At 35.7% G+C, this 72,089-nt stretch overlaps 2 protein-coding genes, 1 long non-coding RNA gene and 1 pseudogene across 3 annotated transcripts; 1 reads left to right on the plus strand and 3 right to left on the minus strand.

The window, feature by feature from the left end:
• The first annotated feature begins 13,796 nt into the window (after positions 1-13,796).
• LOC133313111 (probable LRR receptor-like serine/threonine-protein kinase At1g07650) lies at positions 13,797-27,304 on the plus strand. The gene is given in 26 exon segments (XM_061514439.1): positions 13,797-13,914; positions 14,177-14,257; positions 14,260-14,344; positions 15,409-15,480; positions 15,592-15,660; positions 15,784-15,855; positions 16,069-16,140; positions 16,250-16,321; positions 16,842-16,913; positions 17,000-17,071; positions 17,162-17,236; positions 17,320-17,391; positions 18,012-18,083; positions 18,179-18,244; positions 18,629-18,694; positions 18,785-18,823; positions 18,944-19,002; positions 19,558-19,943; positions 20,040-20,244; positions 20,523-20,669; positions 21,042-21,160; positions 21,511-21,721; positions 21,815-22,055; positions 22,546-22,696; positions 22,812-23,062; positions 27,109-27,304. Coding segments are annotated over 26 exon segments (2,949 nt in total). The 3' UTR covers positions 27,113-27,304.
• Positions 27,305-29,288: 1,984 nt separating this feature from the next.
• LOC133313135 (citrate synthase, glyoxysomal-like) lies at positions 29,289-34,905 on the minus strand (annotated as a pseudogene).
• An 11,190-nt stretch (positions 34,906-46,095) lies between these two features.
• LOC133313137 (uncharacterized) lies at positions 46,096-47,199 on the minus strand. The gene is made up of 3 exons (XM_061514462.1): positions 47,096-47,199; positions 46,867-47,029; positions 46,096-46,743 (listed from the first exon to the last, which is right to left on the minus strand). Exons 1-3 carry the CDS (start codon positions 47,197-47,199, stop codon positions 46,096-46,098), a joined length of 915 nt encoding a protein of 304 aa, XP_061370446.1.
• Positions 47,200-63,659: 16,460 nt separating this feature from the next.
• Positions 63,660-65,355, minus strand: LOC133313118 (uncharacterized). Its single transcript, XR_009751763.1, has 4 exons — positions 65,198-65,355; positions 64,584-64,830; positions 64,360-64,456; positions 63,660-64,250 (listed from the first exon to the last, which is right to left on the minus strand). It is a non-coding gene; the product is annotated as an uncharacterized LOC133313118 (long non-coding RNA).
• Positions 65,356-72,089: the final 6,734 nt, after the last annotated feature.

A 72,089-nucleotide genomic window follows, 5' to 3' on the forward strand; every position in this document is an offset into this window, starting at 1 on the left:
GCAAGAGAGAAATTGAGAGTTTGTTACAGATCATCGACGAAGACCCATGCCTTCCCTTTCCCTCCTATATAAAGTGCATAACAAACTAGTAAAATAACAGATTGTAAATTGTAACACTATTGGGCTGCAGTAGGGCTAGGCCCATTATTTCCCTTAAGGACTTAACAAGTAGTTGGGCTCCTAAATGACTTGAGCCCACTTTCTCATCTCTTCTATCACCGCTTCACTTAGCCACGTGTGGGAGAGACAATGACAAAGTCACTGAGCCACTCTGGTCTTCTTCTTCTCATACTCCCTGTTCTTATCCTCACATCTTCACCGTCCTGATGCATGTCATGATCCAGAGCACTAGATCCCATCTCCCATGGTTCTACAGGGCTTGAGAGGTTCGCATCATTTCCCCCCTTACTCAAAGAAACGATCTTGCCCTCAAGATCGAAGTTGGGAAAGGCTTGGCAAAACTCCGAATAGGAAATCCAAGTGGCGTCTTCGAGTGGCAAACTGTCCCATTGGACCAAAAGCTGCAAAATTTCTCCTTGTCCATGGTGCAACACCCGAGTACGAAGCACAGCGACAGGATTGACAACGGGATGGTTGTCCCAACTGACTGGCAGTAACGGAGCAGGGTGGAAGGTTGGGTTTTGCCGATAAGCCTTGAGAAGGGACACATGGAATACAGGATGGATGCGGGACTGTTCCGGTAAACGCAGACGATAAGCTACCAAACCAACACGCTCAGTGAAGGGGAATGGCCCATAGAACCGGCGGCGCAGTTCGGAGAAGGACTGATTTCTCACAGATCGTTGATGGTAGGGACGGAGCTTCACCAGCACGAGATCACCCACTCCAAATTGGACATCTCTGCGCTCCTTGTCCGCCTGAGCCTTCATGCGTTGTCTGGTACGGTGCAAATTCTCCCGCAGTTGGCGTAGGATCATATCTCTCTGAGATAATAGAGACTCCACGGCCTTTACTGATGTGGTCCCCCCTTCGTACGGCTGTATACCTGGTGGTGGCCGACCATATACTATCTGAAACGGAGAAAATCCAACGGACGAATGGTATGCTGTGTTGTAGGAGAATTCCGCCCAAGGTAAAAACTTTACCCAATGATTTGGGGTCTCCATAGTATAGCAACGCAAGTATTGCTCTAATCCCTTGTTCGTGACTTCCGTTTGCCTATCGGTTTCAGGGTGATTAGTCGTGCTGTAGCAAAACTTGGTGTCACTCAACCTTGCCAATTCAGACCAAAATTTACTGACAAAGATCTGGTCCCTGTCTGAGACAATGGAGCGTGGAATCCCATGGAGACGGTAAATGGTGTCAATGAAAACCGAAGCTACCTTTGTGGCAGTGAAGTTAGTAGGGAGAGCTACAAAGTGAGCGTACTTGAAGAGAAGGTCCACCACCACCATAATAGCAGTTTTCCCATCGGAATTGGGCAATCCGATGATGAAGTCCATGGAGAGGTCTTCCCAAATGGCACACGGAATGGCTAAAGGTTGGAGGAGTCCAGCTGGTGACATGGGTTGATATTTTGTTACCTGACACACAAGGAAAGTCCTCACAAATTCTTGGATGTCCTGTTTCAGGTGGGGCCAAAAATAAATAGCCATGACTCTGTGTAATGTTCGTTTGACACTTCCATGCCCGCCTATTAATGAGGAGTGAAATTCATGCAGGATGGTGATCCGAAGATCCGAATTGGATGCTACCACAATTCATCCTTTGTAGAGGAGGAGCCCCTCACGCCAAGTGTAATGCTCAAATCCTGCTGTACTCCGTTCCACATGTTCCCGTAGTTGTAATAGTTCTGGATGAGTCTGATTTTCTGTTTTGATTTGTGCCAACAGGTTATTAGTCACAGTGGTAAGGGCCATAACACATCCGGTTGTATCTTTGATGCAAGATTCCTCCGTAGGTCTCCGGGAAAGAGCATCTGCTACCTTATTGGCAGCTCCAGGGTAGTATTCGATGTTGTAGTCAAATCCCAATAACTTGATCAAAAAATGTTGCTGCTCCGGGGTTTGTATGACTTGCCCCATCATTTCCTTGATGCTTCGTTGGTCGGTCCTGATTGTAAATGGCCCTCCTAAGAGGTATTGTCTCCACTTAGAGACCCCTTCCGTGATCGCAAACATCTCTCTAACATAGGTGGAGGCTTGCTGCATCCTAGAGTTCAGTTTCTTGCTAAAATAGGCAATGGGTAGATTGTCTTGGCTTAATACAGCTCCAATCCCTACCCCAGAAGCATCTGTGGTTAGCACAAACTTTTTAGTGAAATCCGGAAGTGCCAATATGGGAGGATTGGATAGGGCCCCCTTTAATTCCCACATTGCCTTTTCAGCCGTGTCATCCCACCCAAAAGCATCCTTGCGTAATAATGCTGTCAAAGGGGCTGCAATCTGTGAAAAACCGCGAACAAATTTGCGGTAGTACCCAACCAATCCTAGGAACCCTCTAAACTGTTTTAATGTGGTGGGTGATTGCCATTCCATGATGGCCTGTATCTTTTCAGTATCTGGTCTGACTCCCTGAGCACCAACTATATGTCCCACGTAACCTATTTCCTCCTGACCAAAAGAGCATTTGGAGCGTTTGGCATACAGTTGATGTTTGCGAAGACACTCTAGCACCAGCCTTAAGTGAGTAACATGGTCCCATTCTGATTTGCTGTAGATCAGAATATCGTAAAAAAAAACAATCACAAACTTGCGTATGAACTCCTTTAATACTGAATTCATAATGCCCTGAAAGGTTGCAGGAGCATTTGTGAGCCCAAAGGGCATCACCAGAAATTCATAGTGCCCCTGGTGCGTTCGAAAGGCTGTCTTGTAAATGTCTTGGGGAGCCATTCGAATTTGATGGTATCCCGAACGGAGATCCAACTTAGAGAACACTACCGCTCCTGTTAGTTCATCAAGCATTTCGTCCACAGTGGGGATGGGAAATCGGTTGGGCACAGTAACTTGGTTTAGGGCTCTATAGTCAACACAAAACCTCCACGTTCCATCTTTTTTTTTTTTACTAAGAGCACTGGTGAGGAGAATGGGCTTAGACTCGGTCTGATAACCCCTGAATCAAGCATGTCCTGCACCATTTTTTTCTATTTCAGATTTTTGGAAGTAAGGATACCTGTATGGTCTAACATTCACAGCTTTTGTGCCAGGTTCCAAATGGATTTGATGGTCTTCTACGCGGATAGGTGGCAACTGTTGAGGAGTAGCGACGTCTTCATACTCTTGCAACAAGTGTTGTATCGCTGAACTGTGGCACTCTTTACTACCTTGCTCCAGTGGTGGCTCCTGCTGGATTGCTTGAAGTTGATAGTAAGTGGCCACTGCATCTGAATTGGTTAGCCTGCGGAGTTGATGTAGCTCAATTGTTTCCACTTGCAGCCATGGTTCTCCTTGCAACTGAATGACTTGCCCGTTTTTCTCAAATTTCAAGTGCAGCTTCTTATAGTTTGTGGTGATATCTCCCAATAAGGATAACCATTGAACCCCCAGCACTACCTCTGCTCCTTGAATTGGCAGCACAAACAGGTCTGAAGGGAACATATGGCCTTGTAATTCCAACTCAACCTTCTGGCAAACCCCACTACATCCTAGACTCTCTCCACTACCAACCAGCACCCTGAATAGAGGTATGGGCTGAATCTCCAATCCAGAAATTTCACCATGCGCTCCTGGACAAAGTTGTGTGTTGAACCACCATCTACTAACACCAGCACTGGCTTCTTATTAATCAGCCCCTTCAGCCGTAGGGTACTGGATGAATACTGCCCAGCCATGGCATGAAGACTAATTCCAGGTATTTCATCATCCCCCCCAATCTTCTCGTTAGTAACATCCATCTCAACTTTTGTCTCATCTTCGTCCTCATCCTGGATCAGTAGAAGGAACATTTGTCCTTTGCATTTATGATTCCTATGGAACTTCTCCTCACATTAATAGCATAGCCCTTTCTCCCTCTTCTCTGCCATTTCAGCAGGAGATAAACGTTTGATGGGGATGTTGGTCTTCGATGGTGGAGTATAGGGTATTATTCCCTTTGCTGGTGTGGGAAGTAATCCTGGCTGATTAAATGAATTGTTACTGGCAAAATTTCGCTGGGGTCCAAAACGGGATGGAGCTCGATCGGTGAGCTTATCCTCAACCACCTTGGCCAAGCTAATGGCATCTTTTAATGATTCAGGCAAGTGTAATCGGAACTCCTTCCTAATTTCGGTCTTCAAACCGGATTCGAAGTAGCTTTGTAAGGTAAGATCATCAATCCCTACAATCTGATTGCACAATTGTTCGAACAGCTTCTGATACTCCTCTATTGTTGTCTGCTGGGTTAATCGTCCTAACTCCCTACGTAGATCACGGTACTTGGAAGGACCAAACCTGGACCTCAAGGCGTTCACAAACGAGTCCCATGTAGTCAAGCGGTGGTTACGTTCCATCCAGTGGAACCAATCTTCGGCAGTACCATCCATCTGAAATGACGTCAATGTCAGTTTGTCTGCATTTGACAAGTTATGAAACCCATAGAATTGTTGGATTTTATGGATCCAAGGTTCTGGATTCCCATCGGCAAACCTGGGTACCATGAACTTAACTGACTTGTATGCATTGGTACCAAAAAAAGTGGTAAGGCTGCATCTGGGCTTGATTCCCCCTTATGCGCTCCCTTGAATTTTTGATTCTGATCTAGTTTTGCTTCCATTAATGTGAGTTTCAGGTTCATACTTTGGAGTAACTCACCTAACGCATTGAACTGTTCATCATGCTTAGCGAGTCTGGAAATACATTCTTCCATCAGATTTCCCTTTACAGCTGTAATGCCCGGCCGCTTCAAGAATCAATGACTATCCCCACATACTAACACGAGACTTTTCAGTGTGCTTTTTCCTCACTCACACACTTCTTGGAAAAACTTCCCAGGAGGTCACCCATCCCAGAATTGCTCCAAGTCAAGCACGCTTAACTGTGGAGTTCTTCCGATCCGGGCTACCGAAAAGCAGACGCATCTTGTTAGTATAGGTAGTACCAATTAATTCTTATAAGCTATCCCAAACTGTGCAGTCTCACACCTGCACTGTCTTTGGAATTCCTCTTTTTCGGGTGTTGATTCGATTTATTCATGCATATAACTCCCCGCTGGAAGCCTGTCAGGAGTCGCTCCTTGTCCGTGCCTCTTTGCACCGACGATCACTCCCCGCCCTCGTCAGCGCTCGGGATGTTACATGCCCACCAGCTTCCGCCTGGTTCGTCCTCGAACCACTCCGTACTGGATGAAAGGCCCTGCTCTGATACCACTTGTAACGCCCGACCGCTACAAGAATCAACGACTATCCCCACATACTAACACGAGACTTTTCAGTGTGTTTTTTCTTCACTCGCACACTTCCCGGGAAAACTTCCCAGGAGGTCACCCATCCCATAATTGCTCCAAGTCAAGCACGCTTAACTATGGAGTTCTTCTTTTCGAAAAGAAGAACTCCATAGTTAAGCGTGCTTGACTTGGAGCAATTATGGGATGGGTGACCTCCTGGGAAGTTTTCCCGGGAAGTGTGCGAGTGAGGAAAAAACACACTGAAAAGTCTCGTGTTAGTATGTGGGGATAGTCGTTGATTCTCTAAGCGGCCAGGCATTACAACAGCTGAGCGAGTTCCCTCCGCCATCTCAATTACGGAAGTGTCTCTCAATGAAAGCGCCAAATTGATAGATTAAACTATCTGAACAGGAACTAAATTAAAATAACAATGAAACAGTGGTATATTATCAACGGCAATTCGAGAAACGCTGGCAACTCCAGAAAGTTAGCAAGAGAGAAATTGAGAGTTTGTTACTGATAATCGACGAAGACCCATGCCTTCCCTTTCCCTCCTATATAAAGTGCATAACAAACTAGTAAAATAACAGATTGTAAATTGTAATACTATTAGGCTGCATTAGGGCTAGGCCCATTATTTCCCTTAAAGACTTAACAAGTAGTTGGGCTCCCAAATGACTTGAGCCCACTTTCTCATCTCTTCTATCACCGCTTCACTTAGCCACGTGTGGGAGAGACAGTGACAAAGTCACTGAGCCACTCTGGTCGTCTTCTTCTCCTACTCCCTGTTCTTATCCCCACATCTTCACCGTCCTGATGCATGTCATGATCCAGAGCACTAGATCCCATCTCCCTTGGTTCTACAGGGCTTGAGAGGTTCGCATCATATTACTTTAAAAAAAATCAAAATTGTTAATTCAATCTATGATACAAAAAAGCAGAAGTTATTCATTTGAAGCTTTACCCGGCGACATTTTCTTGATTGTCTTTCCCTTCTACAATTATTATCCCAAAGGTGAGCTTCATACCTTCGGTGCATCTATGTCTATGTATATTTATTTGCAAAATTAGAGGAAAAATAAAAATAAAAAATAATAATATTAACATTAACAACACTTTTATTTCAAACTAGTTATAAATTTGATATTATGCGAACACAAATGAAAAATACAAAAAGATTGAGAGACAATAGAGTGTTAAAAAAATGATTAAATGAACCAAAGAGTAACTATCCCACCTTGTTACACCGCGATATATTGATGTTCTCTGCCCTAAGGTATCCAAAGCTCTTTTAGGTAGAGCTTCAACAATTAATGTTTGCACGATTGCAAATTACTATTAGCATTTTCTTGATACTCATTGCTATATGTTCAGAAATATTTTGCCTTTTAGTCAAAAACAATATGGTTTATTATGATCTCTTAGAGCTTCAGAAAAAATATTGCATCGACTCGATAAATGCCATTCGTATTTCAATTTCTTCCTCCTAACAAAAGCATACCTAGTCTCGTACAATTGCATTTATGATTTATCCCTATTTAAATTCATTAAAAAAAATTCCGTAAAGTGATCTCATTAATTATCATAACGGAGGCCAAGTTGGTTTCTTGTCACCTTCTTGTGTAACAGTTGTTTAAGCCTCTCGCTTGGGTGTGGTAGCTTCAATTAACTATGGCTTGGGGAACTTTCGTTTTCTCGGAGGGTGCTTTGACTGTAGATTATGTTTCACCACTCAAAGGTTTAGAGTCTGTTTGGATGAGTTTTTTTTTTTTTTCTTCTGCGAAAGCTACTTTTTTTAAGAAAAAAAAAAGCACTTCTCAAAAAAAGTCTATTTAGATGTCTGCTTTTACAAAAAGCATAAGTCATAAAAAAAACAAAAAAACTACTTTTTTGGAAGCTAAAAATTCTAGCTTTTAAAAAAAGCAGAAGTCAAAAGCCAAATATTTTTTTCAAAAATCAAATATTTTTTAAAAAATCTAAATAGCTGTAACTTTTATAGAAAGTACTTTTAAAATAAGAAAGTGATAAAAAAATTTTTCTTAAAAAAGCAATACAAACGAGCCCTTAATCTCCTCCTACTTTTACATCACCCAGGAAATGATTCCCGTAATAAGATCATGTGAAATAAAGTAGTATCTGACATTGACAATAAGATAATAATAATATCTTATCTCATTATTTAATAGGATAAGTTATACTTATTATTTTTGAGATAGGATATTTTTACTACCAAATAGAGTGTGGTGTGAGCATCTTATCTTTCAAACTAGAACTTGGGTAATTTGGTGCGTATACTTTAAACAATAACTCTAAAGTCAAAACAGTGTGAGTAGTGTCTGTTATTGGGGTCTCTTATTCTCATGAATCTCATCACACTCGCAAAATTATAAGAGTAAATATCTTTTTGGATCCCAACTGAGGGGAAAACAACTAGGCAGGCTTGCACTTACCTAGCAAATTTTTTGGATGCTAATTCTCTCTATAAAAGTTCTGGGTTGCAAAACAGAATGAAGAAGGAGCTGTTGGTCAAATGGTCTCCACCTCCTTTAGGTTGGGTCAAGTTGAATACAGATGGGTCTTCCAAGAGTGGATTTTGCATGGAGGATGTGGAGGACTTCTAAGGGATGAGGCTGGACTTTGGCTGAAGGGTTTTACCAGGAATTTGGGAGCCTGCAATGCAGTTAAAGCTCAGATCTGGGGTATCCTGTTGGGAGTCCAAATGGCTTGGGATTGTTGTTATAAAAATGTGATCATTGAAAGTGATTCCCTGATTGCCCTGAATATGATTAGAGAGGGAGTCACTGGTTGCCATCCCCTTGCTGGTTTGATTGGCAGAATCAATTTGATAAAGAGCTGGAAGCGACAGTTGAAGTTTAAGCATGTTTATAGGGAGTGTAATTGTGTGGCTGATTGGCTTGCGAATTCTGGTAGTTATTTAGGTTGGGAGACAATGTTTTTTTCATTATCCTCCTGTTAGATGTAGGGCTGTGCATGGGTCAGGTTTTTGTCCGACTCGACCCAATTTGGTTTTTATAGGTCAGGTATTTTGACCCGACCCGCTTTAATTTGATCCAAGTCAGGTCTGACTTGGATTGGATTTTGTTGAACTAGTTCAGAACCAGTTTGGATCTGACCTGACTTGGTTTTTGAAGTGGGTCTGACTTGGTTTCGGAACTGGGTCAAATCTGACCTGACCAGTTTTTGACTTGGTTTTCTCACAAAATTTTGTCGAAATTTTTACGTTGCAAAAGACGGAAATTTCGTCACAAAATTATATTTTCGTCGAAGTTTTTTAAAAAAATAATTTTCTATTGAAATTTAGTTTCTGTCAACAGTTTTGACGAAAATGATTTCTTCCATCAAATGTTTTAAACGAAAAAAGAATTTTGTCAAAAAATTTGACGGAATGTTTTTCGTTCAAAATTTCGATGGGAATGTGTTCCGACGAAAATTTTGACGAAAATTATTTCGAGGGAAATGTTTCATTTGAAACTTTCGACGAAATTTAGATTCTCTAAAGAATTTTGACAGAATATTTTTTTCGTGAAAATGTTTTTTTGTCAAAATAATTTACGGAATTTTTTAATAGAAATAAGTTTCGTTGAAAATTTTGATGGAAATTTTTTATCAAAAAACTTGACAAAAATATTTAGTTGAAAATTTTCGAAGGAAATGTATTTCGCTAAAAATTTTGACGAAAATTTTTTTTGTCAAAAAATTTAACGAAAATTTTTTCGTCGAAAACTTTCGCCGAAATTTGAAATCTGTAAAGAATTTTGTTGAATTTTTTTGCCGTCGAAATTTTTTGCCGCCAAAAATTTTTGATGACGAAAATATTTCCGTCGAAAACTTTCGCTAAAATTTGAAATCTGTAAAGAATTTTGATGAAATTTTTTGACGTCAAAATTTTTTGACGTCAAAATTTTTTGATGACGAAAATATTTTCGCCAAAATTTTAAATCTGTAAAGAATTTTGATGAAATTTTTTATCGTCGATATTTTTTGCCGTCAAAATTTTTTGATGACAAAAATGTTTTCGTGGAAAACTTTCGCCAAAATTTGAAATCTGTAAAGAATTTTGATGAAATTTTTGGTCGTCAAAATTTTTTGATGACGAAAATATTTCCGTCGAAAACTTTCGCCGAAATTTGTAAAGAATTTTAATTAAATTTTTTGCCGTCGAAATTTTTTGATGGAAATGTGTTTCGTCGAAATTTTCAATGGAAATTGTTTTGAGGAAAATGTTTCATTTTAAACTTTCGACGAAATTTAGATTCTCTAAAGAATTTAGACAAAATATTTTTTCTGTCAAAATTTCTTATCGAAATATTTTTGTCAAAAAATTTTACTAATTTTTTTTACAGAAATGTGTTCCGTTGAAAATTTTGATGGATATATTCTTTATCAAAAAACTTGACGAAAATATTTATTCGAATTTTTTTTATAGAAATGTGTTTCGCTAAAAATTTCGACGAAATGTTTTTTTGTCAAAATGTTTAACGAAAATGTTTCCGTCGAAAACTTTTGCCGAAATTTGAAATCTGTAAATAATTTTGATGAAATTTTTTTCCGTAAAAGAATTTCGATGAAAATGTGATTCGTCGAAAGTTTTTATGAATATATTTTTTGTGAAATATTTTGACGAAATTTAGATTCCGTAATAAAATTTGACAAAAAAAATATTCCGTCAAATTTTTTTACCGATATGTTTTAGTCACAAATTTTGATGAAAATATTTTTCGTCAATAATTTTTGCGAAAATTTTTATGAAAATATTTTCCATAAAAAAATTTGACGTAATTGTTTTACGTTAAAACTTTTCTTTTAATGTAATTGTGATTTTTTTTCCACATAATGTGTATGAGTCAAGTTTTGGGTCAGTGGGTCAATATTAAAACGAGTCAGGTCTAAAACTGACCCAAATAAAAGTGGGTCAGTATTTAAACCAGTTCAAAAAATATGGATATTTATGGGTCGGGTCAAGGTCGGATGAAGGGCAGGGTAAGTGAACCAGTTTTTTTCACACCCCTAGTTGGATGTGTTGAGCTAGTTGATAGAGATATTAGGGGTGTTGCCTGGCCCAGATTGGTCAGGACTTTGTAGTTTTTCTTTAATTTCCTTATATATACAAAAAAAAAAAATTATGGATGCAAAATTTTCCCTATTTTCATTCGGTGGTATTTTCAGACCATTCTTGTAAGTTGAATCCTAACTAAATTAGAATTAAAAGGTCAAAATAAAAAATAAAACAATATACAGCCAACGTTTCTTTCTTAAAATATCTTAATATATATTAATGTTAATATTACTAAATGAGCATATAGATGAGAGCTACGAAGCACCGACACTTCAAAAATTCTGACGTGTTGTGTCCCACTCTTTTTGAAACTCCAACACGCGTTGTGAAAACTCAAAAATTGTTCAAATATTGCGTTGCGTTGCTAGTTTCAACTATTAGATTCATTGGATTACAATTACGATTTTATTGAGTTTGATATAAATATTTGGGATACCTTATGTTTCTTTGCAAAATTGATAAGTATTATAAGTTTAACTTCATTTTTCTGTTAAATTATTGAATATTAAATATAAAGGTTATCTTTTTTTACAGTCAATGTAGATAACTTATCTACATTGAGCCTAAAACGAAGTCGTTTTAAGGCGAAAATCAAAGTATTTTTGTAATTATAATTTGTTTCAGGGTTATAAAAGTCTTTTTTATTATAATTTTTAAAATTTTTAACACAAAACGACGTGGAGCGAATGTAGATAACTTATCTATATTCACTATAAAAATATTAAAGCCTAAATATAATATACACTGCATAAATTAAAAATAATATTTAATACAAAAACATGTTCTAACGTGTCAAAATCTAATATTTTTTAAAATTAACGTGTCGAAGTGTCGTGTCGTGTCACGTTTTCTATGTTGATATCGATGTTAGGAAAAAATTTAATATATTTCAGACCCACCACTTATTCAATGGTTTTTTTTTATGAATGTAAAATTTTCTTTTATTTCTATCCTTTACTTTTTGATTTTTTTTCTTCTATTTTTTTTTTTTTTTTTTTTTTCTATTTTGGAAATGAAGTACTATCATCTAGGCTCCCCAAAAAAGCATCTCCGGTGTTAGAGTGACCTGTTTAGAAATTGGCGAATAGGCCACGTAGACATCAGTGAGGTGGCATGATGTGACTGGAACGCAGTTACTATCACAAAGCTTTAAACGAAAATGTCTGATTATGATTTATTACTAAAAAATTGTCATAAATCACGAATTTCAGAACGCCCATCAACAAAATCGTTTATTATTGTCTCATCTCGGTCCCACGGGCCCCTCGAACTCAGATAACAGTCCTAATACTATTGATTTCCTTTTCAAATTGTTTGCTATTTACAATAATTTTTATAAAGATTATAAAATATTAATAACTTTTCATATACATTTTGAAAAAAGTATTCATTGACAAATTAGGTTCTGTTTTATTACTGTTTTTAAAAATAGTTTTTTAATTTTCAGAACAAAAAATAAAAAAACTCGTTTGATAATTTCTGTTTTGTTAAAAAAGTTTAAAAAATTATAATTTTTTTTGTTTTTAGAATCAAATTTAGAGAATATGTCTGTGTTGTTTTTATTTTCTGTTTTGGTTTTTAACTTTCAAAACAAAAAAAAGACAGAAAACAACAGTCTTCGTAATTATTCTACAAAACAGTTTTAAGAACAAAAAAAACTAAAATACAATCAAACGGACTCTTAGTTTCTCAATTATTAAACTCTCATTATATCAAATTTTTAAACATATAAATTTATCAAATTTGTCTTTTTATTATATAAATAAAGTTAGTGACGTTTTTATGTTTATCAGTGATTAATTGGGTTAAATTTTTTACTATATAATAATATGATAACATTTGAATAATTTTTAAATTATTTAATAATAAAATCTCTGAAAACTTGTTATAGACTAAATTAAAGCAATTAAAAATCAATGAATCAACTTTTTAATATATAATATATATATATATATTAAAAAAGCACTAGTTTTTCTTTATAATAATTATTTACAAATAGAGAACTGTAATGAGGGTGATGTGGCAAGAAGTATATAAATGTAACAAGTTTTTTTTTTTTTTTTTTGGAGTGCATTTCTGTGAGTATATGTGTGTACGGTTCGAAATCTCTGTGATAGGGAAGGTTGGCGCCTTCTCTTCCTTTCTACTTTCTAACCATATTAATCATCACTATCCCACATCATTATTTTACTCGTTATTTCATTAAAGTACCATGGTTCAATGACACTATTGCCCTTCTTCATATGGGGTCAACCATTCTTCAGTTTTATTTTATCCATTCATCCCATTGCACGTTGTTTAATGAAATAACTACATAAACGGAAGAGTCACTTAATAATATTATATTGCTATTACCATTATTCCGTCACTATTTGCTAATAATAAAGTTCAAATAGCACATAATGTAAGATCTTAATTTTAAGTCTTTCTGAATATATATATATATATATATATATATATATATATATTTATTTATATTGTTAAGAAAAAATTAACCCCATTATGATTTAAGTATTGTTGGCTCGAAAAAAATTGCCTTCATCATCAGAGGATACTTTTAATTTATAGAAAGAAAAAAAAAAGTTTGAGAAGGAAAAAAACCATTCAATTCAAGTTGCTTATTATTAAAAAAATACAAAACTTCAAAAATTCCAAAGTGAAAATAAATAAATAAATAAAAAGGTCAATACGAAGTGGTGGCGCTGTGTCCCCCTCGATCTGCACATGATTATTTTTATGGAAATCAGTTCAAGTCACCTCTTTTGTGTATACTTCTGTCAAATGAGGATGATTACTGATCAGAAGTGGAATTAGTATATGTTTATGCCTCCAGTATGGATGTGATTCCAAATTGTTCCCCATTTAATTTTAATTTATGATACCAAGTTCAGTAAAAACTGAGTCTGTGTACTAGACAAACTATGGTTGATATTTGGTTGTTTAGAACCCAGAAATGGATGATGAAAGAGTGGTGCATACTGGAGGTTGCCATTGTAAGAGTGTAACGTGGAAAGTGCTTGCTCCTTCTAGTGTTGTATAACATCATTCCATAATTAGTACATGCTCACAATTTTGAGCTTTTGGGAATTCGGGGAAGTTTCTTACATCTTACACTTTTGGCATTCACACTGCAAAGCAAACATTCTGCAAAATTTGTTATATAACTATAACCTCATTACATAATTAGTGTTGGAACACTAAAATAGAATTCCCACACACTCCCCTATCACTGATAGCTCGTTTTGCAATCAAAGAACAAAATAGAATTAATATCTCCTTGTCCATTCTCATCTGAATGACTGAATCTGATTAAATAGTTTCCCCACTCCCTCTCTCCTATTCTGCTCGAAAAACCAAAGTTCCACACTCCAAACTCCAACAAAGTGAAAACAGTTTCATGGAGCACAGTTCGGGTTATTCAAAGATATTCTTTTTATTTCTCCTTGGTTCGACTTCCTTCATTTTACTCTCACACTTGGCTTCTGCAGCCACACCTAAGCTCAACTCTGAAGAGGGTAAAAGACACTCCTTTACTTGTACTAGTTTAACTTCCTTTTATTTATTTTTCTTGGACCAAATTTGTTATTGTAAAAGAGAGCTACAAATTATTTTTCTTTTTCATCCCTGGACTTGGAAGACAATCACAAATTGGTTGTATCTTCATAGCTTCTGTGCACATGTTTCAACTATCTCTAATACATACTTGTTGATATTAATTCATTTGGACGTATTTATTTTCCCTCTGATTTATAAATTTATTTGATTTGTGTTGTGCAGTGAAGGCATTGAAAGAGATAGGGAGGAAAATTGGGAAGAAAGATTGGGACTTTGGGGTGGACCCTTGCAGTGGAAAAGGGAACTTGATAATAATAGGAAAGGCTTCGAGAGCTCTGTGACGTGTGATTGTTCCTTCAATCACAATTCTTCTTGCCATGTTGTAAGCATGTAATGCTCTTATCTTCCCCTTCCTCTTTCTATTTCCAATCTCATCTCTTGCTTTTAACAATTTCATCTGTGGTTCTACATTTATGTTTTTACTTCGGAGTATTTTTTTTTCATCTGTGGTTCTACATTTTTTTTTTTTTTTTGCAGTCAATTTAAATGACAATTAAAATTACGACCGCGTACGACATTATTTAGGGAGAGCCTTTGTGGTTTTGGTTGGTTTCATGGAACCCAAAGTTCAGATCGTTTTCAATAATAGATGAATTAGTCGTCTTCTGCATCTTTAGAGGAATCTGACTCTGATATCAACTTCTGTAACATCTGAGTTGTGTTTAGTAAAAATTGATTAATTGTTTTTTAAATAGGAAATATTTATTAATTTATGTTCAAAGAAGGATTAGGTGACGTTTGGATCAACTTCTACACTTGAAACAGCTTCTTCTTTTTTAAAAAAAAAAAAGTACTTTAAGAATTTTTTTACCTATTTGGATGCTAGCTTCTTAAAAAAGAAGAAGTTAATAAAAAAGTTAAAATTCCATTTTTTACGAAAGTTAAAAATTTTAACTTTTAAAATAAGTAGAAGCCAAAAGGAAGGAATGACAACGGTGACCCAGTCATTTTGTTCGACATCTCAATTTTCTTTATCCTTTGTTTCCAACTGTGCTTCCATCTTCACCACTACCCCCTGTTTACTAGAACCACTAGCAAGACTTTTATTCTTCAGCCATGTTTGATTCTTGAATTTTTTTTGCAATTCAAATTAAAAGCAAATCAATCTTAGGATTTTGGGGTCAGGGAATGGTTTGGGACCTTCTGAAACGACTTCGCAAGCAAAAGGGTTAACAATACCTTAGGACGAAGGGCTTTGCATCAGGAGAGAAAAAATCAACAACAAAAAGCTTCACTTTTGTTCCCTCCAATGCTTTAGACATAGTTATTTCCTTCCATATTGTAAAAATAGGATTTGGCATCCGTGAGAATTTGTTTATTGGTTGAATATCTTGCTTGCAGTAATCATGTTAATTCTAATTTTTTGTTTTAAATTTCATATTCTATATGAATAGATCCTTAAAGGCTCAGAATCTGTCTGTTACTCTCTCACCAGAGTTTTCAAAGCTTCCTTATCTTAAACTATTGTAAGATAACCAAACTTCATCTTTGAATCTATGAGTCTTTGACACTTTGATGTTCCCATATTCATATGGAATGTTGAAGCTCACTAACTTTTGTCTTGCTATTTCAAACAGGGACCTTAGTCGTAACATCATCACTGGTTCTATACCTCAACAATGGGCTACCATGGACTTGGTTGAGATGTAAAAACTTTATGCTATGCACCCTTTGTTTCTCTGCATTGCCTCTTAAATTTCTTCTCTATATGTAAAGTTAGTAAACAACTTAATAGTGACACTAAAGAGTTTGGTTTATTGAATATGCAGCTCTTTCATGGGAAACAGATTGTCAGGGCAATTCCCCATAGTTCTAACTAATATCACAACCCTCAAAAACCTGTGAGTGGAAATCATTTCTCTATTTTCTCATAAATTGTGTTTATGGCAACACTTACTCATTGAAATTCAGTCACTCAGCATAATGATAAATCCAATGTACTTTAAAAGAAAAATGAATATATGGCATAGGTGATCTAGGATTGTCAGCTTAGCATAATTTTTAAATTATTTCTGCTGCCTTGTTTAAATAAAATATTTATGTGAATGTTACAGGAGTATTGAAGGAAATCTATTTTCAGGCTTCATTCCAACAGAGATTGAAAAGTTGATCAATTTGGAAAAACTGTAATTCTTTTGACCATCTTTGTCTGCATATTGGAATCACAATATCTGTTGTTATTTTCCCTTTAACATTATTCTTAGTGTTTAACATGAATAAATCATGTTTGTTTAGCATTCTGTCATCAAATGCATTCACAGGAGCATTTCCATCCGCACTTTCCAAGTTGACCAAGTTGACTGATTTGTAAGTCTTGGCTTTTTTATCAATTTAATTCATCTAATATCTGCAATAAATAAAGGGTCCGTCGCTTCTCATGTGGCTGCTGATGAGAAAAGTTGCAGCAAATTTTTAACACTAGGATACACGTGCGGATCCTAGAATACACGTGCGGATCCTATCAAAACAAAAAAAATCCAGGATTCGGACGCGTATCCTGTGTTGCTGCAAATTTTCCCTTCTGCAGTCACATAAGAAGTACTTTTCCCATAAATAAATTATTGAATCAACAAACTTTGGCATCTTCTAGCCCATGGTTTCAATCTGATGGGAATAGATGTTGGATCCTTTTAAATATAGGATAGTGAGCTTGTAAATACAAGTCACTGCAGGGTTCTAATTTAGAACTTCTAAATTAATTCCTATAACGAGCCACAAAACTATACATTTTCTAGCTCAATAGATTACTAATGCTTTTTTGTTGCTGTTTCATTCAAATTTTGGCATTTCTTTGCATGCTTACTAACCTTTCCAAAACAAAATTTAGGAGGATAAGCGACAATAATTTCTATGGGACAATACCCGATGGCATTAGTAAATGGACATTGATTGAAAAGCTGTAAGCTTCCAAACTAGTTTTTTCTAATTGTATTTGTTGTATATATTGTAGTTTATTATATCAATTTTTTTCTTTTGGGGTTACAGGCACATGCATGGTTGCTCTCTTGAGGGGCCCATACCTTCTAGCATTTCTACCTTGACAAGATTAACCGATTTGTATGCTTTGTAATACTTTATTTTATTTATTTTTTTATCATAAAAGATGAATATGTCAAGTGATTATTTTGTTTATTCTTTGATACTTAGGAGAATAACTGACCTGAAAGACAATATAAGCTCTGCTTTCCCACCCCTAAGTGATATGAAATCCATGGAGACATTGTGAGTTCAACAACTTACATTCTTTTCTTTCTCTTAAAGTCTTCTCAAAATGATCTATATTTTACTTGGACATCATAATGCAGGATATTGAGAAAATGCTTCATTAAAGGAGAGATCCCGGAATATATTGGGAGAATGGAAAAACTAAAAATTTTGTAAGTATAGTTTTATTGTGGTTTAAAACAGAAAAAGAAAAAAGCATCTAAATTATTTTCTCCTCTTAGATAAAATAGCTCTAAATCTAACAAATAGCTTGTAGAACAGAACAATTTATCGACCTTGATCTTATTTTTGACCAACTCAAAGTAGTTTGCATAAGTCTAAGATGTAGAAAGTGAGAAGGGGTGTGTGTCAACTAGTAATTTCGGTATAAGTAGTCTTCTCATCTCCTCCTATGAATTTACTTTATCTTGAAATTCATATGTATAATATATATAAAAATGTCTAAATCAGATTGTCATAAGTCTTTTCTGTATACAACAAAATTGAATGATTGTTGCTCTATTGACCCATATGTCCCTTTTGAACTTCTAAATATAGATCTTGCTTAGACGATTACCATATCACTTTGTTTCCATAATACAGGAATCTGTGAATGCTGAAGATTATAAAGCCAATTAATAAACACTGCATGCACACGAAAATGTTGAACATGCTTTTCTTTTCATCCATCTTAAAGTTGAAGATAAAATGCCTTTTTTTCTTTTTTCTTTTTCAATTAATCCTTTCCTTATACAAAACAAGTTCACTTATTTATATATCTCCATTGCTGTAGAGATTTGAGTTTCAATGGCTTGAGTGGAAAGATACCTGGATCTTTTAACCAACTTGACAAAGTGGATTACATGTAAGTGGATAGATTGAATGAAACGTGTTATTCGAACATCTCATCTCATTTTCATTTCTGATTATTTTTTTTTTTTTTTTTGTTAAATAATGTAGGTATCTTACTGGGAACAAGCTAACAGGGACTATACCTGGCTGGGTCCTTGCGACTAACAAAACTGTGTATGTTAAATTCCTTGAATAGTTATGTTTCAATTTTCAACCTTTCATCTTAATATTTGCTTCAGTGGCCACAGTCAATAGTACACCTAGAAACATTTTTATGCTTATGCTTGATATGTTTTAGAGCACTTGAGAATAGAACAACAACTACTACTACAATGATCAAATGACGCAGTTGGATACTATCATAAAATAAATTTTCAATAAATCCATTTAGAGCATTCAAAATATGAGGAAAAAAATATAGTTGGATGGCCTATATTCTCTATTAACTTCAATCTATTGATGTCTGCATAAAGTTAATATATTATATAACTGAAATTAAATAATGACTCTTGCACCAACGTGAGATAAACATTTTTTATTATATGTTTTGGTGCACAGTGATATCTCTTCCAATAACTTCGCCTGGGATAGCTCAAGTCCAACTGAATGTAAACGAGGGAACGTGTAAGTTTTATTTAAGCTTTGAGTTCTAGTTGTCCTCAATGAGTGTTATTTATTAGTTATCATTGCAACAAAATTTTGTTATTTTTCCAGAAACCTTGTCGAGAGCTACTCCCCATCTGCGGATTCACAGTAAGCTTTTGTGTTTGGAATATGAAGTCTTCTCACCTTTTGCTTTCTGATGAATTTTCTGTAAAATAAGGTCTTTGGTAGCAGCTCTAGTATATAACCTTAAATTTCATTCTGTTGCAGAAGTGAGATTGATTCATGCCTAAAAAGAAACTTTCCATGCCCTGCTTCAGTTAGCGACTGTAAGTGTGTGCCCGTGTCCGTACTACAAATTTTAAATTAATAACATGATTTTACTTATGATTCTATTCACACAAAATTTCATTGCCTACTTCTTTACTTATGATCTTAATCTCACAGTACAATTAAAAGCAAAATAAAGTGAGATGGAAATGTCCATTATGAACGAAACAAATATATGTATTTTTATATAAACCACATCTATCCTCTACGGGAGGCAATCCTGTTCGAGTCGGGAACATCCACATCATCGTGGTTAAGATTAATTTCCTCCTATTTATTTGGTATAGAACATGTTTGACTAATTCTAAGAAACAAAATAATTCAGATGTCTTTGTTTATCAGAACAGAACCATTCCATGATTCTATTGACATCTTATTAAATAAATTCATGTAACTGAACTAAAATCTCAAAATTTTAAATACAAACTATGGTATGTTCTTTGTGAATTTTACCTTTCTATGCTTCTATCTTTTCAATTAGCCATTACTATTTGAAAGACTCTGCCTTGAGTATTCTTTCTGTTCAATCATGTTTGGTTTTGTTTTTTGGACAGATCATTCCTCCATGCACATTAATTGTGGTGGTAATGAAGCAAATATTAGTGGTAATACTTATGAAGCTGACAGAGAACAAAAAGGTGCTTCAATGTTATATTACCCTGGTCAGTCTTGGGCTCTTAGTAGCACTGGGAACTTCATGGACAATGATATTGACTCTGATTCCTATATTGCGGTCAATACTTCTAGACTTGATAGTGTCTCAGTACTCAATTCAGAACTGTACACAACAGCTCGTGTTTCTCCGCTTGCTCTCACATATTATGGCCTCTGTCTAGGAAAAGGAAATTACGCCGTTAAGCTTCACTTTGCAGAGATTATTTACATAAATGATACGTCATATAACAGTCTTGGGAGGCGGGTATTTGATGTCTACGTCCAGGTAACTATTAGTTTAATGATTTATAAATAATGCTAAATAATTGTTTCGCATTGAGTTGTGCATTGATGAAATATATTGTTATGTGCTTAAATTAAGGGAGAATTGGTGCTGAAAGACTTCGATATCCAAAAGGAAGCTGGTGGTACTGGCAAGCCAATTGTGAAGAGATTCAATGCTACTGTCACACAACATATTTTGAAGATTCACTTTTATTGGGCTGGAAAGGGAACCACTGGCATACCCACAAGAGGAGTTTATGGACCTTTAGTATCTGCTATCGCAGTATACCCAGTATACCCTAGTAAGTCATATCCTGTATCTTAGTGTTAGTGCTTTGTCTGACGTGATTAAGGTTCTGCATGCCAAACTAAAAGTTGAAAACTCTAGCTGACAAGTAATATAAGAAAGAAAATCAATTTGGACAAAGTTGTTGTTTGTTATCTTCTGTTCAGATGTACTAATTGGTATTAAAGAAATTAAAATATGTAGGAAAAGGGAAAGATTACCTTTTATGTCTACCTCTACACTTGTTTTTGTTCTTCATTCTTCAAAAGCTATAAATACTTTTCCCTTGCGCAGATTTTAATCCTCCCTCTCCGGATGATGGCAACAGTACTTTTGTCATACTGGTAGTTTGCATAGTCGGAGGTGTTTTAGTTGTTCTTATGGTGCTAGGTTTCATGTGGGGGATGGGATGGTTAGGAGGCAAGGACCGAGCGTATAAAGGTATGGAATATGGTACCGAGTTCTTCTAGTTCTTTTATTTAGAATAAATATTTTCATTTGTTTCCAACATAGCATACTTCTTTTTGTATGCAAGCAGTATTTGCTTAAGCTTCTACTACAATTAGTACTAAATTAATTCAAATTTCATAAAACTTAAGTGCAATATTTTGCTTCTATGTAAGATTGATATTGATGAATATTTTTTCATTTCACCAAAGTCAAAGCTTTAGGAGAACATAGGAGAGCATACTTGAAAAACCTGTATATTTATAAGCTTGATGGAAATGAAATAAAAAGAAATATAGTGACAGATATTGTAGAGAAAGCTATAAAATTTCTTGTTGAATCCAATTTTCCATTTTTTTTCTCCAGAGCTCAAGGGTTTAGATCTGCAAATGGGATTATTTACTTTAAGACAAATCAAAGCAGCAACCAATAACTTTGATGAAGCAAATAAAATTGGCGAAGGTGGCTTTGGTTCTGTTTTCAAGGTATTTTGATCTTTCTCAAGTTTACATTCCTGGTTACCTATTCCGTCTTATGGTTAATTTATATGTTACTTGAATTGAAATACCAGACACAATCTATGGTATCCATATCTCCATACGATTTAAATTTGATAATAAGGATTTGTCTTATATATTTGTACTCATTAGTAAGCATACAGCCCTTAATGGGTTAATCAAAGAGAAAAACTCTTGAAATTCATACTGATTAGCACTTATTTTTTTGGTATCCAAGCCAATTTAATTCGGTTCGTGATGGTTCCTATGTGCACTTTAAATATGTGTAACTATGTAATTGTAATGCAAGACAAAAATATACTTTGTTCATGTTGCAGGGACTACTATCAGATGGAACAGTAATTGCGGTAAAGCAGCTCTCTTCAAAATCTAAACAAGGAAACCGTGAGTTTGTGAATGAGATAGGAATGCTATCTGGACTTCAGCATCCTAATCTTGTTAAGCTTTATGGATGTTGTGTGGAGGGAAACCAGCTAATACTGATATATGAGTATATGGAAAATAATTGTCTATCTCGCATTCTTTTTGGTAAGCTTCATAATTAATAACATTAGCCATACTTGCCATTTGAATCAAATATATGACTAACTAATTGATTTTTCTTCTCCCAATGACATATAGGAAAGGATCCAAACAGCAGAATGACACTAGACTGGCCAACCAGGAAGAAAATTTGCCTTGGCATAGCTAGAGCTTTGGCTTATCTCCTTGAAGAGTCCAGAATAAAAATCATTCACCGGGATATAAAGACAAGTAATGTCTTGCTCGACAAGGATTTTAATGCTAAAGTATCGGATTTTGGCTTAGCAAAACTTATTGAAGATGACGATACCCATGTTAGCACTCGAATTGCAGGAACAATGTAAGTTCATCATAAATTGCTTCTATTTCTCTTGTTTTTCCAAGTCAAAACATGGTATCGCAATCTTCTTAGCAGTTTGAAGTGAGCCTTCTCACCGCCTGTTTGTCATGAAAATTGAAAAATGAATAATAAAGTCTATATTGTCAAGGACCAATCATCCTAAAACAATAAGCTGTAATGTGAAGGCTTATATCTCTAGTATGTACTTTCATGCAAAAACTCTTTGAAGTGTGAAGAAAACACGTCCACTCAGTTTTATGCTGAAATTATAATTAAATTAGAAGCATACAAGCAGCATGGACCAACCTTCTCATTCAAGGATCAATTTCCTGAACTTTTTGTAGGCGGAGGCCCTAGAATAGTTCATATGTAACATATATACTATCTGAATGCTTTTATTTTGACGTTGTATGCCATAACCTGCTTCATTTTATTTTATTTTACAATAATCATAATTTTTTATATATATATGCTTGTTATCATTCTGCAGTGGTTATATGGCTCCTGAGTATGCAATGCATGGCAATTTAACTAACAAAGCAGATGTTTATAGCTTCGGGGTGGTTGCATTAGAAACTGTCAGCGGAAAGAGCAATACAAATCACAGGCCAAACGAGGAATTTGTTTATCTTATTGATTGGGTAATTTGAATTGATTGGGAACTTTTTTCATGTTTCATCCTTAGAGATTGGATATTCATTTTTTAGTCTTAGGAACAACTGTCCGATTTATAGTTAACCTTTGAGTTTCTTTCAGGCCTATGATTTGCAAAAGAGAGGAAATCTTCTGGAGCTGGTTGATCCAGGTTTGGGTTCAGAATATCCAACTGAGGAGGTCATGCTGATGCTAAATGTGGCTCTTTTATGTACCAAGGCAATTCCAACACTCAGGCCAACAATGTCTCAAGTTGTGAGCATTCTTGAAGGTTCGACTGACATTCATGATCTACCTCGTGATCAAAACGAGAGTATTCACTCCTGGCAGAATCCAAGCACAGCACAAAACATGTCAGTACAGACTGATTCCTCCACATCATGTTTTGAGATAGAAGAGAACTTCCATGGATGAAACATTAGATAGTATATATACTGATTGCTAACATCATGTATTTAGTACAAAACTCTTATTTAACTTAATATTTTTACAGTATATGTAATGGAATATTAAAAAATAGATTTTTCCTGTTACTCGTTAGATTACAAAGTCCAAATGTGTTGGTGTTTCAAGGCTGCTGTTGATGTCCTATTTTTTAGGAGTTAATTAGTTGTTTTTTAAATTGATTAGTCTTTTGTTTAGGAGTTTGTTTAGGAGTTTGTTTACTGCATTTTACTGTTATTGCTTTGTTAGTTTGTTGCTGATTTTGTGGACCAACAAAATCAGCTAGTTAGTAGCAACTGCATGAGCTCAGTTTTGTATTTAAAACAAGTTCATTAGTCAGAATAAAAAAATAAGCTGTTGCACAATATTGTTTCTGATGATAGTTTTTCTCATAAAAGATCAACATTGGTATCAGAGCCTTCTTGATCTTAAGGGGCTGTGAGTGACTTGAGAAATTAATGGAGGGAGGATCGAGTGGTTTTTCAGCAATGACTCCACCAATATTCGATGGAGAAAATTATCAAGCATGGGCAGTGAGAATGCAAGCCTATCTAGAGGGTTGCGATTTTTGGGAAGCTGTAGAACAAGATTATGAAGTTGCTCCCCTTCCTGATAATCCAACCATCAATCAGATCAAGTTTCATAAGGAGAGGATAACAAGAAAAGCAAAGGCAAAGTTTTGTTTATATGCTGCTGTCTCACCTGCCATTTTCAGCAGAATTATGGCTTGTGAATCAGCTCAAGCTATTTGGGACTTCCTCAAAGATGAGTATAAAGGAGATGAGAGGATTGGAAGCATGAAGGGGCTGAATCTAATCACACAATTTGAGAGATTGCAGATGAAGGAGTCTGAAACAATTAAGGAGTATTCTGATAAGTTGGTAAATATTGCAAATCAAGCAAGAGCTCTAGGCACTGACCTCTCTGATAATAGGCTAGTGCAAAAGGTTCTTGTCTCCTTGCCCGAAAGGTTTGAAGCAACCATTGCATCTTTGGAGAATACCAAGGATTTGTCTCAAATCAAGTTGGCAGAATTGCTAAGTGCTCTGCAAGCACAAGAGCAGAGAAGGTTAATGAGGCTTGAAGGAAGTACAGAAGGAGCTTTGCAGGCTAAAGAACAGCATAATGTAAGATGGAAGAAAGGAGATGACAGTAGTGGTTCAGAAGCTGCTGCAGGAGAGAACAATGCAATCAACTCTAAGAACAATTGGGGCGGGCATTCCTCATGTAAGCATTGTGGAAAGCAGAATCACCCACACTTCAGATGTTGGAAGAGGCCAGATGTGAAGTGCAGAAAGTGTCATAGGCTTAGACACATTGAAAGGTTCTGCAAAGAAAAAGGAGATCAGCAGCAAGGTGAGGCACATGTTGCAGACCAGCATGAGGCAGATCAATTATTTGCTGCCTCTTGTTTCTCCTATAGTGCTCCATGTGATAGTTGGCTTGTTGATAGTGGTTGCACAAATCACATGACAAGTGATGAAAAGCTATTTAGAGACCTTGACAAGTCATTGCAGTCAAGAGTGAGAATTGGAAATGGAGAGTATCTAGAAGTGAAAGGTAAAGGGACTGTAGCAATAGAGAGCTATGCTGGAACTAAGCTGGTTTCTGGTGTGATGTACGTGCCTGATATTGATCAGAATTTGCTGAGTGTGGGCCAGTTGGTAGAAAAGGGATTTAAAGTGATATTTGAAGAAGGGAAGTGTTTGATCTTTGACTCAAATGGTCAGGAGCTGTTCAGAATAAAGATGCAACAGAAGAGTTTTTCTCTAAATCCCCTTGAGAAGGAGCAAGCGGCATTCAAGTGTCAGGCTAGTGATTCAGAAATATGGCACAAAAGGTGGGCATTTTCATTACAAAGGCTTACTATTCATGCAGAAGAATGAAATGGAAACTGGGTTACCAATCCTGGAGGAGCAGATCACAAGGTGCAAAGCTTGTTTTTTGGGCAAACAGACAAGACTTCCTTTCAAAGAATCCACCTGGAGAGCTACAAAGAAGCTACAACTAATTCATACAGATCTTTGTGGTCCTCACGTGACTCCTTCACTAAATGGCAGCAGGTATTTTCTTATCTTCAACATGGAGGAGTGCAACAGTGTAAGTACTCCAATGGGTCAAAAGGAAAAGTTTCAAAAGAAAGATGAATCGGAATCTGCAGATGAAAGAGTTTATAGGAGTTTAATTGGCTGCCTTATGTATCTCACTGCAACTAGGCCAGACATTATGTTTACCGTAAGTGTCTTGTCTAGGTTTCTTAATTGTCCAAGTAAACTGCATATGGTAGCTGCAAAAAGGGTGTTAAGGTACTTGAAAGGTACTCTTTCATATGGAATCAAATTCTGCAGAATTCAGAAGTTTAAGTTGCAAGGGTATTCTGACAGTGACTGGGCTGGATCAGTGGATGATATGAAAAGTACTTCGGGTTATTGTTTTACATTTGGGTCAGCTTGTTTTTCTTGGTGTTCAAAGAAGCAGGAAATAGTGGCCCAATCAACTGCAGAAGCTGAGTTCATTGCAGCTACTGCAGCTGTAAACCAAGCATTATGGTTGAAGAAGCTGATGGATGACCTGCATTTGGAGCAAAAAGAAGGCATAGAAGTATTTGTGGATAATCAAGCTGCTCTAGCTATTTCACAGAATCCAGTATTTCATGGAAGAACAAAGCATTTTAAGATCAAGTATTATTTTTTGAGAGAAGTGCAGAAGGCTGGAGAAGTAAAGCTAATGTACTACAGTTCAGAAAACCAAATTGCAGATATATTCACCAAGTCATTTCATGTTAGTCGATTTGAATTTCTCAGGGAGAAGCTAGGAGTGTGCAGCACTTGATCCAGGAGGAGAATGTTGGTGTTTCAAGGCTGCTGTTGATGTCCTATTTTTTAGGAGTTAATTAGTTGTTTTTTAAATTGATTAGTCTTTTGTTTAGGAGTTTGTTTACTGCATTTTACTGTTATTGCTTTGTTAGTTTGTTGCTGATTTTGTGGACCAACAAAATCAGCTAGTTAGTAGCAACTGCATGAGCTCAGTTTTGTATTTAAAACAAGTTCATTAGTCAGAATAAAAAAATAAGCTGTTGCACAATATTATTTCTGATGATTGTTTTTCTCATAAAAGATCAACAAAATGAAGCATTGAAAAAAAAAAAAAAAAAACTTGGTCTACTGCTTTAACACAAACAAGCACCAGAAATTCATTTGCAGATCAATTATACATATTACCACCAAATTATCAAGCCAAATTTGAAACTCCTTCAGAAACTAAGATTAAAAAGGAAAATTTCATTGATGATCAGGAGTTACTTTCTTGAGGTCAGTAGCTTTGATATATAGCGCCATCAGCTGAGACCTCAACCTGGTACTTTTGGCCGGTCCTCTGGTCGACGATGGTCAAGGTGCCGTTGAGGTTCGCCGGCGGCGACTGGGCGGAGAGACGGTGAAGGTGGACCTGATTGATGGGTTCAGTGCAAGTAGAGGGCAGTAGGTGAGCTGTGAGCATGGCCAGACGGCCACGAGCAAGAACCGTCGGGGATTCTGAATCGGTTAACATTTTCACTTTGCAGGAGAATTGGAATTCAGAGAGGAAGACGAGGAATATGAAATTGGATTGAGAAGAAAGTGAGAAAGATTTTTTCTGACAAAAATTAAGATAAACTTCACAAATTTCCATAAATAATGACAGTCATTTTGAGGCTGCACGTTTTACATTGCGGCTGTGGTCCCATTTATATTATGATTGTTATCACTGATGCTGGTTTATTGTGACTGCTGCAACATGTAAATACGATGTAAATACAACCATTAAATGTAAATAAATAAATAATTGAAATTTTTTGCAAGATTGGTGTAACATTTTTTGTTCTCATATTGTTGTAAGTAAATAAATAAATAAGAAGTATTACATCTAGTCTTACTTCTTCATTGCACTATTATAATTATTATTGTTTTGACTGCAGATAACAACAATTGCTGCTGCGATTTATCTTAGAATGGCAGGAAGGCCACCTGTGCTTCCATCCAACCACCTTTCTTACACAGAGAACTTCTTATACATGCTAGATTCTTTGTATGTCTTTATGGTATTTTTAGGCCTGATTGATAATTTGGAATAAGTCAAACTTGTCCTTTTTATTTATTTATTTATTTATTCTTCGTGGCTTACTGATGGCTGGATCTTTGTGCTCATATAGAACCAATCCAATTTTTTTCAAAAGAACTATAATTTAATCTTTGTGCTCATACTAGCTGCTGCTGCTGCTTCTTTCTTAATAAGAGTTTAACACAATTAAAATCTCCACTGTGCGTGCTTTCAGAGACAATCGATCATATCAACCAGATCCTCAGCTAACTCGAGCACTGGACATTACCTTCATTCTACATGCAGAACATGAAATGAATTGCTCCACATATTCTGTCCGACACCTTGCGTCAAGGTAGACATCTTACAGCAATTCTACCCAAACAACATAAAGCAGTCAATCTGACATTGCTTAGCTGTTATCCTATTTTAGTGGTGTTGATGTATACAATGCTATTCGTGGGGCTCTTGGAGCTCTATATCGACCTCTTGATACATCAAAACAAAACGATGTATAACTTAATCCGGCCTAAGGAGAGAGATAAGGTCTTATAAGAGATTGATGTATTAATATATCGTTGATCAGTGTAATTCTAAAAAATTAATATACTGTTTTAATATTAATATATTGAAAAAATATTATTTTTTCAATATATTACTTTTTAAAATATTGAATATTTTTATTTTTATAAAAATTAATTTATGTTTTGGACACACTGATCAATAAATTTATATAAAAATTAATATCATATGATATTTTTTTGAAGAATTATATAAATTCTTTATTAAAGAATATTTTTATTAAAAATATTTATTTTTTATCCTAAATTGTATTATACAGTGCATTACCAAATACTAGATGATATTATCTTATACAATATATTATTTTATACAATATCGTACCAAATGCTGGATAGTATTAAAATTTAATCTGGTCTTATACAATCAAGCCTTATACTATCAGGTCTTATACTATCAGGTCTTATCCTATACTATGCACCAAACATGCCCTTAGCTTTTCTTGAATTGTTTTTTTTTTTAAAAACATCTTTTGTGTCAATAGATAACTAAAAAAAAGCTCCAAAGCAATTTAAGGTTTCAATGTATCGACTGAAAAAAATTTGAAATTTTTTCTAAACTTTCATGTAATTAAACCCAAGATTTTAGAATATTCAATGAAAATACGCATATTATGATATATGGTTAGAAAACTCTCATGACGTAAAACAAAAATCCCAAGGTTTTCAAGATCAAATGCAAAAAATTCCAAACAAAATTTTATCATGAACTTTAGGTTCTATATGCAAATTTTATAATCATAACTTTGATACCAAATGAAGAAGATAATTTTCAACCCATTAGATATGTGAAAAGCTGTTGTTTAGTAATTTTGAATGTTTGTTAAAAATTATATTATGTTTTACTAATTGAGAAAATCATATTACGTTTTACTTTTTTTTTATTAATTTCATTGCATTTCTTTGTTATTTTTTTATGGGGAATATTATACTTACAACTAATTTTTGTTTACAACATTTTACAATCATATCTTAACCGTTGATTACAAAGTCCAAATGAAGCATTGAAAAAAAAAAGAGGCTGAAAAATATCTCATGCACCCAACTATGGGGAAAAAATGATAGAATTCGTACTAGTGCACAGAAAATTTGGTCTACTGCTTTAACACAAATAAGCACCAGAAATTTGTTATTCAATTATACATATTACTACCTATGAGAACTCTAAACTATGCTTATCTATTAATTATCCCTGTATTAATTTTAATAAAACAGAGTTAAAGGTAGAATAAGTGACTTGTATACTACTTACACGTAAAGGCTGGAACAACAAATCCCCCTAGCATCATTCTTCCGGTTGGTATGGATGGGATACAAGTTGCATTATTTATGCAGGACATGCTCCCCGTGCATCATCCTGATCATGGGAAATCGAACTTTAGAGGTAATAAAAAGCGACGAACAAATTATTTTCTCCCAGTACATTATTGAGAATTATATATCATCTTTTGGTCATGTCACTCACAAATGCATATTGAGCCTACAGCCTATATCCCCATCCAGCAAGCCGTCGCTTTGAAGCATTTGATATTGCCACCTGACCAAGCTTGTCAGCATCACTTGATACATTCCTTTCATTGATTGGCGTATAATGCCGCAACCATTCTCCAATATAAACCTGAAACATAAAATGGATTTGATGAAATCAGGGAAGAAAAGCATCCATCATATGTTCTAAATCTTCTGGTAGAATTAAACAGGGTGCTTATAGGTGGATCTACTAATCTACTATAGGTTTGCCGTATCGTTCTGATGCATTATGCAAACATTTCCTAGTGCCAGTTGTCAAAACTCTAATACTAAAACACTCATAAACACAAGAACTGGTAAATATGGCTTTTCATTCATAACTCTCGTCTCCAAATTGGAGGAATATTTATACAGCAAAAGTATACTGACTTTTAGGAACAACCAACTGTATATCCCACAAATATCTGCTAAATAAAAACAAATCATCAAATTCTATCTAGAATCTTATACAAACAGAAATTTAAATTAGATAACAACTTTTAGTTTCAACACTCCCCCTCAAGTTGGTGCATGGATATCTATCATGCCCAACTTGTCAATTACTTCCTTCAAACTTTTTCCAGAAACGGCCTTGGTCAACACATCCGCTAGCTGATCTTCAGATCTGATATAAGGAGTACTAATTATTTGTTGATCCAATTTTTCCTTGATGAAATGTCTGTCTACTTCTACATGCTTCGTTCTGTCATGCTGTACAGGATTGTGTACAATCTCTATGGCAGCTTTGTTATCACAATAGAGGTTCATTGGCTGTTTGTTTTTAAATCTCAGCTCACTCAGCATGGTTTTAATCCATAATAATTCACATGTACCATAAGCCATACCTCTAAATTCTGCTTCAGCACTGGACCTGGCCACCACTTTCTGTTTCTTGCTTCTCCATGTAACAAGGTTCCCTTCCACAAATGTAAAATATCCTGAAGTGACTGCCTAGTAGTTCTATCACCTGCCCAATCTGAGTCTGTATACCCTTCTATAATCTCTTTTTTATGTTTGGCAAATAAAAGACCTCTACCAGGTGACCCTTTTAGATATCTTAGAATTCGAAATACTGCTTTTAAGTGATCTTCACTAGGAGAATGCATAAATCTACTTACTACACTCACAGCATAAGCAATGTCAGGTCTAGTGTGAGAAAGATAAATTAATCTTCCTACTAACCTTTGATATAAACCAATGTCAGCTTCTGATTGATCTGGGTATATGCCAAGCTTGTGATTCATCTCCATAGGTGTGTCAGCTGGTTTACAGGCCAACATCCCTGTTTCTAATAAGAGATCTAAGGTATATTTTCTTTGAGACAATACAATTCCTTGTTGTGATCTAGCAACTTCAATCCCCAAAAAATACTTTAACTGTCTTGGCTTCTTCATTTCAAACTCAGTGGCTAGTTTTTGTTCAAGGGATTTCATTTCTTCTTCATCATCTCCAGTTAGCACCATATCATCAACATACACTATAAGAATAGTTATTTTTCCTTTTTGACGCTTGAAAAACAAAGTGTGATCTGCATTACTTTGAACATATCCAAATTTCTTCATTGCTAGAGTCAATCTCCCAAACCATGCTCTAGGTGACTGTTTCAGTCCATATAGTGCCTTTTTCAGCTTGCAAACTGTATTTTCTTTTGAAGTTGAGAGCTGCATACCCGGTGGGATATCCATATATACTTCCTCCTCCAAGTCTCCATTTAAGAATGCATTTTTTACATCGAACTGCTTCAAGGGCCAGTCTCTATTTGCTGCCAAAGAGATCAGAATCCGGATTGAATTGAGCTTGGCTACCGGAGCAAATGTTTCTTGGTAGTCCACACCATATTTTTGAGTGTATCCTTTTGCAACTAGTCTGGCTTTGTATCTATCTATGCTCCCGTCAGCTTTCAGTTTCACATTAAACACCCATTTGCAGCCAACAGTCTTCTCCCCATTTGGTAGAGAAGTTAATTCCCATGTAGAATTTTTTTTGAGTGCTGTCATTTCTACATTTATGGCCTCTTTCCACTTAGGATCATCCAGAGCTTCCTGCACACTATTCGGAATACCAACACTGGATAATTGATTAATAGCTAGAACACATGGTTCAGATAAATTTTTCATGGATACATAGTTGCTGATTGGGTACTTTGTTTTCACTTTAGGATCGAGTTCATACAGATTTTTTGGTATTCCTTTGTTAGGTCTAAGAGATCTTCTAATCTGTGTATGGGGAGTAGGAGATAAAACAGAATTGATTGGACTAGAATGTACCTCAGGGATGTCTTCGAGTTGCCTTTCAGGGAAATCCACAGGTGATGTCTCGGATATATGTGTTAGACAAGGTATTTCATTTCGAGGAAGTGATTCTTGATCAGATTGACTTTGAGGAGATGCTTCTTGATTCGGTTGGCAAGTTATTTCTAAGTCAGCAGTAGGTGCAGGCGGTGAAGTGCAAGGTATCACTTGAGTAGTCAGCCATGTGTCTTCTTCTCTATGCAATGGTGGCAATGCTGTCTCCCCCTGAGAAGAAGATCCGCAGGCTCCCCCTGAATAATAGGGTTCAGATTCATGAAATGAGAGTTCCAAGGTGACATACATCTTGTGAGATACAGGATCAAAACATCTATAGCCTTTTTGAGAGTTAGAATACCCAACGAAGATACATTTTCTTGCACAAGGATCTAATTTATTTCGCAAAGATTTGGGAACATGAACATAAGTAATACAACCAAAGACCCGAGGTTCAAGGTGAGAGACATGGGGAAGAGGAAAATGGGACTCAAGAACTTGAAGAGGAGTTCGAAAATTAAGAACACTAGAGGGGGTTCTATTTAGTAAATACGTGGCAGAGGTAATAGCTTCTCCCCAGTATCGGGGAGGAACGTTCATTTTAAACAGAGAGGCTCGAACAACTTCTAACAATTGACGATTTTTTCTTTCATCCAAACCGTTTTGTTAGGGAGTGTAGGGACAAGAAGTCTGGTGTTTGATGCCGTTTGAAAGTAAGAAGTCAGAAAACAGACCATTAACATACTCAGTGCCATTATCAGATTGAAAAACGTGTATGGAGGACGAATACTGGTTCTGAATCATAGCATGAAAATGTTTAAATGCAGAGAATACATCCTTTTTTTGTTTAAGCAGTGTTATCCAGACCATTCGTGTGCATTCATCAATAAAGGAGACATAATAGTAAGAGTTAGAGAAGGAGGAAATTTTTGCAGGACCCCATACATCAGAGTGCACAACTTGAAAGGGAACGGAACTTTTATTCAAACTTGGGGAAAAAGAAATTCGATGGCTCTTGGCCATTTCACAAACTGAACATTGAAAATCAGAAATTGAAAAACAAGAAAACAGACTGGGAAATAACTTCTTAAGGTAACCGAATGAGAGATGTCCGAGACGCTTGTGCCAAAGCCAGATGGAGTGTTTGTTCTTGTCCTCAGTTGTAGTAGTGGCAGCTTTCACAACAGAAGCACTTGCATTTTCTGAGTCCAAAAAATATAGTTTCTCTTGTCTAACACCATAGCCAAGAATCTCCTGAGTTTGGTTTCCCTGAAATATACAAAAGTCAGGCCAGAAAATGACTCTACAATTCAATGCATTGGTTAATTTACTTACAGAAAGCAAATTAAATTCAAGAGTTGGTACTACGAGGACATGGTCAAGGGACATCCGAGGGGATATATGAATGGAGCCTTGACCAGTAATGGTGGAAATGCCACCATTTGCAGTCGAAACATACGATTTGTCAGAGGGAAAAAAAGAGGAAAGAAATGCGGGATCACGAACCATGTGATCGGAAGCACCAATATCAATTATCCAGGGAGAATTCTGAGAAAGTGCAGAGAAAGCAAAGGACTTACCCAAAATACCTTCATAAACCGTGTTAGCAGTAGGGTTACCAGAGGAAGAGTCACCAGCGGAGGTGGTAGTCAAAGCCTTGTTGAGTGTTTTCCGGCGAGGGCGTTTGTTGAAGTCCCACCAATCAGGGTAGCCGATAATCTCATAGCACCGAAGCTTGGTGTGACCCGAATCACCACAGTGAGAGCATTGGAGAGGAGGGGTCTTGGACGGATCTTTGCGAGATTTTTGGGTAGAAGAACCTGAAGAAGGCCGGGGGGAAACCGTGACCAGAGCAGTCGAATCAGAGGTTGCAGACGGTCGTCCCATAGTGAGACGTTGCTGAGCTTCGCGCCTGACACACGCATAAGTGCGTTCAAGGTCCAACTTGGGGTCTTTGCGGAGGATTTCACCTCGAACGGATTCAAATTCCGGATCCAGGCCGCTGAGGAAGATATGGACTCGAAGTCTAGCCATGGCAGAGTGCATGTGAAGAACATCAGCGACAGAGCCCTCTTGTGCAGTCATCCTATGGTCGATTTCCTGGAAAATCGATAGCAATTCGTTGTAGTAGACAGAAAGAGGTCTACCATGTTGTTTTGTGTTGAAAGATTTCTGATTTAGATCAAACAGACACGTCTCATCTGATCTGTCATAGAAGGTACGCATTGCAGCATCCTAGATTTCATGAGCTGATTCCAATCGCAGAAAACGCTGCATCAAGGAAGGAGACATGGATTCGATCAGCCAACTCTTCACGCGTTTGTTATCGGTTATCCAGGCTTCATATGTAGGATCTCCAACCGGTGGTTTCTTCGTAGCTCCAGTCAGGAAACCCGATTTGTTGCGGGCTCCGATTCGCATGTCCAGAAGTTGTGACCAAAGGGGATAATTGGTATCATCAAGGACCACTGTGACTGGGAATGAAGAGTTGTCTTGGTGGATGACAATATTAGAGGGGGTGACGGGGTTGGATGATGGGGTGATGGGGTCGGACAATGGTGGATCTGTTTCAGTATTGTGATTTTCATGTTCCATGGTGTGAGAGAAGAGAAGAGAAAGTCAAACAAAAAAAAGAGAGAACGGCAGGAAAAAAAAATCCGAAAGAAAAAAAATGGGTTCGGGTCTGGTTCAAGAGACGGGTCGGGTAAAGAATAAAGAAAGGAGAAAAAAAAACGTGAGAAGGAAAAAAGAAGAAAAAATATGGCCCAGGATCAGAACAAAACTGATACCATGTCAAAACTCTAATACTAAAACACTCATAAACACAAGAACTGGTAAATATGGCTTTTCATTCATAACTCTCGTCTCCAAATTGGAGGAATATTTATACAGCAAAAGTATACTGACTTTCAGGAACAACCAACTGTACATCCCACAAATATCTGCTAAATAAAAACAAATCAACAAATTCTATCTAGAATCTTATACAAACAGAAATTTAAATTAGATAACAACTTTTAGTTTCAACACCAGTGTTAACAAATCTATAATGCAACCATGGTACAAGTATACGACTAGAAAACCATTTCTAGTAAAATATAGCTAATTATAATTATGATATAACTTTAATACGCAAGAAAATCATAATCAGAGAAATGATTTAAAGAAAGGAAGTCACCTGTTGAGGTCTCATAGTCTAATCTTTGTATCAGGATCATCCAAGGATTCTCTCCAATGTGCCAAATACCCAGCCATTCGAGGGATAGCAAATAAAACTGTGAAACACTCAGGTGGCAATCCCATGGCCCCGATTGCATTAAACAAAATATACTGAACCATTGATATTAAATTAAGCAGAATTCGTTTTCTTCTTGGTCAGATTATAATATAGTGTCAGAAACCATAAGTAATTCTTTAAATTTGAAAACAATAAGAGTTACTAGAGATCTTGAGTGACTTAAGTTCAAGCTTGAGCTTGTTTGTTTAGTTGAACAAACGAGCTTAATCTAAGCATTTATCAAGTCGAACTCAAATAGTTCATGGATAGCTCAACTCTTCTACACTCCCCACTCATGACCAGCATACCTAGCTTAAGGAATATGTAACAGAAAGGCAACACATAGACAGGGACTACAAAATGGAATAAGAGGATCCCAACCAACAATGGAAAAATTTATCAAATCTAAGCTTTATGTTGCTAGAGTAGCATTGCAGTATGTAGAGCAATTCATTTCATGTTCAGATGTTCTGCATGCAGAATGAAAATAATGTCCAGTGCTCGAGTTAGCTGAGGATTGGGTTTATAATTATATGACCGATTGCCTCTGAAAGCATGCACAGTGGAGATATTATTTGTGTTAAACTCTTATTAAGAAAAAAGAAGAAGCTAGTGTGTAGCTACTACTCTATCATCCAAGATTAAATTTTACTTCTTTTGAAAAAAAATTGGATTTTGTTCTATGTGAGCACAAAGATCAAACCATCAGTAAGCTACGAAGAATAGAGGAGGGATATTCTTACTACCAAAATCTTCTATTACCAACTCACTACTTATCGTTGGATCAATATTTTCTCTTTTATTCAAAAACTTTTTAGCATTCTCTCTTTAATTCAATAGTGATTAGATAGGTAGTAAGTTAGTAGTAGAAAATTTTGATAGTAAGAATATTTTTCGTCCGAAGAATAAATAAAAAAATAAAAAGGACACCTTTCCAACAACCCGTGCTATTTGTTTTTCTCTCACTTGCTTTTTGTAAATAATAAATATCAAGACCCTGCATCAAATTATAATAAAAAAAAATTATATGAAAAAAGTTGAAGCTGAATCAAATAATATAAGCGATGGCTGCACGGCAATAACAATATAAAATGTTGAATCCTAATAAGAAAAAATGTTGCACTCAACGAGTCACATGTATATTGAATCCTAAAAATATAAAATTAAAACGTTCTCAGGACCAAGGTAGTCAAAATCACAATTTTACCTAAAATCGGAAAGGGAATAAAAAATCGTAAATTGTAATACAAATCGTAGATTTTACCTGCACTCTAAAATTAAATTTTTATATACATATGCTTATGTATAAAAAAAATTAAGAAAAATAGACTACCTGCCACCATCCTTATATATTTGCATACAATTGTCACACTCTAAGGTCTAAGCTAATAAATCATTCAAGTTGTTATCATCGAAGACATTCTGTTTCACGTGATCTTCAACTACATCATTCAAAATTGTCTTCATCTAAACTTTCATCATGAGATAAAGTTCCTTCATTTTCCACAATCCATTCATCTTCGGATGAAACATCAGCAATGTTATATTCAACAATTTTTCTAACTTGCTTAACATCATTCCAATAGTTAAAATCGCGATTTAAATCTTAAAATCGGGACTTTTAAATGTCTAAATCGAGATTTTATATTGTAAAGAATTTTAAGTGAAATCTAAATCGTTTTAGCAAAAATAAATCGTTAAAATCGAAATTTTAAAATTTAAATCTAGATTTTAACTACCATGTCGAGGACCAGAAGCATTCCCTCATGGTTGAAAAAAAGATTGGGGAAACGAGATAACCCGCCCCATGGTGCTTTATCAATTTAGGGTTGTGAAAGTTTAGACTAATTGAAGTTCTTAATTTTCTTTTCTTTTTTGTTTAGCGGCTGGATTATGCAGCAAAAGTTAAGCGCACACCACAAGCAGAGAAGTACTAAGTTGAGACTCTATCTAATCTGAAATATCCTTGCCAAACATGGTTAATATGATTAATTTCTTCTAATTTCTTTTCTAAGCTTAATTTGTCCATGTTTTTCTCGTACACTTTTGTTTGACCGCTATTTGAAGAAAATCAAATTAAATGATGAGTAAAAATTTGCCACCAATTAATAAACAGGATATTATCATCAATTAGCACAATTATTATTGTTGTGTCTTAACTTTGATTCCATACGATAAAATCGATATATAGTTTAAATGTTTAACATATATTTATGTTTTTATTATAGAAATATTTTCACTGTCGCACTTACTTACATAAAAGTGAATAGATCTTACTAATTTCTTTTGTTTTTTCTTTTCGAAATGAGACCCACTCACTTTTATGTGAGTATAGCAGAGAAACTTTTTTTATCCCTAGTTTAAAACACAACAATGCTAAAAACCATATTTGCTTATGTTTTTAACCTTATTTTTCATAAAAAGATTTGTTATGGACCAATTAAATGGTTTCCATTTTTATCCCCCACTACGTGAAGCACTTCACTCCCTTACTTTATCTCAACTTTCCTCCACTATATATAACCCCCCATAATTTATGTGTACAACTTCTCTAACTTTGCTAGTGTACTTCCTCTCTCTCTCTCTCTCTCTCTCTATATATATATATATATATATATATATGGGATATGATATTGTAACAATCAATTTCATCGTTAAATTAGTTATTTTGATCCGACGGTTCAGATTTGATACTTATATATTTCATTTCTCTCCCTTTGTCTCTCTTCCCTTCTCTCTCTCACTATACTATCTACACATACCTGACGCCGCTGCTGCACATCGCTGCCGCCGCGTTGCTTCTCGTCACCACCGCTGCGCCGCCGTCGCCCCTCTCACTTTTCTGCTCGTCGCAGTCTTTAATCTCTCTCAGAGTATATAATTAGAAAAGGGGTGACAAGAAATTTTTTTTTTGGGTCAAAAATCGATGCCACTTTTTAGGTGCCAATGTATTATTAATCTTAATGAAATCAGATCTGATGTTATAGCAGCTTTTTTGCCCTTCGAATTGGAAGGTAACAGAAGACTATGAAAAGATAAGATATAAACCAAATTAGATTAGAGGTTGCAAATTGCAACTCGCAAATTTATATCTTGAACGAGCATGCCGTACGAGATTTATAAATGATTTTCTTATATATTATTTTCCAAGGCGACGGCGGCGGCGCAGCAATGGTGACAGGAAGCGACGCGGCGACAGCGATGCGCAGCAGCGGCAGGTATGTGTAGATAATATAGTGAGAGAGAACGGAAAAGAGAGAAAGGGAGAGAAATGGGCTATATAAGTATCAAATCTGAACCGTCGGATCAAAATAACCAATCTAACAGTGAAATTGATTGGTAGTAACATTGATAGTAACTATACTTGGTTGTTACAATATCCTATCCTTTTTTATAAAAGTTAAAGCTATTTATATTTTTATAAAAATATTTAGTTTTAAAAAAAATATTTGGCTTTTGACTTTTGCTTTTCGTAGAAGTTAAAATTTTTAACTTCTGCAAAAAGTAGATTTTTGACTTTTTTTGTGACTTCTACTTTTTTTAAAAAATAAACATCCAAACAAACAAAAAACAATAAGTATTTTTTTTATTGAAAAAAAGCAACTTTAAAAAAAAAAAAAAAAAAACTCATCTAATGCTTCACACGCATCCGTTGCTAGATCTGATACACTTCGCTCTCACCTACTTTGATTACCAATCTCTTGAATGCCTGGTGGGCTAGAAGCCCTAGAACCGGTGGTTAAAGAGGTCTCCATCTATGGGCTAAAAAGCTCTAATGAGTCCAGAGTTAGGTTAGGGCCAATTCATGTGACTTTTAAAACTTTAATATTATATTATTAAAAACAAATTAAAACTTAAATTTATAAATTATTATACCCTATTTTTATACAAATCGATTTAGAAAAAATAATTTTGAATATATTTTAGAGAAAAATATTTCTAGTAGTAAATTTTTTTAGTATAGTCATATAAAACTAAATGGTCTCATTATAAAGAGAATGAAGAGAGAAGTTTTGTAGGACACAATTATTTTCATGAGGTATGAACTGGGAGAAAATGAATTTCGTAATAGGGATTTTGAATAAGATGACCTTTTCATTTTTCATTCTTATTCGTTTTTCAATATAAAAAACAAATAAGAATGAGAGGTGTTAAGCTTTCTTTTTTATCATCGTGGCGCCAAATTATTTTTCCGCAGGACTTCTCTTACAGTATCGTCACCGCAGTAGAGTTTAACTACCAAGTTCGGGATGGATGTGAGTGTGGCAGAAAAATAAAAGTTTGTAATTTATCTTACTCGATATATTATATTTTAACCTATCAGTTCTCATCTTTAAATAATAATATGAAATAATATGATAAAAAAAACCATAAAATAAAATTATCATTCACATAATGTTCAAAAAATATATGTTTCCAATAAATAAAATAATTAAATTTTAAGGAAAAAGTGTATATCATCTTAAAAGATGTAAAATTGTGTCATTTTAAGTGAGAGAAAGAGATAGATAAAGGGGGAGAGAGAGTGGACAAAAAAGATAAAGGTGTGGATCTCACTTTTTTGTGAGAGTGAAATGACATAAGTTATATCATTTAAAATGACAAACACTTTTATCAAATTTTAAATATGAGTTTCTTTTATTTTCCAGTTCTTTTCCTTACTAAAATTATACCAAAGTCTGCCGGCTTTTTGCTTTATAAATTTTTATTAGAACGAGATTTCAATAATAAAACCCTAATTTTATAGCATTTATATATATATATATATATATAGGGAAAAATCCGTTTACAAACTTTTTTGAATTTTTTCTATAAATTACACTATGTTCTCCCGGGAGAACATAGTGAAACTAGTGTTCTCCTAGGAGAATATAGTGTAGTGTTCTCCTGGGAGAACATAGTGTAGTTTGTAAACAAAAAAGTTTGTAAATATAATCTGCTCCATCCATATATATATATATATATATATATATATATATATATATATATATATATATATATATTAAATTTATTGAAAAAATGAGGGGGAGTTAAAAAATTTGTTGTTTTTATTATAGAAAAAATATTTATACTTTAAAAGGAGAGTCCTTTTAGATAAAAATAATTTTTTATTTAAAATTTAAATTAAAAAAAACTTTCATTCTTTTTCTTCATGATTTTTATTATTATTTTTATTTAAAATGACATAATTTTATAATATTTAAAAGGATATAAAAAAAAAGAAAAGAACAAATTCTAATCCCTTTTACTATATTTTTTTTTTCAAAAAAATCTTTAAATGGAGAAAAAAGTCTGTTCACGCAAATTGACAAAAGATAAAACTGTGGCTATACTTTTTTATTTGTCTTTTTCAAACTGAAAAGTCTGCTATGAAGCATCGACACTTTAAAGTTTCTGACGTGTCGTGTCCGACACTCCGACACTTCTAGACACACTAATACTCGTTGCAAAGACTCAAAAAAGGTTCAAAAATTACGTGCGTTGCATTTTGAGTTCCAACTATTAAATTCTTAGATTACGATTACTATTTTATTGATTTTAATATAAACATTTGAATATCTTATGTTTCTTTATAAAATTGATGGGTATTATAAGTTTAGCTTTATTTTTTTTGTTAAATTATTGAATATTAAATATAATATACACTACATAAATTAAAAATATTGTATAATATCAAAACGTGTTCTAACATGTCGAAATTTAACATTTTTTAGAATTAACGTGTCAAAGTATCGTGTCATGTCATATCTCGGACCTCGTGTCGGTGCAACAAAGAAAGTCTGTTATAATAAATAGTCTGTTCACGCGAATTGAAGAGTCTGTTCACGCGAATTGATAAAAGACAAAACTGTTATTCTAGCTTGTGTTAAATATACTACTTAGATACGTGATTAAATTCGTAAAGCTTCTAAACTGTAGCTAAAAAGAAAAAGAAAAATGGTGAAGTTTCATTACTAAAAAGAAAAATGGTGAAGTTTCATTACTAAGATAAATGATGGGATTAATATTCTTCAAAAATAATTTTATCCCTTGTATACGTATAAAAGTTTATAGGTTCCATATGAACCTATATAAATAGAAGAAAAAAAATATACCTTATATATTTTTATGTTAGAAAGTAATAGGGATCAGAATTTGATAACTCGTCAGTCTACTTCATATTCTCTTATTTGGCTTCATCACAAGCGCTTGGGTCATCGTGCTTTTAGTTTACTAAGTCTATGTTTCCCTAGATGGTTGTTATTGTTAGACTTCAACCATTTTCTGTTTAGGTGTTGAGTCAGCACTTTAATCACCATCTCCTTTGTATATATGTTTGTACTTGTAAATCCTTAGAATATATCAATAATAGAAGACCTCTTGCTATCACTCTTCTCTTCGTCTCTCTCTTCTCTCTCTCACCATGACTTCACCTAAACCTAATCCAGAGAAATGATTTAAAGAAAAGAAATCTTACTAGGGCAGGTTACGTTTACAATTTTTTTGTTTACAACTTTTACAACCTAAACTATGTTCTCCCGAAAGAACAATACTGAAGAGTGTTCTCCCGGGAGAATATAGTTGAGGTTGTAAGAGTGGTAAACAAAAAAGTTGTATATAGTTAAAGTTGTAAGAGTTGTAAACAAAAAAGTTGTAAACGTAACCCTTCCCGTCTTACTAATGCCAAATCTTATACTACCTCTGTGCACAAAATTAAGAAGTCCTCACAAACAATTTTTTTTTTTTGGTAAGGCCTCACAAACAATTTTTTTTTTTTGGTAAGGCCTCACAAACAAATTTAAATCTAAAAAAAGTTAACCAAAGTATAATTTATATTTATTTAATTTAATTCAATTACTTTTTCAATGTTGAAATTCAAAATATATTTTGTTCATATAAAAACAAGGGATAGGATATTGTGACACCCAAGTTATGTTACACCCATGTGACACCCAGTCAATCTCACCGTTAGATCGCTTATGTTGATCCAACGATTATATTTATTTTCATCTTTGTATGGTCATGATTTCCCAAATTTAAAGTGAAAGCATTAAATATGGGAAATCATAACCATACAAAGGTAGAAATAAATATAAAATATTAAATTTAGGAAATCGTGACCATACAAAGATGGAAATAAATATAACCGTTGGATCAACATAAGCGATCTAACGGTGAGATTGACTGGGTGTCACATGGGTGTAACCTAACTTGGGTGTCACAATATCCTATCCCTAAAAACAAATTATGTTATCTTCCAAAAATAAAATTGTGATTAGTAAACGATAATCTTTCTTTGAACATAAATTAATCAATATTTCCTATTTAAAGAACAATTAATCAATATTTACTAAACACAAATTATTTTTATTAAAAAATAAAGACAGCATTTTGATGTAACAAAAAAAGAAAAATACTTTGAAGCATAATGCACGTGGTGCTAATGAGGTAACTATAAGTAGTTAATTAAGCTCTCGTGTTCTTTTATGTTACTGCTTGTTTTAACGTAGTGAGTAAAGCACCACCACAATACTGTTATTTAATATGTGAGTATGCTAATGTGACCATTGATTCTACAGGTTGTCTTAAAAATGCTGAGTGAAATTGAAACTGTTGAGAACATACCAGAGTTCATTGAAGGTGTCAAAGCCAGGTGGCTATTACTTTCTTTTTGTTATATAGTTCTTACTTTTTGCCTATTTGTTATGCCCTGAAAGTATAGCATGATGCCTTGGTCTAGTTGCCCCCTCTTTTGGAGGTGTCATTGCAACAAGCGGGGGAAATAGTTTTAGTTGATATTATTTTCCTCAAGGAAACAAAAGCTCTCTGGTTTTGGACACCGAATCTACAAAATCTATGATCCAGAGCAAAGGACTCTTTGTTGGAAGGAGGATATTTGAGAAAAGGAAATTTGGAGGAAGAGAATACTTTTTACTACTAAACTCTTGTTTCTTCTTGGCTTGATACAAAATGATGGAGGACACACCTATTTATATTAGTGGCACCTCCTTAACCAATGGCTAGGATTATGCCAACACTATTCTCATCTAATGGCTACAAATCATTCTCTAGAATTCTCCACAATTTTCCTAGCCTAGATATTTCCATGGTAGTTTCTAGTTTGAACTATTCTAGATATTTCCATGGAGTAATCTAGAGTGGATTACTCTAGAATTTGGGCTAAACTACTCCTAAAGATTATTCTAGAAGTTGGGCCAAATAATAACTAAGCCCAATGGACCAAAAATTAATTAAATCAAGTTTATTTATTTATTCAACACCCCCCCTTAAACTTGATTTTGTAACTCCAAGCAATTTTCTCATCTTGACAAAGTCTTCATTCTTGAGTGGCTTGGTGAAGATATCTGCTGCTTGTTCTTGAGACTTGACATATTTTATATGCACCTCATTTCTTGCAATGTATTCCCTTATAAAGTGATAGCGTGTGTCAATGTGCTTACTTCTATCATGGAAGACTGGATTCTTTGCTAATGCAATGGCAGATTTGTTGTCAACATAAATATTGGTTGGCTCCTCTTGTTGCATATTCAACTCCTTCAGCAAGTTCCTTAGCCAAATGGCGTGGCAAACACACGATGTAGCTGCGACATATTCGGCTTCACAAGTAGACAGAGTGACAATAGGTTGTTTCTTTGACATCCGTGTGAAAGCAGTATCTCCCATGTAGAACACAAATCCAGTGGTGCTTTTTCTATCATCCATGTCTCCAGCCCGATCGCTATCACTATATCCAACAAGTTTATATTCATTAGAGGATGAGTAAAATAAACCAAAGTCGATAGTACCTTTAATGTAGCGGAGGATTCTCTTTGCAGCCTTCAAGTGCGTGGTAGTTGGAGTCTTCATGTAACGACTAACGAATCCAACAGCAAAGAGGATGTCAAGTCTGGTGCATGTCAAGTAGCGTAAACTTCCAACTAAGCTTTTGAAGAAAGTAGGATCAACATCTTCTCTTTCACCATACTTGGACAACTTAACTCCACATTCCATTGGGGTGTTGATAGGCTTGCAATCGTCCATCTTGAATTTCTTCAGTATCTCCCTTGCGTAACCTTCTTGAGTGATGAAAAACCTTCTTCTTTCTGCTTGATTTCAATGCCGAGATAGTATGCCATTTGTCCAATGTCAGTCATCTCAAACTCCTTCTTCATCACTTTCTTAAACTCTTCAAACATCCTTGGATTGTTTCCGGTGAAGACTAGATCATCCACGTACAAGCACACGATCAAAATATCTCCATCTTTGAGCTTGACATAAAGTGCATGCTCGTAAGGGCATTTGATAAAACCATTCTCTTGGAAGTACTTGTCTATTCGACTATTCCAAGCTCTTGGTGCTTGTTTTAGCCCATAAAGTGCCTTCTTCAGCTTCAATACCTTATCTTCATGTCCTTTGACTTCGTACCCTGCTGGTTGCTCGATGACACTTCTTCTTCAAGTACTCCATTCAAAAATGCTGACTTTACATCCATTTGGTGTATGCTCCACTTGTTTTGAGCTGCCAAAGAAATAATTAGTCTAATAGTTTCTAAGCGAGCAACAGGAGCAAATACTTCATCATAATTGATTCCTTCTCGTTGACTATAGCCTTTTGCCACCAATCGCGCCTTGTATCTTTCAACTTCTCCCTTGGCATTCCTTTTAGCTTTGTAGACCCACTTTACACCAATCGCCTTGTGCCCTTTTGGAAGTGAGGCTAGCTCCCATGTTTTGTTCTTCTCAATCGCATTGATTTCTTCATCCATAGCATTTCTCCATTTCTTGCTTTGAACGGCTTCTTGAAAACTCACTGGTTCACAATCAGCAAAGAGGCAAAACAAAGTGAGATTATCTTGATTTTCTGTTACCTCATAAAGTTCTTGCAAGCTCTTGAAGCGTGGTACTCTTTCGCTTGAACTTCCAGATGACAATAGTTCTTGTTGTTGACTTCTGATTGGTGAAGTTGGGGGAGTCATGGTCTCTTCTCTTTCTTGCTTTATCCTTGGTTGCTCCATCTCTTCATCTTCCATTAAATTGGGAAGTAAGTTGTAGTTTTCATCATGTAGACCCCAATTCCATTCTTCTTCTTCATTGAATTCCACATTTCGGCTAATGATGGTCTTTCCATTGTTAGGATTGTAAAGTTTATAGCCTTTAGAGTTAGAGTCATACCCTATGAAGATGAACTTCTCACTTTTGTCATCAAGCTTGGACCTCTTCTCATCATGAATATGTGCATAGGCTATGCTTCCAAATACTCTCAGGTGGGAGATCCCAGGCTTTCTTCCACTCCATGCTTCTTTTGGTGTCTTTCCACACACGCTCCTTGTTGGCGAGCGGTTTAAAAGGTAGACTGCAGTTGCAACAGCTTCAACCCAGAACTCCTTTGGCATCTTTTTGCTCTTGAGCATGCTCCTCGCCATGTTGAGAATGGTTCTATTCTTCCTTTCAGCTACTCTATTTTGCTGCGGGCTTCTTGGAACGTTTAAAGGCCTTCGGATTCCATTATCATCACAAAACTCTAGGAATTCTTTAGAAGTGAACTCTCCACCTCGATCGGATCTCATTGCTTTGGTCTCGCATCCACTTTCTTTCTCCACACTAGCCTTGAACTTCTTGAAGACTCCAAACACCTCTGATTTTTGATTTAGGAAAATACACCCATGTCTTTCTTAAGAAATCATCTATGAAGAGAAGAAAGTAATTACTCTTACTGAGTGAGCTTGGCTTCAATGGTCCACAAACATCTGTATGTATGAGCTCGAGCGACTTGTTGGCTCTTGACAAAGACTCATTTGGAAAGCTCTTTCGACATTGCTTCCCAAGTAGACATCCTTCACATAGTTGGTCAGGTTGACTGATGGAAGGCAATCCTCTCACCATCTTTTTCTTGTATAGTAACTCAAGACCACCAAAGTTGAGGTGTCCAAATCGTAGATGCCACAGCCAAGATGCATCCCTGTAGCAGGCTTTGAGACACTTTGCAATGTCGTGTTGAATGTTCAACAGAAACATTCTATTTCTTGACATAGGCGCCTTAGCAATCAAGTTATTTTGATTATCTATTAAAGAAAGAGTATTATTTTTTAAGTGAACATCATACCCTTTTTCTAAGAGTTGCCTTAGACTCAAAATATTATTCTTCATGTTGGGCACATAGTACACATTAGAAATGAATTCATGCCTCCCGTCTTTTAATCGGATAAGAATCTTACCTTTGCCTTTCTCTGGTGTTTTTTATTCATCTCCAAATGAGACATTTCCATTCACCGATTCGTCAAGTTCCATGAACATGTTTCTTTTTCCACACATGTGATTACTTGCCCCCGAGTCTAGATACCATGTATTCTCCTGTTCTCCTACATTGTCGTTGCGTACCATCAACAGAGTGCCATATTCTTGACTTTTCTCTTCCACATAGTTTGCCTTCTCCTCAATCGTCCTTGTAGGGGCTCTACATTCAGAAGCATAATGGCCGAACCTTTGACAGTTGTAGCACTTGATTTGTGATTTGTCACGCCTTGGTTGGAAGTCACCTCTTCCACGACCTCTTGTTGAGCTTTCTCCTCGATCTTCATGGGCATAGTTGTTGTTGAAGCCTATACTTCCACATCCACGACCTCTTCCTCGACCACGATATCCTCCTCGTCCTCTTGTGTTGCCAAAGTCTTCTTCCTTTCCTTTGAAGTTGAGTTGTGTCTTGAGTAATTGTTCACCAATCCCTTGCTTTTTCTTTTGCTTATCCTCATATGCTTGTAAGGAGCCCAAGAGTTGCTCTATTGTCATAGCTTCCAAATCTTTTGTTTCTTCTATGACAGTGACAATATGATCGAATTTCGAGTCTAAAGATCGCAAAATTTTCTCCATAATTTTTACATCATCTATCTTTTCACCATTTCTTTTTAATTGATTAGTCACCGTCAAGACTCTAGAAAAATAATCGGAGATACTTTCGGCATCTTTCATGTGTAAAGTTACAAACTCACTTCTTAGAGTTTGAAGACGTACCTTCTTGACCGGCTCAGCACCCTTGTAAGAGGTTTGTAGCTTCTCCCATGCTTCCTTTGCGGTGGCTGCCTCCAAAATTTTCTCAAAATCATCTTCATCCAATCCTTGATAGATGAGATAGAGAGCTTTCTTGTCTCTCTTTCTTGAATCCTTCAAGCTATCCCTTTGAGTTTGGGGTAGAGTGACTCATTCTTTTGGCTCATCGTAGCCTTTCTCTACCACTTCTCACACATCTTGTGATCCAAGGAGGGCCTTCATCTTGATGCTCCAATTATCATAGTTGCTCTTGGTGAGCATAGGGACTTGGAAAGGAACAATGTTGCTACTTGCCATTTCTCTAGAAAGGATCTTAAGGCTCTGATACCACTTTGTTGGAAGGAGGATATTTCAGAAAAGGAAATTTAGAGAAATTTGGAGGAAGAGAATACTTTTTACTACTAAACTCTTGTTTCTTCTTGGCTTGATACAAAATGAAGGAGGACACACCTATTTATACTAGTGGCACCTCCTTAACCAATGGCTAGGATTATGTCAACACTATTCTCATCTAATGGCTACAAATCATTCTCTAGAATTCTCCACAATTTTCCTAGCCTAGATATTTCCATGGTAGTTTCTAGTTTGAACTATTCTAGATATTTCCATGGAGTAATCTAGAGTGGATTACTCTAGAATTTGGGCTAAACTACTCCTAAAGATTATTCTAGAAGTTGGGCCAAATAATAACTAAGCCCAATGGACCAAAAACTAATTAAATCAAGTTTATTTATTTATTCAACACTCTTAAGAAAACTGGCGGATGAAGTGTTTTCCATTTATCACATTCTTCCAATAGTCACCCGGGTCTTTTCTTGCATAGCTTAAGGTTAACAACCTATTTCAATAGAGATAGATATAAGAGAAAGGTCATGACCAACATATGACTTACTCATTCGTTGGTTTAAATTACAGAAACAAGTGAGTTACTTGAAATGAAATCATGGAATGATAAAATAAACTTTCATAGAGCTGCTTCAGAAAAAGCTTACTACCAAGAGAAGATAGAAGACTACAAACAATGCAGAGATGGACTTCATTTCTTTGCTCAGATGTGGACTCCTCAACTTTGGAAGATGGATCTGTCTTTTTAAAGGAAGTGATCCACAAATATAATATATATGGAAAATGATAAGAGTAAATAAAGTGTTAGTGGTTAAGGTTAGAAAAAAAGAAAAGAGTGGTTAAGATTAGCCTTACAACTTTTAGATTCATCATCACGTACGTTCATGTGAGTTCAAAAATAATTCCTGTCGTGTTTTCCTTTCTGTGTGGAGTCCTGTCAACCATAAAAAATTCAACTCCATTAATTGATCACGTCCTCCAATTAACAAAGAACTTCAGCAATACAATTAAGTCAACCATTAAAAATTCAACTCCATTAATTAATCACATCCTCCAATTAACAAAGAAATTCAGTCATGGTCTTCATAAATTTCCACACAAATTTTCATGCATACCCCACCAAATTCTCCTCTTGAATCAGCAAATATAATACAACACATTTTTCAAAATTTAGATTTTCCATCAAACTCAACAAATTGCCTCTACGATCATCGTGAATGTAAAAGAAGTTACAAAGGAATGAGCAACATATGTTATTAATCATATGAAAGTCTTTAAATAGACTTCTGTAACAGCTACGGATACAATTGAATGAATCAGTTATACTAGCAAACCTAAGATCAAGGGATCAGATTGCATGAAATATGCTAATCTTCAGCAACCGAACAATACAAACTTACACCAAAATAATAACAAATCCTATAACAAAATAACAAACTACAAGCTGTTATATCCTATCATAATACTCCCCCTCAAGTTGGAGCATGGAGGGAGGAGATACCCAACTTGGATAATAAGAATTCGAATTGTTTTCTGCCAAGAGCTTTTGTGAGAATGTCTGCAGGTTGAGAAGAAGTCGAGATATGCTTAGTGCATATAGTCTTGGCCAAAACATGTTCTCTAACAAAATGACAATCCAGTTCTATGTGTTTGGTACGCTCATGAAAAACTAGATTTGATGCAATATGAATAGCAGATTTACTATCACAATATAGCTGCATGGGCATAGAGTGAGTAATACCAAGATCCTGCAGGAAAGCCTTAAGCCATAATAATTCAGAAGTAGCTGTAGCCATGGGCCTATACTCGGCTTCTACAGAAGAACGAGAGATTGTATGTTGCTTCTTCGATTTCCATGAGATAGGAAAGTTTCCAAGTTGAAAAAAATAACCAGTAATGGATCTTCTAGTAACTGGACAACTTGCCCAATCAGAATCACAAAAGGCACGGATTTGGAGATCAGAATTTGATCGCAGTAGGAGTCCTTGAACCAGGATTACCCTTTATATAACGCAAAGCACGCAACACAGCATCATAATGTTCTTGTAGAGGATGTTGAAGAAACTGAGCAAGTGTATGTACTGCATAACTCAGTTCAGTTCTAGTTATTGTAAGATAAACCAAACGGCCTACAAGACCGATAACGAGAAAGGTCTTCATATGCTGGTCCATCAGTAAGTGCCAACTTATGATTTGGGTCCATAGGAAAATCAGCTGGTTTGCACCCAAGTAAACCACATTCACTCAAAATATCCATTGCAAATTTTCTTTGGCTGAGGAATAAACCAGAAGACTGCGAGCAAATTCAATACCAAGAAAGTATTTAATGTTTCCAAGATCTTTAATTTTGAACCAAGTCTGAAGATGAAGCTTTACTTGATCACATACAGAGATATTGTTGCCAGCCAAGAGGATATCATCGACATATATTAAAACAGCAACAAAATTGTGATCCTTAGTGAAAGTAAATAGTGTGTAATCTGCCTTTGATTGCTTGAAACCGAAACTGAGAAGAGAGTCTCGAAGTTTAGCAAACCAGTTACGCGGTGACTGCTTGAGACCGTAGAGTGAACGTTGAAGCTTGCATGCAGTACCAGGAGATCCAGTTGAAAAACCAGGAGGAAATCACATATATACTTCCTCTTCAAGATCACCATGGAGAAATGCATTTTGAACATCAAGTTGATAAATTTTCCAATCTTTCGCTACAGCAACAGAAAGAAATGTACGTATGCTTACTTTGGCAACCAGTGCAAACGTTTCATTGTAATCTTCTCCTTCAATTTGATTGTTTCCAGCAATTACCAATCTAGCTTTGTATCTTTCTATAGAGCCATCTGAATTATATTTAATTCGAAAAACCCATTTGCAAGGGATTGCTTTCTTGTCGGGAGGAAGAGGTGCAACAATCCATGTGTGATTATCCTCAAGTGCCTGAATTTCAAGTTGCATAGCCTTCTGCCAATTGGGATTCTTGACGGCTTCTTTGAATGAACGTGGCTCCATAGTACTGTTGACAGCTGCTAAAAATTTTTGGTGCTTGGAAGAGAAAAGATTATTAGTTACATATTTTTGAATAGGATAGACCATACCTGAGGAGACGTTGGAGAGAGAGTTGTCAGAAGGGGGTGTAGTTGCTTTGTGACATTGATAATCTTTAAGATATGCTGGTGGCCTATGAGGCCTGCGTGTTCGAGAAGGAGGCACTGGAGGTGGAGAAGGAGAAACCGTAGGACTCCCCCTGTCAGGTAACTCCGGATTAGGTGAAGGAGCATCATCCAAAGGAAGCTCATCATTAGAACATGGTTCATATAGAACTTCGGGTGAAGGAGTAGGTTGAGACTGACGTTGAGTTGTGTCTATGGCAACTGAGTCAAAAGGGAAAACATCCTCAAAGAACTGAACATCACGAGAGACAAAGATCTCCTTTGTATGCAAATCAAACACTTTCCAGCCCTTCTTGTTGAATGGATAACCAACGAACACACATTTTCGGGAGCGTGCTGCGAATTTGTCTGAAGGTTTAGGTAAAACCGTGGCATAGCATAGGCAACCAAGAATCCTAATATGATCATACTTTGGTGAAGTATTATATAACACTTTGTATGGACATTTGCCTTCAAGAAGAGTAGTGGGGGGGTCCTATTAATCAAATGGGCAGCTGTGAGAATACATTCCCCCCATAATGTGAGAGGAAGAGACCCATCGAAACGAATAGCACGTGCAACATTAAGTATGTGACGATGACGTCTTTCAACTCTGTCATTCTGTTGCGGTGTGTAGGCACACGAAAATTGTTGTAAAATTCCCCTATTTGCAAAGAATGAACGAAGAGCAGAAGATAGAAATTCAGTACCGTTATCAGTTTGTACCTTTTTAACCGTGTAATTGTTGATGGAAGTATCAAGGAGCCTACAAACAAAACGTCTGATGAGTCCTATGCTTGGTCTCTCTGTCATATTATGATTAACAGTTGGATTCATAATACCATAGATCCTCAAATGCAACCATTTATCAAATGCTTCGAATATGCTAAAAGTCTTGGGGAAGATCTCAAAGAACGTTTCTCTGTTGCAAATATTCCACGTATTTTCCATCTTAAATCATCACTTGCGACTATGAAGCAGAATAGGGCACCTGTTACTGATTATTACACCAAGCTTCGTTCCATCTGGGATGAATTGGAATCGAGCCGCAAGTCTGATTCTTGTGCAACTGGAGATGTTTGTGCTTTCACCAAAGCTGTAGCTGCTGAAATAGAAAATGATAAAGTCTATCAATTTCTTATAGGTCTTGATCATGCTACCTACGGTACTCTTATTACCCAAATTCTAAATAGCACTCTACTTCCCACTATCAATCGTGTGTTTGCTATGGTTATTCAAGCGAACAATACAAACTTACACCAAAATAATAACAAATCCTATATCAAAATAACAAACTACAAGCTGTTATATCCTATCATAATAGAATGCTTTGAAAATTTGACCATCGGAAATAAGAGAGGAGACGTTGGAAAATTAATAATAGTAATATGGTTTTAGAAAGGTTTTTTTTTTATTATCCATTTAATTTACTTGTGAAAGTAAAAAAAAAAAAAATATCAGAAAATATTTTTTTAAAAATCCATCTTTGTTCAATCAACCTTAAATTTATGCATACTAATGTTGCTTAGAGCTGAATAAATTGCTTTCCTTATGTTACTCTCACTTCAATTTCTGCACCATTTTTTTTTTTTTTTTTTATATAAGGTGAATCCCATCATCTCTCTCTCAGCTGCAAAATCTGAACTTCTGAGAAGTTGAAACCCCTTATTTAAATGACACAAACTGTTTCATTTAACATGTGGATAAACGGATACATCAACTCCACCTATGGATTAACTTAGACTTCATGTCTATAAATATTTTTTTAAAATTTTACCAACCTCTCTTCACCGTGCATGTTGTCCAACTTTTTCTTGGACTTTGTTGCGGACCAAAAATTTTCCCAAGACACAAACCCATTTTGGAGGGCAGATTAAATATTTTGCAATAAAAAAGTTCATCATGCTGTGGTATAGGAGATTATATTCTGTACATCTATAATATATACATCTGCTATTCAACAAATGACAATTAGATAAAAAAAAATATTTTTCTTTTCTTTCAATACAAACATGACAGTCATTCTTCATTTTTTATTGGATAGATGCACTCTGAGTGAATGGTACAACAGTAATAATATAGATATTTTCCTGGTCTAGAAAAGCCTTTTTACATACTGGTCCATACTGTGTTTCATGAAAAATGTTTGTATGAATCTTAGCCATATTTAAGTGACTTTACTCTAAATATTAGAGTATATAGGCAGATATGCAAGTAATGCGTAAGCAGCATCTTATCCTTTCAAGACTTGTTTGATTCCCCCGTTTTGTTTGCATTTTGACATGCGTTTTTTTTTTTTTTTTTATCTTCACTCTATATCTCAGACCTCCTATATAATTAATATATATGCGTGGAAAACATTCTGGAAAGAAACTTGAGAAAAAGATATGACCATGACAAAAAACACAGTCAATTTCCGTATGTACTAAAGTTTCTGTGCCTTGAATATAGCTTAGACAGTGAAGTTCAATGGATATTCGCTTTGAACTCCTGCCAATGAACTATGACTTTTCCTATTATTCAGACTACAGAATAGCAACATTACAACTAATCCCCTAAAAGAATTAAAGAATCAAAATGAATAAGTTCAACAATTTCACTCAATTTTTATCTCACACATAGATTGACCGGTATTGAATTTTTTTTCATTCATAAAACTATTATATAACAAAATAAAAATAATAGAAATATTCATAATAAAAACGTGGATAACATCCAATATTCGGAGACTGTAATCCATAACCGACTTTGTGTGATGTGGCGAAGAGGCTCCATGGTTCCGGGTCGGATGTTTATGAAGATATCGGTGGAACACCAACTTGATGATATGTCTCATGAAGGACTTGAGCCAGCTTTAGTTAAAGACTGAAATAGGAAAAACTCGGCCAGCATTAGCAATTGCCGATCGGATTCCTTAATTAATAGAAAGCAAAGATACAGAATACTAATGGGTCACTAATAATAAGTGTACCTATGATTAATGATTCATATTCCAAAATATAATGATGCATGATCATTTCTTAATTTGGATATGGCATGCCAATGCCCATATGAATTAGAAAGTTATAAAAGATGATTCCCAAAAATATATATTATTCCAAATGCAGCTTTTGGAAAAATATCATTGTTGTAGAATGTCATTATTTTACTAATATACTAGACTCCACGAAAATTGCTGATATCATCAGAGTTACATGTAAATTCTTTATGCCTATGAACTTTGATGGACAAAATAACCAAATATCTCCCATAGTCAGTAGCACCGATGATGTGAAAAGCATGTGCATATATTTGGTTAAATAATAAGAGAATAAGAATATTTACAATAACAATAAATTAAAATTAAATTTAAGCATGAAATCAAATAAATCAAGTTATATCACTACAATAGAATATAATCACAACAGAAAAGGCCAAAAACTAACGCGAATTGATTCAACGGATTGAAACATCTGGTACATTTTTTTATTTTATTTTTAAAAAGGTTCAATATAATCGCATTCAATTGATATGGGCATCCTAGAGTCCTAGGCCTCCCCAAAGAATAATGGCTAAAAAGAAGGACGGTAAATCGATAACTGCAAATTATGACCCCCAAAAAAAAAAACAGTATCGTTGACAAAGAAAAAGAGTGATATAGGAACAGTTTCAATTGTGAATAAAAGGGGATTTGGGAAACACGTATGCCCAAAACGAAATTAGCTTGGGTTCAAGAAAATAACAGTGATTGTGAAAACTAGAGTAGAATGACGGCTTTTTGATCCTTATAACCCTTAATTAATAATTAATTATCAATTTGATCTTCATTTGAAACTAATTCAAAAATTTAACCCTCTCGAAAAACATAACACCAATCTGCCCCTGTTTGATCGTTGACCACCAAGCCTACCCGGGTATACCCCTCTCTACCTGGTATTTTTTGAAATTTTTTGCCTACCCGGGTAGAGAGGGGTGTACTCGGGTATAGTTCTTCAATCTAAAAAATGTTGAATTAATTACCCGGGTAAGAAAGGGTGTACCCGGGTATAATTCTTCAATATGCAAAAATGGTTGAAGACGAAGAGGCTTGATTCAGAGAGCACATAAGAGTCCAATTCGACATTGGAGAAGTGAGAAACAATGGTGCAACACGCGAGTTCCAGAATAGAATTTAGCCGAGATTGAGTCAGGGACCGAATCCAATCGAATCCAATCGGAGACGGTGTTTGGTTCTCGATCACAGCCATGGCACTGTATATGATCCAAACCTCTCCAATAGTACTATTTATGAGAATATTACAATACAAGATTTAATAAGGAGAAAATGATGGCGAAAAATAAGTATAGCTATTTCTCTGAGATCTTATTTAATTCTTATCACGATGGTCATGCACTGCACAAAAATAAAAGAGATAGTAGTAATTAAATAAAATATAATGGGCATTGGGTTCAATTTCGAACTTAGAATTGGAATTAAAGTGAAGTTACGTTGGAGTAAGCAGCAGATTGGAACTTCTCAATGCCACCGCTGGGATGAACATCTTCAATGTTGTACCCGGGTACATCCCTTTATACCCGGGTAACTAATTCAACCATTTTTTCAGATTGAAGAACTATACCCGGGTACACCCCTCCCTATCCGGGTAGGCAAAAAATTTCAAAAAATACCAGAGTAAGGAGGGGTGTACCCGGGTAGGCTTGGTGGTCAACAGTCAAACAGGGACAGATTGATATTATGTTTTTCGAGAGGATTAAATTTTCGAATTAGTTTCAAATAAAGGTCAAATTGATAATTAATTATTAATTAAGAATTATAAGGATCAAAAAACCTAGCAATGGCAGAAGTAGTGAATCCAAAACATTCTTTTGGATCCCTATGATAGTAATTTTCAAAGTAAATAAGTACTGTAGCGTAAAATCACAAAAGTGGACGTGGAAGTGGCTTTTCAAAATTTCCCAGTTGTGGGCCCTTTCAATCCTAATTGGAGGTCTCTTTATATATATATAGCGAGATATGAATCTCACGGGATATGAAGCATAATAGCAAGATGAAGAAATAGGTGAGATGTAATTTTGTATACATAGTTGCGGTACGTTTAATGGATAATCAGGAATGTAGAAATACTATAATAATAATTGCAAGAGTAAGAATAAAGAAGAAAGTTTTTCCCTGTTAGATGATGTCGTGAAACCGAAGGTGCGTGCGAACTGGTTCTTTCCGATATGCTGAGTGAGCTCCTCCTTGTCTTCCTCCTTTTGTGCTTTCAACATGGTTGTGGTTGTGGGAGTAGAAATGTATCTATCCCCACATACGGCTCCCCAGAGACGGGGCCAAATATTCTGGAAATGAACATTAATATGTTGTAAAGGTACTCAATAATCTTCCTAATCCTTTGCTATAGAGAGCTATATATATATATATATATATATATAGGGATAGGATATTGTAACAACCAAGTATAATTACTACCAATGTTACTATTAATCAATTTTTACCGTTAGATTGGTTATTTTGATCCGAATGTTCAGATTTGATACTTATATAGCTCATTTCTCTCCCTTTCTCTCTCTTCCGTTCTCTCTCACTATATTATCTACACATACCTGCCGCTGCTGCGCATCGCTGTCGCCGCGTCGCTTCCCGTCACCATCGCTGCGCCGCCGCCGCCGCCCTGGAAAATAATATACAAGAAAATCATTTATAAATCTCGTACGGCATGCTCGCTCAAGATATAAATTTGCGAGTTGCAATTTGCAACCTCTAATCTAATTTGGTTTATATCTTATCTTTTCATAGTCTTCTGTTACCTTCCAATTCGAAGGGCAAAAAAGCTGCTATAACATGAGATCTGATTTCATTAAGATTAATAATACATTGGCACCTAAAAAGTGGCATCGATTTTTGACCCAAAAAAAAAAATTCTTGTCACCCCTTTTCTAATTATATACTCTGAGAGGGATTAAAGGCTGCGACGAGCGGAAAAGTGAGAGGGGAGATGGCGGCGCAGCGGTGGTGACGAGAAGCAACGCGGCGGCAGCGATGCGCAGCAGCGGCGTCAGGTATGTGTAGATAGTATAGTGAGAGAGAGAAGGGAAGAGAGAGAAAGGGAGAGAAATAGGATATATAAGTATCAAATCTGAACCGTCGGATCAAAATAACCAATCTAACGATGAAATTGATTGGTAGTAACATTGGTAGGAACTATACTTGGTTGTTACAATATCCTATGTCAAACTTTAAAATTTGACATCAAATAGTAACTATTGATTTTTGCCAATCAACAATTATCATTTATTAAGAATTAATAATTAATTAATAAGTTTAATTAACAAAAGTTATAACCGTTGATTTTCGCTTGAATTTGGTGTCAAATTTCAAAGTTTGACAACAATGTCAAATAATCATGCCCATATATATATATATATATATATATATATATATATATATATATATATAGGCTTATCGTTTCTCAAACTGTTTGAGATAATTTTATCTCCGGCTACTAAATAAAAACTAAACAAAGATGAATCAATGATGTTAGGGAAGAGAGAGAAAAAGGAAACCATAACCATTCAAATGTGAATCAATTAATATAAGAAAATAAATAAATAACACGACGTAGTTTTGGGGTAATTGGAGATAAATATATCTCAAGCAACTTGAAAAATATTTTTCTATATATATATATATATATATATATATATATATATATATATATATATATGGGTTTGATGTTTGTATTTTAAATGACATAAGTTATGTCATTTTAGGATAAAGATAGACACAAGAAATGGAAATCATATGAGAGAGAAAGTGGGTGATTTTTATTTAATTTAAATTTTAAATAAAAAATTTTATTTTGTGTCTATCTCTCCCCAAAAATGACATAATTTTATGTCATTTAAAATGACAAACACTTTTTTCAAATATATATATATATGAGGTAGGATTCTTTGGTATCAGTGTCAAATTTCAAATTTGACACCTTATCTGAGAGCCATTAAATTAGAAAAGATCAACGACTCTGATTTGTAAGCATGTGACACCATTGATCTTTTTTGATCTAATGGCTCTCAGATGAGGTGTCAAATTTGAAATTTGACACTAATGTCAAAAGATCCTACCTCATATATATATATAAAATATTAACGACTGATATTTTGAAATTTTATTTGTTTTTTATTATATAAATTTTATCGTAAATACCTTTTGCAAATCTCTCAACCCACAAAATTACATAATTTTGAATTGGTCCAGATAACTTCATATCATCTCATCTTGATCGAGAAATAATAAATTCATATATATATATATATATATATATATATATATATATATATATATGAGGTAGGATCCTTTGACATTAGTGTCAAATTTCAAATTTGACATCTCATCTGAGAGCCATTAGATTAGAAAAGTTCAACGACTCTGATTTGTACGCATGTGACACCATTGATTTTTTTGATCTAATGGCTCTCAGATGAGGTGTCAAATGATCCTACCTCATATATATATATATATATATGGAAAAATATTTCTCTGACAACTTGAGATAAGTTTATCTCCGGCCACCCCAAAACTACGTCGTCTTATTTATTTATTTTCTTATATTAATTGATTCACCTTTGCATTGTTATGATTCTCTTTTTCTCTCTCTTCCTTTATCACCATTGATCCATCGTTGTATGGTTATGATTTAGTAACCGAAGATAAAATTATCTCAAACAGCTTGAGAAATGATAAGCCCATATATATATATATATATATATATATATATATATATATATATATATGAAAAATTAACGAATGATATTTTGAAATTTTCATTTGTTTTTTATTATATAAATTTTTTTATATAATAAAAAGAAAGTAATAGCCACCTGGCTTTGACACCTTCAATGAACTTTGGTATGTTCTCAACTGTTTCAATTTCACTCAGCATTTTGAGGACAGCCTGTAGAATCAACGGTCACAATAGCATGCTCACATATTAAATAAAAGCTTTGTGATTGTTCTTACTCACTACATCAAGATAAGCAGTACATAAAAGAACACGAGAGCTTCATTAATTACTTAAGTTACCTCATTAGCACCACCATGAAGAGGTCCATATAGAGCTTCATTAAGTATAGAGCTACAATTTCTTTTAGCATTCTTACTCAGTATAGAGCTACAATTTCTTTTTTCTTTTTGATCTCTGAACTTGGAAGACAATCACAATATTGGTTGTTTCTTCATATCTCTTATACATACTTGTTGATATTGATTCATTTAGATGTTTCTTTTTTCTTCCTCTGATTGATAAATTTATTTTATTTGTGTTGTGCAAGTGAAGGCATTGAAAGAGATAGAGAAAAAAATTGAAAAGAAAAATTCGGACGCACGTGCACGCGCACGCACACATTTAAATTTTATTGTCTTATATTTGTATCGTAAAAATAAATTTAAGTCAAATATTATTTTATTTTATTTATTTATTTTATTTGATATTTTTATAATATTTTAATAAATCTTTAATTTATCTTGAATAATATTCTTAATTTTGATTTTTTTTTACATAACTAAAAAATTTTAAGATAATTTTTAAAATAATTTCAAAATAAATAACTTTAGATATTTTTTAAATTTAGTCATTAATAATTAATTTTATTAAAAATTTATTTGATAATATCATAATTATATAAAATACAAGTTAGAAAAAATAATTATTTATAAGACCATCCGGGGATAAGTGATATATTTATGTTACCATGATAGGTGTAAATGAATGTTTGAAATCATGAGGTTAAATAATAAATTTTTTTTAACTACAATAGATATGAATGATACGTTTGAAATCATAAGGTATTAACTGATATACCATTAAATCACAAGAGGGTGAAAATGAAGCTTTTTTTTTTTTTTTTTTCATTTTGTGTTTGGACCAGATTTGTTAATAGGAAAGGCTTTGAGAACTATGTGGTGTGTGATTGTTCCTTCAATCACAATTCTTCTTGCCATGTTGTAAGCATGTATTGCTCTCTTCCTTTTTCTCTTTTTGTTTCCAGTCTCGTTTCTTGTTTTAACAACTCAGAAAAATCACATGGAATGATTTTCTTCAATTTTGGGTTCATTATTCTTCACTTGCATTCTGAGTCAAATCTTTTTTTACTATGAACACTTCAAGTTACCATCAAACCTTGTATTCTTTTTTGTTACATCAAAATGTTGTCTTTATTTTTCAATAAAAAAAATTTGCGTTTAGTAAAAATTGATTAATTGTTTTTTAAATAGGAAATATTGATTAATTTATGTTCAAAGAAGGATTAATCGTTTACTAATCACAATTTTATTTTTGATAGATAACAAATTTTTTTTATATGAACAAAATATATTTGGATTTCAACGGTAAAAAAGTAATTGAATTAAATTAAATATAAATTATACTTTGGTTAATTTTTTTAGATTTAAATTTGTTTGTGAGGCCTTACCAATAAAAATAAAAAAATTGTTTGTGAGGACTTCGTAATTTTGTGTACAGAAGGAGTATAAGATTTGACATTCGTAAGATTTTGTTTCTTGTTCTATTTTGTTTATTGGTTGAATATCTTGCAGTAATTATGTTAATTCTAATTTTTTATTTTTTATTTCGTATTCTATATAACAGATTAGAGGCTCAGAATCTGTCTGGTACTCTCTCACAAGAGTTTTCCGAGCTTCGTTATCTTAAACTATTGTAAGATAACCAAACCTCATCTTTGAATCTACGATCCTTTGATATTTTGATCTGTTCTGCATGATGTTCCCATATTCATATGGAATGTTGAAAACCACTAACTTTGTCTTGCTATTTCAAACAGGCACCTTAGTCATAACATCATCACAGGTTCTATACCTCAACAATGGGCTACCATGTGCTTGGTTGAGATGTAAAATCTTTATGCTATGCACCCTTTGTTTCTCTGCATTGCCTCTTAAGTTTCTTCTCTATAAGTAAAGTTAGTAAACAATTAAAAGTGACACTAAAGAGTTTGGTTTATTGAATGTGCAGCTCTTTCATGGGAAACAGATTGGCAGGGCCATTCCCCATAGTTCTAACTAATATCACAACCCTCAAAAACCTGTGAGTGGAAATCATTTCTCTATTTTCTCATAAATTGTGTTTATGGCAACACTTACTCATTGAAATTCAGTCACTCAGCATAATGATAAATCCAATGTACTTTAAAAGAAAAATGAATATATGGCATAGGTGATCTAGGATTGTCAGCTTAGCATAATTTTTAAATTATTTCTGCTGCCTTGTTTAAATAAAATATTTATGTGAATGTTACAGGAGTATTGAAGGAAATCTATTTTCAGGCTTCATTCCAACAGAGATTGAAAATTTGATCAATTTAGAAAACTGTAATTCTTTTTACCTCCTTTGTCTGCATATTGGAATCACAATATCTGCTATTATTTTCCCCTTGACATTATTCTTAGTGTTTAACATGAATAAATCATGTTTGTTTAGCATTCTATCATCAAATGCATTCAAAGGAGCATTTGCATCCGCACTTTCCAAGTTGACTGATTTGTAAGTCTTGGCTTTCTTATCAATTTAATTCATCTAATATCCGCAATAAATAAATTATTGAATCAACAAAGTTTGGCATCTTCTTGCACAAGGTTACAATCTGATAGGAATAGATGGATGAACCACAAAGATTAATCACTTGGATCCTTTTAAATATAGAATAATGAGCTTGTAAATACAAGTCACTGCAGGGTTCTAAATTAATTCCTATACGAGCTACAAAACTATATATTTTCTAGCTCAATATATTACTAATGCTTTTCTGTTCCTGTTTCTTTCAAATTTTGACATTTCTTGCACGCTGACTAACCTTTCCAAAACACATTTTAGGAGGATAAGCGACAATAATTTCTTTGGCACAATACCCGATTTCATTAGTAACATAAGCCTCCAAATTAGTTTTTACTAATTGTATTTGTTTTATATACTGTAGTTTATTATATCAATTTTCTTCTTTTGGGTTACAGGTGCATTCATGGTTGCTCTTTTGAGGGGCCCATGCGTTTAGCATTTCTGCCTTGACAAGATTAACCGATTTGTATGCTTGTAAAACTTTATTTTATTTATTTTTTGATCACAAAAGATAGATATGTCAAGTGATTCTTTTGTTTTTTCTTTGATACTTAGGAGAATAACTGATTGCATAAGTCTATGAATCTTCTTTATGTGTGTGTGCGTGCGTGCGAAAGTGTGTGCGCGCGTGCATGTCTAAAAGATGGATATGACAATATTAACTGATTTGTATATTTGTAGAACTTTATTTTATTTATTTTTTTATCATAAAAGATGGATATGTCAAGTGATTTTTTTATTTTTCTTTGATACTTTGGAGAATAAATGACCTGAGAGTCAATAGAAGCTCTGTTTTTCCACCACTAAGTAATATGAAATCCATGAAGACACTGTGAGTTCAATGACTTAAATACTCTCTTTCTCTTTAAGTCTTTTTAAAATGATCTATATTTTTACTTGGATATCATAATGCACGATATTGAGAAAAGCTTGATTAAAGGAGAGATCCCGAAATATATTGAGAGAATGGAAAAATTGAAAATCTTATAAGTAGTTTTATTGTGGTTTAAAAATAGAAAAAAGAAAAGCAGCTAAATTATTTTATCTTTAGTCTTTATCTAGAATAGCTCTAAGTCCGTGAAATAGTTTGTAGGACAGAACAATTTATCTACCTTGATCTTATTTCTAACCAACTCAAAGTAGTTTACATAAGTCTATAAATCTTCTTTAAGTGCGTGTATGCGAACGTGTGTGCGTGCGCATGCATTTCTAAAACAGATACCTCATATGTTATGGCTCTGATTGCTTAGTGATAAGAGTTGGTATTACGGAAAAGTTAAAGAAAAGAATGGGAATAGAAGGGAAATTTTATTTATTGACAAGAAAATGAAATGAACACACGAGAGAAACTTCTCTTGACAAGGGCCCTTACTCTTAACCCAACACAATATTTGTCAAAAGCCAATAACCATCTAACAAGGGCCACTAATTAATGTTCCAACTACTTTCCTAATATAGGTCGTAACATCATATGTCTTTTCTGTATACATTAATTTTTCAAAATTGAATGATTGTTGCTCTATAGTATTGACCCATGTGTCCCTTTTGAACTTCTAAATATAGACATTGCTTACACTACCATATCACTTTCGTTTCCATAACACAGAAATTTGTGAATGCTGGAGGAAGATTATAAAGACAATTAATAAACACTACATGCACACTAAAATGTCGAATGTGCTTTTCTTTTTATCCATAAGTAGAAGATAAAATGCCATTTTTTCTTTTCAATTAACTCTTTCCTTATATAAAAACAAGTTCATTTATATATCTCCATTGCTGTAGAGATTTGAGTTTCAATGGCTTGAGTGGAGACCTGAATCTTTTAACCAACTTGACAAAGTGGATTACATGTAAGTGGATAGATTGAAAGAAATGTGTTATTGGAACATCTTATCTCATTTTCATTTTCGATAAAAAAAAAAAAATTGTTAAATAATGCAGGTATCTTACTGGGACAAGCTAACAGAGACTATACTTAGCTGGGTCCTTGCGATTAAAAAAAAATGTGCATGTTAAACTCCTTGAATAGTTATGTTTCAATTTTCAATCTTTCATCTTAATATTTGTTTCAGCGGCCACAGTGAATAAGACACCCAGAAATATTTTATGCTTATGCTTGATATGTTCTAGAGCACTTGAGAATAGAACAACTACTACTACTACAATGATCAAAAGATGTCGTTGGATACTATCATAAAATAAATTTTCAATAAATCCATTTAGAGCATTCAGTTATATTCTCTAGTAACTCCAATCTATTGATGTCTGCATAAAGTTAATATATTATATAACTGAAATTAAATAGTGACTCTTGCAATAACTTCTCCTGGGATAGCTCAAGTCCGACTGAATGTCAACGAGGGAATGTGTAAGTTTTATTTAAGCTTTGAGTTCTAGTTGTCCTCAATGAGTGTTATTTATTGGTTATAATTAAAGCTGTGAAAACGGACTAACTCAGCCCATTAGGCCTTAATCCGCATGGAGTAGGGCCAAAAAGCCCACAAATACAAAAGCTCGCACGGGCCAAAAAACCTATATAGCCCCATGGGTCGAAAAATAATCAATTCAAAAATTAATAAGTAACAACTAGTAACCCAATTAAGTGATATTGTGTCTTATTTTCCAGCTTTCAGATGTACAATTAAAAGCCCTAAACCATTTTAATATTGTTCAGATCCACATAATTCTAAAAACCAAAAACCAAAAATAACACAAGTACATAGTATTTGACTAATACTCCAAGTCTCCAACGTTTCTGTCCAATAACATCTCAATGCAATTATTACGATCACCATTTATTATCAGCTTCAACTCTGCATTAACACAAGGATTTGGAATTCATAAAAAATGGTAGCAAAACATCTTGTCAAAAAATGAGTATACATTAACAAAATTACTTGAATCATAAAATAAGTATACATCAACAAAATACTTGAATCAAGTAAACGCTCTTTCAGTTCAAAAAAAAAAAAGAGAGCATAAAAAGCAAGGTATCACTGAAAAACATCACAAATGGCTCCTATATAACAACCAAGCACATACAAGTATAAAAGATAGCTTGCACCCTATCGTATCTTGGGCAAATTATTATTAGCTAATGAGATAGCTTGTAAAATAGAATAACAACTATAGCAAGAACAAGAGCTCCAATCACAGTTCAAACGATCCATTTGTTTCTAGTTATTCTTCGTGACATGCTCCTTAAAATCTTACTCTTGCCGATAGCATCATCTACCACATGAAGCTGCAAGTCAGAGAAAAAAAATGACCATCAACCAACAATTATCACAGCTTCAACTCTGCATACTATACTCACAATTACAACATATAACCACAAATCAGTTGCAACCAACCAATCTATATCACAAAAGCTTGCACACTAGAAAACTTCCACACAAAAAACTTCAAGCCATTTTTACTCCATATTTTCTGAACCTGCAACATCAAAATCTTCCAAAAAAAAAAAAAACAAGAGATTTATCTGAAAGTATCTATTCATCATCAAACAACTAAACTCAACCTACGCAGAATCAATATATCTAAACTATTAATTCTAGCTAGCCACTAACATAAATACCTCTCTAATCTTCAATTTGAACTTCTTGATGCACATTGGATTCTGATGTTATTGTTTCACGATCACTAGTATCATCTTCATCTAAAACTCATAACCAATTGAAACAAAACTACTCAATTAAACGATCAATTGAAACAAAACTCATAACCCTCAATTTAGGACCACACATTAGCACTGGTTTCACTCCCTAGTTGAGGAATTATGCAGTTGCCTCCACTGCTGCCTTCAACCCGATTGATTACTCTATCTGCAAAACACCCAAAAGAAACAAAAATAGAAAAAGACTAATCATCAGCCTTTCCAATAATTGGAATGCAAATGTTAGAATATCTAGATGATATCATATAAAATCAAAATTATATCTTAATATAAGTTAGATTATCCTAAGATTAGTTTTCCTATCTCCTTACATTCCATGATTTGTTTCCTTTTAAGATTCCCCTGTTTAGTATGAATAAGATTAGTGATATGACTTTTGCAATAAAATCAGTAACTTCATAACACATCAATATACAATATAATTAAGCCTTCGCCTTTTTCCTGCATCTATGACTAAATCCCTATAATTTCAACAGCAATTAACAATAACTCGAGAGAGAAAAAAAAGGACTTACTTGGGAGACAATGAAAAAGAAAAGGCTCACGACTGAAATTGGGTGAGGAATCCTAGACAAGTCACAACTAATGCTTATACAAACAGGCTTTCTCTCTTTCAGTGAGGTTGAAATTATGGTATCAATGAGCTCATGAGCACCTTCCAAGTTATTCACCACAGCCTATCATCAAACCAGCCAATCACCAAAACCATGTTAATACAACTCATCAAGTACACATTCAACATCAAACAAAAAAGAAAAACTTCACACAACACAAGCAGAGAAATCCATCATTTCTAATATCAATAAAACAGCAACAAACTGATACAGCCCCAACAGCATTGGTATATCGACAGGACAAGAATAGAAACAATTGGGCTTCACTAATGGACCCAACGAAGGTTAACCGTTGATGACATGACCGAGTCCTCTCAAGGGTGCTGGACATTCAGAATGTTAACGTTACTACCCTCCAACAGAATGCAGGCGTGGAATAGACAAGTTGGTTACGTTCGTTCGTTAAGAGGAGTGGAGAGGGGAAAGGAAGGGCATTCAGGCAGTTAGACTTACTTGGGCCCTTTGGGGATTGGGAGAGAGTGGAACCTCTCATATGTGTTCCACACTATCGTTACATTTCCAGTTGTTATTTCCATTGAAGGTCATTATAATAGATTATATTTCTGCAAATACTTCTTGTATCCTTGTTACTGTGAAGTGAATACAAGAATCCTGAATTTCCAGTTATAATCCTTGAGTATTAGTTGCTCTTTCTGTTTTGTTCTGAATTGGTACCTATCAATTGGTATCAGAGCTCCGATCTAGGAGCTCTGTGGTATGGTTTGGACTAGACAAATGGAACAACGGATGGAGACGATTGAACAGGGGCTACGCAGAGGAAGCGCTCGACACGAAGAATTAATGTTGAGGTTAGATGCAAGTGAGGCTCGGCACACAGAAATGATGATGAGATTAGAAGGGAACGAACGGAGTATGGTGGAGATTCTCCGGAGGTTAGAGGATTTGGCTGAACGAAGACGAAGTCCTTCGAGGGGAGAAGAGAACAATTGGGACAGCGAGGAAACTGAAACCAGAGAGGAAGGGAATCACAGAAGGGGAAATTTGAATTTCCCAGTAACTCGACGGTTGGAAATCCCTGTGTTTTCAGGAAAGGATGCTGCTGGATGGCTGAGCAAGGTGGAGAGGTGTTTCACGGTGAACAGGGTGATAGAGGGGGAGAAGCTCGGAGCGGTGTTGGTGTGTTTAGAGGGTGAGGCACTTCATTGGTGTCAATGGTGGGAGGTGGGAAACCCAAACGCTAATTGGGCGATTTTCCGGCGAGAATTACTCAGTAGATTCCAACCCGAAGCTTTGGACAACCCATATGGGGCTTTATATACCCTTAAACAGACTGGGAGTGTGGTCGAATTTCGAAAGGAGTTCGAGAAAATGGTTGGAGCGTTACGATTTGAAGATGAGGAATTACTCAAAGGTGCGTGGCTTAATGGGGTACGGGTCAGTATCCGGGAGGAGCTTCTGATGTATCCAAATCTCAGTCTGCCGAAGATGATGAAATTTTCACTGAAGATTGAAAGGAGGAACGTTGCTTGGAAAGAAGAAGGGGCCAATGTCTAGAGGCTGGGCTTCGGGTTCCCAACGCTCTTTGGGTTCTCGAACGTTCTCAGGCCCAAATGAAACAAAGGGGTGGGGTAACCAGCAAATGGGCCAAATAAATGCACAAGGCCCAAACCATAACAACATTTGGAATGGGGGTAGCCCTAATGTGGCTCAGGGAATGACGAAGGGTGGAACCAACGAGAACATTCGAGAAGGAGTCGCGGCGAAACCTTCTGGGTCAACGGCGAGCAATCCGACGGCGGAGAGCTCCGCGGGTCCGGGACGACGGCTTTCTCAGTCAGAATGGCGTGAGAGACACGAACGGGGTTTGTGTTTTAAATGCAACGAACGGTGGAATCCAAATCACCGTTGTCAAGTGCGTCAGCTACACCTCTTACTGGTGGAAGACGATGAAGCCGAGGAAGATGGTGAGAAGGAAGGAAACCAGGAGGCGACCACTGATGTATCCACGCCAGAAACAGGGCAGGAGCTACAACTCTCTATGAATAGTTTGTTTGTTAGGGCTCACTTCAAACCAAACGTTGAAAGCTTGGGGAGAAATTTCGGGCCAAAAGGTGGAGGTGATGGTGGATTGTGGGCTTCCACCAACTTTGTGAAATCCGAGGTTATGGAGCAGCTCGGTTTAACCGTGACTGACCTCGAGTTACCAAGTGGTGGTAGGAGACAGACACAAAGTACAGTGTCAAGGTGTGTGCAAGGATGTGCCTCTGAAGTTACAGGGGGTTCAAATCAAACAAGATTTGTATTTGTTTGAATTGGGTGGGGCAAACGTGGTGTTGGGGCTCGAATGGTTGACCCAGGGGACATCAGGGCTAATTTCAAGGAGATGACTCTCCGGTTTCGGCAAGGGAATGAGGAGGTGTTAATTAAAGGGGATCCAGCTTTGTCCCGAGCAAAAGTTTCGTCCAAATCCATCATGAAAACGCTGCACGAGCAAGGCCAAGGGGGTACTTCCTGAGTAGTCGAAGGCAACCAGAGGAGGAGGAGGGCAGAAGCTGGGAAGGGCTGGAGTCTTTACTGATGGAGTTCCAGGATGTTTTCCAACAAGCCCAGGGATTGCCTCTAAAGAAGAGCTGCGACTATAATAGCCCATATTAATTAATTAGGAAATCAAGTGTAATTAATTAATTAAACATGTTTTACTGGGTGAAATTAAGTATGAGGCTTAATAAAATGAATCTGAGTCACTTTGGAGTTAAAAAGTGTACTCAGTGAAAATTAAGGGGTATAAATGGGTACTGTCAAAAGTACCCAAAATATAAAAATAAAAATAGTAATATTCCTAGAATAATATTCCAGACTTTTGGGTAAAGTTTGGTAATTATTGGAGTTAAATAGATAGACGAACCAATACCCGCTTAGAGCCACTTAACCTATGTTAAGTGACTTAAGTCACCAAGTGACCCCCATTTCCCACCCAATTCCCGTCGCCAGAAAACAGAGAGAAGGAGAAGAAGAAGGAGAAAGGAGGGAGAAGGAAGGGAGGAATAGAGAAAGAGAGGAAACCTTAACCGATTTGAGTGATTCAAAAGCCTAAATTGCTTAGAATCTTCCCCTCTTTCATAATCCTAGCTTTGTTTTGAGTGGGGAGCATTGTGGAGAGAGATATTACCTCTCAAAAATTCGGCCCTTTGGTGAAAATTGGGGTTTTGAGAGTTTCTACCTCCATTGAAGCTTGAGGAGCCATCAATCCTTGGTTGTGTGACCATTGGTGGTAAGATTCTAACCCTTGAACCTCATGATTCCTTGAAATTTGCATGAGTTAGGGTTTGTGAATAGTAAATTGGGATTTTTATGAAATATGGTTGAATTAGCTATGTTCTAGGAAGAATGGAGCTTAGAGCATGTTATGGAAAATGCTAGGAATGTCATTTAACCGGTGGAAATGAGCCTAGATAGTCATTTGATAATTGTTCATAATATTGGAAAATTCATGCTTGGATTGGTTAGTATTCTAGCATGTTGAACAATTAGTGAGTTGAATGATTGATTGGATCCTTGTGATGTCTAGGATTGAGACATTTGGACCAACCGTGAGTGATCAACCATTGGAGCAAGCTATGGAGCTTGAATAGCTCATTGGAATTGGTAAGCTCATACTTGTGTGGTGCTTTGAATTGAGTAATTGATGGTTGATTGTGAAATACTCTTGGATGCAATGTGTTGATTGCATTACACCATGTGTAGGTGTATGTTTGTAAAAGTTGATTGCTGAAACTGTTGGTGAAGAACAAAGGTTGACTGAAGCATTGACTGTTCTACCAAGCCCTGAAAGGGTGGAGGTTGTGATTGTGTATATAAATGCAATAAAATAGTGTAATGCTTTGTTATACGTATGTGTATGCATTTGGTGTGGCATAGGATGGTGTTTCCCTATGTGGGTATGTTGCATGACGATGCGTAAATCATACATGGTAGTTAGCTGGCCAGTAGGACTATTTGCATCTGAGTTTCCTTAGGACAGCTTGAGAGCTCGAGGGATTTCTCCTGGAGATGTATTGCACTTTGCATAGATATGTATTTACTGCATTATTATTGTTATTGCTATTACACTGATATGGAACTGTGGGGTGGAGAGATGCTCCAAGGACCCCTGGTTTACTGGATATATTCGTATATCTCACCCCGTGTTGTGGGGACCCCCTTTCAGGTAAGGATGCTGCAGGAGCCTCTGGTGGCAAGTGGCCATACCTAGATTATGCATGAAATATGGCACTTCTTTGAGTTTATGCATGCCTTTTGTAGTTGACATGTATAGGTAGTGTTTTGTAAGCTAAGTTCTATGATTTGTAAAGGATATGTAATGTAAATGATGCCTACTTGGAATTCAATATATGCATGCTTGTTATGTATTGAGTTGTTGAATTGGTTGGGCTGAAAATCAATTAGGTACCCTCTTCGTTTAAACTGGTAAACGATGAGAAAACAAAGGTCATGCTGCCCAAATTCTAGCTAAATCTCATGAGGAGAGGTTGGATGAGTGCTAGGATTTAGTTTTGGGGCATGGACATTTGTGGTTTGTAATGGGGATGCATTTTCCCCTAGGCTTGGACTTGAGAAATGTGGGAATTGGAATTCCCTGGCAGCGCGCTTAAGCGCCCAGGAGCGCGCCCAAGCGCCCTGCTGCCCCTGCGAGTGCCAATGCATTCTGCCTCCTCGCGCTGGAGCGCCCAAGTGGGGGCTTAAGCGCCCAGGATTGCGCGCTGGAGCGCCCTGGCGTGCGCTTAAGCGCCCCTTGCTGCAGAAAGTTGGGTGGCTTACTGCCCCCTCGTGTTTTAGCGCCCAGGGTGGGGCTTAAGCGCCCAGGGTTGCGCGCTTGAGCGCCCTGGTCCGCGCTTAAGCGCCCTTCGCCACTGAAGGAGGAGATGCTTCTGTCTCTGCGCGCTAAAACGTCCCCGTGGGAGCTTGAGCGCCCAGGATAGCGCGCCTGAGCGCCCTGTTGCGCGCTTAAGCGCCCATCCACACTGGAATGCCTGATGCTTACTGCCTCCGTGCGCTTAAGCGCCCAGATGGAGGCTTTAGCGCCCGATAGCGCGCGCTTGAGCGCCCGGTAGCGCGCTGAAGCGCGCTGGGCCTGTGACCAACACTCTCTTGTGTTGCTTCAAATTGTCCTAACTTGGACTACAGTGCTCCGATTTGAGCACGGTTTGAAGCCACAGGTAGCTAATGAAGAAACCTACAATATAGTAGAAGATGTGAACTAAATAAGAAGTAAATTAATGATTTAAAAATGGAATAAGAACATGATGTTAAGCTTAATTGATATGATTCCGCAAGGTAATACGGTTATGATCACGGAATTGGGTATTATAAATTCGGTATGTTTTAAAATGAAAAATTTATCCGGATTTTAATTGAACCCATGTGATTGTAACTGCGCTTAATATCATAATGCGATGTTAACAAACCGGTTCTAGAACGGGGTGTTACATTTTATGGTATCAGAGCAGTTTCGTTGGGAATAACTGTTAGCTATTGTTGAGTATGCTTAGTGTTCGATGCTTTATAGTTGTTTTAGTACTCTGTATGATTATTGCATTTGTGATCACTAAGTGTGGGCCTGATCAACTCACTTCTTTGTGTAACATGTGTAGTGACATGACGAGGAACCGAAACAACCCCGGACCATCAAACACCAATGCTCAGCCAGAACCTGTTTTGGCTGCTCTTGTGAGGCCTAGAAGTGGCCGTGGGGCAACGGGCGTACCGCCTGATCCCGTGGCTGAAGCTCTTGCAGCCGTTCAGAGAGAGTTGGCTGCTAGCAGGCAAGCCAATGAAAATTTGTTAAAGACAAATGAAGACTCGCGGACTGCTATGGCCGCGATGATGACCGAGCTGAGGACGTTGAGGGGTCCTAGGCCCGTGAACCGGCAACCCACTCCTCCTCCTCACACTGCTACGCCTTCTCCACCTCCGTCACAGGAAGAGGGTGGAGTGGGTAACAATGAGGGTGAAGGTAGTCACCACTCTGGGAGTCTGAGTCATCACACCGAGGTTCGTCAACCTCAAGTTGAAAATGTCGGTGATCATGAAATGGAGGAAAGGAGATTGATGGCTTTCCAAAACATAAACCTCCTTCTTTTAAGGGAGGTTATGAGCCAATGGCGGCTGCAAAATGGCTCCAAGCTATGGAGAAGATATTCAGGGTGATGAGGTGCCCTGACGCAATGAAGTTGGCTTACTCTGTTTATATGCTGGAAGAGGAAGCAGAAGATTGGTGGACAAATACCGTGCAGCCATTAGAAGCTGAAGGTCGGGAGATCACATGGCGGTTATTCGAGACATTGTTCTTGGATAACTACTTCCCTAGAGAGGCTAGGGAACAAAAGCAGAATGAGTATAACGATCTCAAACACGGGTCGATGTCTATTGACCAATACTTCTCAAAATTCAATGAGTTGGTGAAATACGCCAACTATGGGCGAGCCTTACCCACCCCGGCTGAAATGACCTCCAAGTTCCAATGGGGTCTTAATGAGAAGATGTCTCGGAAGATGTCAAATTGTGACATCCGAGAGTTCAGTCGGTTTGTAAACCAGTGTAGAAAGGTGGAAGAAGTGTATAAGGTGTCCCAAGCCAAGAAGTCTTCTGAGGCCCAGGCACCTAGTTCCAATAAAGCAACGGGCTCAGGTTATTGGAAGAAAGGAAGGTGCAAGGCAAGAAGCTGAATGCGAATAAGCCCTTTGACTTGTTCAAAAAACCCGGTACTCAGAAGAAGTTTGTTGATAGAGGACCTCCTCCCAAGTGCAAGGGATGTGGCAAAGAGCATAGAGGT

The sequence above is a fragment of the Gastrolobium bilobum genome, unplaced genomic scaffold, assembly GCF_033153095.1.
Source record: "Gastrolobium bilobum isolate Gb01-03AN ecotype WA unplaced genomic scaffold, APGP_CSIRO_Gbil_v1 utg4070, whole genome shotgun sequence".
Taxonomy (NCBI): domain Eukaryota; kingdom Viridiplantae; phylum Streptophyta; class Magnoliopsida; order Fabales; family Fabaceae; genus Gastrolobium; species Gastrolobium bilobum.

Coding starts and splice junctions, on each gene's coding strand:
- LOC133313137 (XM_061514462.1), bottom strand. CDS start 47,199: ATGGCAAGTAGCAACATTGTTCCTTTCCAAGTCCCTATGCTCACCAAG. Junction 47,030..47,095: donor CTCCTTGGATCACAAGATGT/GTGAGAAGTGGT, acceptor CCAAACTCAAAG/GGATAGCTTGAAGGATTCAA. Junction 46,744..46,866: donor GTGCTGAGCCGGTCAAGAAG/GTACGTCTTCAA, acceptor AATGGTGAAAAG/ATAGATGATGTAAAAATTAT.